Genomic DNA, 59923 nt, shown 5'->3' on the forward strand with positions numbered 1-59923 from the left:
ATATGATCATCGTATCTTGGGCTACAAAGAAGATCCAAGGGCTGGAGCACCTCTGCTATGAAGACAGGCTGAGAGAATTGGGGCTGTTCAGCCTGGAGAAGAGAAGGCTCTGGGGTGATCTTACCGGAGCCTTCCAGTACTTAAAGAGGACCTGCAAGAAAGCTGGAGAAGGGACTTTTTACAAGGGCATGTAGTGATAGGACAAGGGGCAATGGCTTTAAACTGAAAGAGGAGAGATTTTGATTAGATATAAGGAAGAAACTCTTCACTGAGGGTGGTGAGGCACTGGAACAGGTTGCCCAGAGAAGTTGTAGATGCCCCATCCTTGGAGGTGTTCAAGGCCAGGTTGGATGAGGCTTTGGGCAACCTGGTGTAGTGGAGGGTTTCCCTGCCCATGGCAGGGGGGTTGGAACTAGATGATCTTTGAGGTCCCTTCCAACCCAAACTATTCTATGATTCTCTGATCATTTGCTACTCTGGTCTGCTCAGTTAAGTTTTAAATTATTAGAGCTGATCACAAAGTTTGAGTATTTGGGTTTCAAATTAAGAATGACAGTATGTCATTGTGTTTTCAATACTGTTTGTGAAGCACATGGTTCTTTCTAAAATGAAGCTTTTAAAAGCAGGAGCTACATGTTACTTATTTGGTGTAGCGCACGCATAAATGCAACTGCTTTCAGAGAAAAGCTAGACTGACTCTGGGTATTATTCAGCACGGCAACGATGGTGCCTGGGTGAGACTTTGGCTGAAGCCCTGCACCACATTATCTTCCAAGAGCTCAAGATCGCAAGTATGCAACCATGAGCATCGTTTGTTTATGTGGATTTGTCAGAATCATGGTCATGATGAAAACGCAGCAGGGCTTGCATTAATGTGCAGAAGTCCTGCTATGAAATTCAGTTAAGCTGAAGTTCATGTATCAAAAAAGCTGTTAGTGAGTTCTCACAAAAGAAATATCTGTACAATGTATTGTTGTAGAGCACAGTATAATCCATGGTTTCCTACTTGATCTTACAATAAACATCCTTGACTTTATTTTCTTCATTCCCCACCCCCGCGAACTTTCTCCTCTCCTGGAGTCATTCTGTTAAAAACTAGTTAAGAAATGGCCAACAATCTCAAGAGACTTGTCTTTTAAGTTTTCATACAATTCTTGTAAACGTTTCAAGTACATAGGGTATTGATTCTGAATTGACACATGTTCATTCTTTAGTCTCAGGAAACTTTTCATTTCCTGAAAGCTTTCTTATACTAACTCACTTGTGGGTTTACACAAATTGTTCTTGATTACTACTTCAAAGCCCAATGATAAAAATGTGAATATCACTGTTCATCAAAGTACTGAAAGAGTATATTATGAAACCTGTGTGGAAGACTATGCAAAATATTCCTGTAACCACCATAAATATGAGATGTGAGTAGAATATCTCTTTCTGTAAATCTGCCTCCAGGAGAGACAACCACAGGAGGAAGGCTAAGCTTGACTTTCAGTGCCTGGATGATGTGGGCAGCCGGTAGTGATGGGTTTGATAAGGAGAGCATACATCCAGCAGTGCAGTTTGCCTTCAAGTCTTTGCATCTTGTGCACGAGATGGAGACGCAAGCAGCAGCAGCTCTGTGCCAGGCACCTATTTGATACCTGGAAGATAAGGAGAAGATAGAAGCTCCTGGTGTGTGCTTGTGTTTGTGCTTATTTCCTTTCAGTACTGACAAATCTATAGCTGAATTATTTTTTTTTTGTTCATATATACCTGCAAGCATTTTAGAGCAATAATGATTATAGCTATAAAGTGCACAGAATCCTTCTGTACTATTCTATACTTCTCCATTTTAAGTCAGGTATACAATATGTCTCTGCTAAACTAGATCAGGGGAGGAAACTCTTCTATAAAGAAAGCCTCAGAATTAGTCTGTATGAATCTTTCTGAAGTATATTTGAACCTGTTCCTGTACGGCAGCCCGAAGGTTTTTTTGCCACGCACCAAAGAAACCCATGACTGGTGGATTTAGAGACTAGCTGCAAATCTCCATTAATCTCTGTTTACAATCTACCCTCTATTACTGTTTACAGACAGCAACTCCCAAGTTAAAGGTGCTTTTTGTAGCAGTATTTACTGAAAAAATCAGTTTAAAAACATATACCAGGAACAAAAGACTTGAAAAAATTAACTGGAACTTAATCTCCTACTTCCTTTAGGGTCTGAATAAAACAGTCAAGAACCACGTAGGTACGCGTGGGTTTGGTAGATTATCTAAACTGATTTTTTAATGTGCAGTGTGTTTTGTCATTCTGTTTGAAGAAATCGCGTCCTTTGAAGATGACGCAGCCACCATACGATACATATTCCTTGCAGCTTGTTTCATTAGCCCCTTTAGCACGCTCACTTTCTAGTTTTTCAGATCTACTTGAAGAAACGGTGCTTTGACGTCACGCAAACGCTCGGCCGCGTTTTGCCAGCGTTGCTTTCACACAGGGCAGACACAGCCTGCCACCAAAATGCTTTTCACGTGTTTAGCATTATCGCTCCGTGAAAAGGCGTTAGGAAGGCTCGTTATCGGTTAATCATTGCTAAACGCCAGCACCAGGGAAGCTGCGGGAGCGGAATCCCTGGGACGTAACCACAGCCCCAGCCCGGCCGCGAAATGGCGCCCGCCGTCACGTGCCGCCGCCGCCCCGGGAGCCGCCGGCTCCTCCCCTCCCCTCCCCTCCCCTCTTCCCCTCCGCTCGGCGGGCGGCGGCGTGGCCGGCAGGCTTCGGGGCTCTTCGCGGCGCCTGCCCGCTGCTCTGCGGCTGGCCTCGGCCCTGCTACTGCGAGCGAGCCGCGCGGAGGCGGCGGTGAGCGGCGGGGCGGCGCGGTGAGGGGGGAACCGGCCCCGGGCGGGGGCGGGGGGGGTGCGCGGTGGCGGCCGGGAGGGCGGCGCGGGGCCAGGCGGGCCCCGCGGACCTTCGTTCTCCATGAGGGGGGCTGATGGCAGCGGGGCTCCCGCGGACGTGTGGCGGTCGCTAACCGCCGCCCTTGGCCTGAGGGGGGAGGTCCCCGCCCCGGGACACGGCCGCGCTCCCGGAGAGCCGCGCAGGACACCTCCGGGAGAGGTAGTGCCCTGCGCGGGGCGGCGTTCGCTCCGAGCCGCCTTGTGCTGAAGGTTCGGCTGAAACAGAAACGCCAGACAGCGCAGGAAGGGTTCGATGCGCTTTATAGGCGGGTTTGGCCCCAATCCCGAGTCACCCGCGCGTCCCCCGGCGGGCGGAACACCGGGAGAGGGACCCGGTGGGGCGGGGACCGACCGGGCGCGGTGGGAGCGGGGCGGTGGGGGTGCATCGGGGGGAAGAGGAGGGTGTTTTCCTATAGAAGGAGCTTGAATGTTTTGTTGAAGTCGGGTACGTTCGTAGAAAATCTGTAGAAAGAAGGTTTTTTGTGTTTTTTTTCTGCCGCGTAATGTTTGGGTAAGCCCTCAAGAGAGCTCTAAAAAGGAGCCGTGGAGCTTCAGGTGTGTCACTGAGCAAAACAAGGCGAGTTTTGTGTTCCTGGTAGTCCCAAGGCTGGGCGGGCAGGCGTGGCTTTCCGCTAAAAATAGCGCGTGGCTAAATTTTGGCACCTGAGGAACACTCAAAGTGGCAGCGCGTTTGTATTTCTGCAGTTAAAACTAGCGCAAGCGTTAAGATGTTCGGCTGGACGCTCTTATTTTTAGGTCTCTGAGGTTTTGTCATAAACATACTCAAAATTGTGATAAATCCCTGGAGTGGGAGGCTCAGAGGCTCAGTTTTGAGAAAAACGAGGATTGCTTTAAAAAAATAATCCCGTGCAGAAGCAAAAATGCCACCCGTTAAGAGATCACTGCATCCTAAATGAAGAAGAAGCTTAGTCTTGGAGCTCGTCATACAGAAAGACTAGATCTGAGACTTAAGCTTAAAATGCGTTTTTGCTCGGTGTTTTGAAACATACTCCGCCGTTGCAACAGCTTTCCGGCGCTGCCTTCCTTGTGTCTCTGCTGCTCTCCTTCCCCCGACGGACTCTGGATTCCTTAATGCTGGGAGTGGGTGACCTTGATGCCATCACTGAACTGTGGTTTCTTAAAGACACTGATTAACGCAACAAGTATTTTAGCTGTTAAAGGCAGATCCATAAACACTAATTTCCGAGTGTTAGAAAGTTAAAGCTTGATAAGCTTTATAATAAATACAAGCTTAATTATCACGATGCGTGCTTTATCCCAGTGGATTTTCCCAGCTTAGTTATTTGAAAGGTTTTTTGTTTCTCAGGAACTTAATTTCTGCTGGATTTGTTTTGGTTTGCATTTGGATTTTTTTTTTTTACTGTCTCTATTAGAAACCTGATTTAACACTTTTATTTTATTAATTCCTGCTGAGTCCTGGTGTTGAGAGCTGAAAAGGGAATCTGCGAATCGGAGGAAGCAGTTATTTCTTTGTGGTTTGAATGTGTAATATGTTGGGTTGTAGCAATAAAAGCTCTTTTTTTGCAATTGATGTTGTAGCATGGGAAGTAGTGGACAGCTGCTAGCTTAACTGAGACCCTGCTGACCACTTCTCGGAATCCCCCACTGAGACCCTGTGTTATGGGAGAGATTTTAACTTCTAAATTTTGGCAGGAGTTTGCAGTTCTATTACCAGGATAAGCTGCAGAAACAGTTATTTAACTTGAATCGTTCTGGATCCCCGTTGATTTTTTTGTGACTTTGAGTTTGAGTAGGATAACATACAGCCCTGCAAAATACTTGATCCCAGGGCAGTGAGGTTGAAGAGTTTTTCGAGGAAAACAGTCGTATAGGGTAGAGCACCAGTATTTGATACTTTGCTCTAGACGAATAAGGATGTGAATAGATACAATAAACCTCGCCAGTTATCAGTGTTTCATTTCAATAGCTGTGTTGCTGCTGTTTATCTTTGATAATAATTTGGGTTAGCTCTACCTGAAGCTAACAATTGACTGTTTGCATAACAAGCTTGTGTTTGCATCTTTGATAACTAGTTACTTTTTATTATGAACATTTCTGCTTAGATGAGCTGACATGGTTTAAGCTGCTTTGGAAGATTCTTGTAGCCTCAGACACTTAAAGGAACCATCATTAGACGGTACACCTGGTATTTTGTTCATAAGAGCTTTCAGTAACTTTTCTGTAAATGTAGCATCTAGGATTTTGCTACTTTTATCTGTGATGTGAAAGCATAAACTTCTTTCTGCGATGAGGGATTCTAGGACAGGTCTGTGAAAGAGAAGCTCACTTTGTCTGGAGGTGGTCTGGCGTTAGGAGGAAGTATTGAGCTGTTTTAGAGAACCAGTTCAAATCTCTGTGAAATTCAGAAGCCTGCTGAACATTGTAGCTAGTCTTTATTGACTCCGTTAATAGAAACATATCTGACACTTTTATTGCTATAAAAGGATATTACTATCCTTTTCTTAATTTTCAGGTGTTATTTTATTATTAGCAATTACTTTGCCTGCAGTGATGCTGAGAAGTGTTGGGAGGAATACTGAAATCCTGAGTTCAGAGCAGACAGAGAAGGGTGGTCCCCCCCCCTTTGAAATAAGGATATAAAGTTTATCATGAGGAACATTTCAGTTATTTGGTGTGTTTTTATAAAAGCAAACTTAGTGATATTCTTGGAGGTAAAAATTTGAATGATTATTTATGATGGAAGACACTGAAACAAAAGCTTTTCCGTAATGTAATATTAAAAGAAAATAGTGTGGAGGGAGATAGAGGACTTTGAATCTAAGCCCCCTGATGTGGTAGTTTGTGATACACCTGCTGGGTTGTGCAGGCTGTCCTCTGCTTTCTGGGACCTGGTAAACAGGGAGGAGGCTGCAGGCTGGGTGGTTCGTTGTTGATGGACTGCAGCTCCTGGCTCGCTCCTTGCCATGTGACGGTGTTCCCAGGGCTGTGCTGGGCGGTGGCGTAAGGCCGTGCCCATTTGGTGGTAGGAAGTGGTGCCATGTGGCTTCTGTGTTTTGATCATCTGTCTCATAGTTCCCCAGGCCAAGAAGCAGCCTTGCAAACGAAGGGGGAAGAGGCAGGAAAGAGCTTTTTTGTTTTTTTTCCTGTTTTCTCTATGCTCTTAGATTACATTAGTAGATATAGACAGTGTTGTTGACCAAACTTCACTGCTAGTGGTAATGATAATGCAGATATTGAATAACTTGTGTGTACATTGCACTGTTGGCCAATACAATGTAAATGTGGTTACAACACTTGTTTCCCGTAAGTTTTCTACTTGATCCGACCTCACATTTCTGTCAATGGCACAGTCTCTGCACTGTGGGATAAGCTATCTTGTGTTAATATGATGCCCTCAAGCTCCTTTACTAAAGCAAGAAAAAGTATACATTCGTGTCAACGTATTTTCCCGTTATTTTTGCGTGGGATGTAATGCAAGAATTGTTTTTTTGTTTCAAAACTAATAAAGGTTTTTGTGGCATTTTATCTGGACAGGAGGGGAAAGCAGACAAATGCTTGTGAGTGCCCCATGGCTGCAGCTGCCTCAGCTCATTCGTTTATTGCCTATTGTAACTCGGAAGCATTCTTTAGGTAAGAAAGCTGCTTCAGTGTATGTCATGCAGTTCATAAACTTACATTTAATACCCTTTTGTGTCAAATCTTTAAATTGCATCTGTGTTTTGCGCTCTCAATTATAATGTTATTTATGTGTTCTGTGTACATGCGTGGCTATAAACCTACCTTTTATGTGTTAGAAACCGACAGCACTTCTGCAAATGAATTTTATGTGCCATGCAGAGTTGGCAAAGGGACGGTCTGCTCACTTCACAGAAGACTATGTAATACTTGTAGATTGTCTGTGCCATACAAGGCCACCATAAATCACAAACTTCTTCAGATGCCATCTACAAACAGAGTTACTAATGCATATCAACTTTCTAATTATAGGCAAGCATGACTGTGCAGCTCTTAAATTTTCTGATGTGTGAGCTGAGCAACAACATTACTTGCGCAGATTTCAGTGCCTAAGTTTGATTTTACTCAGGAGATAGGGGCTGCTTCTCTTGTTGTGTTTATAATTAATATATGTAAAACTGTGTTAAACTTTACGACTATAAAGCTGATATTAGCTGGGTAGTTTTTCAAAAGATGATGGTGTAACCTGAGAGAATCTAAAGCTTCATGTCTCTCATCGTTCCAAAGAAAAAGAAAGTTCAGCATTACAGGGTTTCTAAGGATGTTATTACTGCTTGAATACAATACTTTGTAAACATCCTGAGTGTGTAGTGTAGTTCAGTTTTTAAAACTACTTTTTATTTTCAAATGTGTCATAATTTAGTAAGATGTATGTTGCTGTTTCTATAGCTTTCCATTAAAGCATCTTGAAATAATGTAAAATGGGTAACCGAATTTGGAGGTTTTGGGTATACTTTCTTAGAGCAGACCAAGATACTCTTTCATGCTAAGATACAGGGCAATTTTTTTGTGTTAGTGTATGGGAGCATATCTGTACATCATCAGTATCTTTTTTTCCAGATAGAGTTTAATTAGCCAAAATAGTTAGTTTACTGCCAAGATTGTCATGATGCAGTAAACACGCTTTTGGAGTAAAAGTGAGTAACGTTTAAAGGCAAGAGTTCTCAAATTTTAAAATACCAGAAATCATATCTTGAAGTAGAACTATTTTGATTCATGTGGTTTTGTTATACATAAAGCTGAAACTAACATTTGTTATCCAGGTTTGTAACTTTAAGTAATACTCAGGAATCAGAGGTTTATCCATGTTGCATTAGGGTACTGATGCAACTAAAATTGTCGATAATACGAAATGTAGACTTGTGCCAACACTTACACCTTCCCATTAGTTAAATGATAGTTTTCAGGTAACGTTTGGTAGAACTAATTTGCTTATCACGTTCCGTTGTTCTACTTTCACATCTGCCCTGAAGTGCGGAGTGTACTGTTCCTCTCAGTCTTTGTTCCAAAACTGAGTTTAGTCCCTCCAGTGGGTCTCCCAGACGTTGCAGAACAGTTTTTCTTTGGTCGGTGGCTTCACAGGTCAGTTCATCTTCTGGGACTCGTCCCTGCCTTCTGGTTAAGGAGTCCATGCACATGTACAGGATGACTCAACAGTGGGATGGATGTTCAGATACCAGAAGGGTGCTGGTAACTTGACAGGAACTTCCACATTCTTTGGAGGTATGTGTGCATGTAAACCTCTCATTGAATGCTACCTGGATTATATCACATGGAACTATAATGTAGTCAACTTCAGTTGTGTTTTAAAATGTGTACTGTTCATAGCTTAAGGATTCAGAACGAAAGAAGCATTCACATTTCCACAGTAAATATTAGGGCCTTGTGTTTGGTAAAAACTTTGTGATGTATAACCAGTGGAACCTTTTTCTGGCTTTGCATCCAACAGTGAGCAGTATAATGTAATTTTCCTAGATTTAAAATACCGCAAGATAGAATACTAAACATAGAAATTCTAGAGTTACTAGTTTTCAAGGGATGTAGCAAAAGGAACAAGTTATGGCCACGTTCCATCAGCGAAAGCGTAGATGCTCCGTACACCATACGTACTTTGTCACATCTCCTCATGCGTCTGGACTGGATAAGCGGCGTCTGGTCTGTAGCCTGGCCTGTGGTTTAGGAGAATGTCCTTTCTGGTAGTTCTTGGATGCTAAAACTTCTTTGTGGGAACCAAAACAGCACCCATGAAGCTCAGATAAGTTTCACATAAAGTTAAAATTTCCATTTTTTTCCGAAACTTACATTTTGCAGAGATCTTGCTGATTTGCATGAGAATAACAAAATCATAGAGAAGCTTCTCAGACAACAACCTTTGTTTAATTTAATTTTTTGTTCTGGACTTTGGTTTTAGGAAACAGCTACGTTTGTAATTTCTCCCAAGGAGGGAGGAAAATAAATAAAAAAAAGAGCAGGTAATTTGACTCAAGCTAAACTTAGCAAGGGTATGAGCAACTGGAAGAGAGAGTTATGTAATGGTTAATTACTACATCCACACATAATGCTTTGGAATGCCCATTCATTGTGTGACTTAAAGCACTCAGAAACCATAAAACATGGTCATGCAGATGATAATTTGATAAAATGGTCTAGTAGCAAAATGTTTATTCATGCAGATCTTGCATCTTCATTACACTGGTAACATTATTGTGTTGTTTAGAAACACTGCTTTGTTTTGGAGTGGGATGTGTTGTAATATGTATCTTGTTCTTCATTCTCTTTGACTTGCCTTTTCCTGCTTGTTAGTGTAAGGCACGTGTCTATTCAGGGAAGAAATTCTTTTATTAAATATAGTTTAGAGTTTTGCTAGCTTGTCATGCTGTGTGTATTAGGTATCGCTATCATAAATGGAACTTTAAATAGACTGAAAATTTCTAAAGACTGCTAGAATAAGTTCTTTGGTGGTCGAGACCCTTTGTCAGGAGGACAAACAGTAGTGAAGCTCATCATACAAACAGCTCTTGATTAATTGGCTAGGTTGTTCTTTCCCACTTCTTGAAGGATGGACACACTTTCTTTCCATAAAAATGGAATTACACTTGGTGCGTCAGACACCTCATCAACCATACAGATCAGGTTTTATAACTTAGGGAAAACGTCAAATAAGTTTTTGATGAGATAATCTGTGTTTTGGGAGCTGTTTCTGGATTTGGGGTTCCCCTCTGCCATAATGAAGATACTCGGAAAAATTCCAGTCCAGAGAAGCATGCTGTGAGGGTTGCCATGGAAGATTGTTGAGTAAAACTAGACAACACGTTCTGTTTGTTCTTGAAGAACGCGTGGTGGCTTTGAAAATTTTAGCTTCAGACTGGGTGGGAAGTGATAAGGTCTGGCTGAACATCTAGTTGGTAAGACATTTGAGAAGGGGCCTCAGCCCACTGAAGTGGCGCTTGAAACGTTTGAGGCAGTTGTTGAGAATTGACTGAAAACCAGAATTTGGTCTAGGATGGGCTTGAGTAGATGGTACCACTTCGGCGTGCGAGAGCAGAGCTTTTCCTTACCCTGCTCCTTTCCGAGCTCTGGTTCATGTGGCAAACATCCCTCAGTACAGTAGGCTCACACAGGTTGCTGTCTGCTGGAGTCACTGTCCTTTTCTCTTGCTGAAAAAGAGCCTGTGAACCTCACTTGCTTTGCCCTGTTTTAGTAAGTGGCCTCTGAAGTTTTTTGTTGTGAGTTGCACAAATGTTTTTTCCTCTGCCTGGCATGATTTGAAAAAAAAAAAAAAAAAAAATCAAAAAAAAACAACAAACCAAAGCAGTAGGGGAGGTGGCAAAGCTTTTGAATCCGACTCCTCTGAACACATCTGTTCCAAGTTCATCGTTGTTTAAAAAATGAGTTTATGAATTGGGTTCGGTAGTTGATAAAATTATTTTAGAAATCATGAGTAGATTTTATAGCTTGTCTGCTGAGTTTAAACTTAAACATACATAATTTGCTACTGTTAAACTGAATTACTGTTAAATACTTTTTTTTTCCTACAACGTGCTTTATATATTATGAAGTACTGACACATGAAACTATACTTGGTAAATTAACAAACCCAAATTGTCCAGATTCAAATCAAGTCATATAAAATAAAAGGTACCAAGAAAGGTCGTCGCTAATGTCTGTGCACTGGATATTGATATATGGCCATACCTTTTTTCATAGTAACGTGCTGTATTTAAATTTTACTAACTTGTTATCTCTTACTGTGTTTTTGCTGCCTGCTCTCCCTTCCTCCCCTAATGTTCTGTATTTTTCTAGAGACCTACTGTATGTGAGACCTTTCAGGAAACTGGGCAGTTTCAGTACATCGGCTCATTCCAGTATCTGAAGCTTTCACGATGAAGAGGGCTAGGCAGAAAGCTGTGATTGAAAATGAAGCTCCTCAAACATCACAGAAAAGCAAAAAACAGAAAACTTGTTTATATGGCTCAGTGTTTGGAGGATCTGACTTGCACGCCTCAGTGGACTGGGGAAGCCTTCCACACCATCTTATTCTGCGTATTTTTCAGTTTCTACCTTTAGTAGATCGAGCCAGGGCATCTTCTGTTTGCCGAAGGTGGAATGAAATTTTTCACATCCCAGATCTCTGGAGGAGATTTGAATTTGAACTTAGCCAGCCAGCTACTTCCTACTTAAAGTCTACACATCCTGATCTCATTCAGCAGATTATCAAGAGGCATGCTGATCATCTGCAGTACGTCAGCTTCAAGGTGAGTCTTGGATGAATGGAGGCTGGTTTTGTCAGGTCACATGCAGCTTCTCTGTGTCACTTGGCTCACGTGTTGTACCTGGGAAGTCTTATGTTTAAAAATGCAACTACTGCAATGATTTATTTCCATGCATGCATGCAGCTTCCTTCCATTTTCTACACTCTGATCTCTACAAAGCGTAAAAACGGCTGGCGTCAGGCAGGGCAGTGCTGCAGACTGAATGTTATGTTTTCAGAATACGCAGAGTACGTAGTTTCTGTGAATCAGAGTTAGTGACAGTCTTGAGTACTCAGGAGATTATTATGCAGATAAATATTTCTTCCACATAGAAGCATTTGAAGAAATAAATTTGTCTTGTGTGTATAATTTATTTGCAAAATAAGGCTATACAGTGAAGAATGTCTTGAAATTTTAAAACCTGGCTTTAAAAAGGTATGAACAAGGGAGGAAGATTCATTACCTGTATATAATAAGGACTGTGTTTGTAGTCTCAAGATCGTATAAATTTGGACTTTTTTCATTTGAATACTTGATACAGTTCACTGAGAAGATCATAGTTGGAATTACAGGTGCTTTCTTCACTTTTGGCAGTCAGCTCTCCTTAGAGGAGTCATAGTTCTAAGCTATGAAGGAAAAGCAGAAGAAAAGAATGATGTTAAAACTAGGATGAAAATCAGAAGCTTCTTTTTCTGAGCACTGGTAGCAGTTTTACATTGGAGATACCGTGATTTGGTTGCACAGCAGTTCATGGATACTCAATAAATAGCTGTAACTTCTGCACTTTGTATAACTGATTATGTCTTAATGCAACTTTTATGCATTTTCAGCCTCTCTTTTATGATCTCAGCTACTACAGAGGAGGAAGGTGAGATGAAATAGTGATTTCTCTAAAATTTAGTTGAGAATCAGTTCATTATTCAAGATGCAAAAGTGGTGTCCCTGCAGGTAAAATTGATTAGTTTGCTGGAGTGTATCTAGGCTTTATCAAGACTTTTTCCTGCCTAAGAGTCTGGAATTGACATTTTAAAAAAAGATACATGCATACCACGGCGTATCATAACACCAGTACTAATTACAGTTGTTTAGGAAGGAATTTGAAGAGAAGGCTTAGGCTTCATCTCTCTGTTCATACTAGACATACCCAGCAGTCATATTCAGGAAAGTTTTCTACTATAACTTTCCTGAACTCTTTTCGTGTCTTGAAATCTCTGATTAATGTTGTGCTTTGTCCTTGTGGTAAATGTAGTCTGGTGCAGTACCGCTGAGTGGGTGTGGAACTTTCAGTCTTGGATATCCATGATGCTGTTCTCTAAATAATAATAAATAATTACTTGTTATTTTTAAATGGCTTTTATAGGTTGATAGTAGTACTGAGTCAGCAGAAGCAGCCTGTAACATCCTTTCTCAGTTGGTCAACTGTTCTATCAAGACACTGGGTTTGATTTCTACAGCAAAACCAAGCTTCATGAATGTCTCTAAGGTAATGTTCTCTGAACTGTAACTAAAGTGCCTTAATTCACTCTTAAACTACTTTAGCTTTCTTACTGTGTTCTTATACAGTTGATGGTAACTTTTATGAAACAGTCTGTATTGATATATCTTTTAATTTGTGGCATCCGTTAATATTAGGAAAATAATTGAACATTGATTTCATTCATTAAATTTAGTAGTGTTAATACTTTGTCATGTAGAGATGGGGAATAACTTAGAAGGCTTGAGTTTCCTCATTTCTAGATTGAAAGATACAATGACCACGTGCTGCAGCATACTGTTAAAATATTTGGGAGGTTTTTTTTTCTTCAACTTTATAGGTCACAGCAGAGTTACTTTCTGGAAAATTAAATTAATGCAATTTCCTTTTCCGCAGATAAATTCTAGATACTTCAGGCTTATCGTTATGGCCACTTATCCCTGTTTTATTACAGTGAAAAGATAAATTGGAGTAGATGAGTTAACTACTGAGTGTAAAGTTAATTTTTGCCACATGCAGCAGCATGTTTTTAAACAAAGATTTTTCTATGTTCATGTTCAAATAAGCTTTTCTTTTACACAAGAAAGGGGATGCCTAAGTAGTGGTTGTTTTTGTACTTTCTGTGCATTCAAAACCTGGCGTTTAGATGCTGAAGTTCTGCCTATCTTTTAATAAGATTTTTTCTCCACTCCTCCTTCAATTTCTCTGAACAGGCTCATTTTGCTTCAGCACTGACAGTAGTTTTTGTAAACTCCAAGTCATTATCATCAATCAAGATGGATGACACACCGCTTGATGATCCTTCCTTGAAGGTTCTTGTTGCTAACAACAGTGATACTCTAAAACTACTGAAAATGAGCAGCTGTCCTCATGTATCACCTGCTGGTGAGTAGTGACTATATAATGGAAAATGTAGTAGTAAAGTATCATAAAACAGTAGTCAAGACTTAGTTTCAAACAAGTTATTTAAGAAACTTCTAGTGCTCTTGTGAGTCTCTTAGCAGAGGTCTTTTATTGTCCTAGTTCTTGGCTTTGGAGAGTTGGAAGGGGAAGAAGAATGAGCTCTTTGTGTTGTTGAATGAGTTGGATTAATAAAAGTGGAGGTACTCCTCATTTGACTGCATCTTCTAGAATCCTGGGGATTTTTTTTTTTTTTACATTCTTCTCAGCTACTTCGGTACCTCTTATGATGGACCTTGAGCAGAAAAAGCCTCTGAAGTTAGTGTAAGCCTTTAACATGTGTTCTGGTGACTTGATGTTTGTTGCCAGTTCTGTGTAAGGGTAAACAAATGTGTGCTGCTTAATGTGTGTGACTTTGTAAACTTAATGAGCTGGCATTCTGTGGGAGCACACATGCAAAATCCCCGATCCATAAATTGACTGCTGGCTGGTGGGATAAAGGACATGAAAGTGCCTGTCAATAACTGTTTCACAAGGTGCTGCGAGTTTAACTTTCTGAGCAAAAGTGTTAATATTTCGAAGTTATACTAAAAAAAAAAGTGGAGTGTATACAAATGTCAAAAACTAGACTGAGAGCCTTCCGGTTTCTGTAGTGCCCTCGTGTGTCAGGATCTGGTAGTGTGAACTTGCTGATTTTAGCGTTGGTTCACTCCTCTCAAAATACAGGCTTGCCAGAAAGTTCAGAGGGCTTTTGGGTCCCTTCTCACTTTCTTCTGAAACCTTGGTGCTGGGGAAAGGGAATGCTGGTCTGATCTCTTTCCTGTATACTTATCCAGAGTCTACAAAAGGCGATTGAATCTGCGTGCTTTGTATTTCAACGGAGAAAGAGCAGTGATGCTGTTTATGTCTTAATTCAGTGAAGGATCTGTTTTAGCATAGCTGTTGAACTGCACTTCTGGTGGTCATTTAACTAGAATACTTAGATGAGTGCTAAAGGAAGGAGTAGTAGGGAAGAGAACAGTGGCAACTTCAGCTGAATCATACCCGATTTCAGTTGCCTCGTCAAAGTTGAGGAAATTCTGGACAGGGGAGGGCAAAGAGGAAGAAAGCTACGCAGATCCAAGAGGAATGTGACTAGTTAGACTTGCTTCTTTTACTGATAAGTGTTTATGGCCAAAGCTCCATAAAATGATGTGGATATCTAGAACTTTTTATTATATCATGGGGTTTAGATATAGGCATGAATAATCAAGCAAATAGGATTAGTGCTTACTTGAGCTTCGTTTACAGCGAACAACCGTGCTTTTTGCTTCATAGTGTAATTGGTTTTGTTCCTCAGGAATCCTTTGTGTTGCCGACCAGTGTCATGGACTTAAGGAGCTGGCTTTGAACTACTACATATTAAGTGATGAACTGCTGCTGGCTCTTTCAAGTGAAAAACATGTTGATCTTGAACACCTTCGCATAGATGTTGTGAGTGAAAATCCCGGACAAGTTGAATTTCACACTATTAAAAAGCAAAGCTGGGATGCTCTCGTTAAACATTCCCCCAAAGTCAACATTGTGATGTATTTCTTCTTATACGAAGAAGAATTTGATGCTTTCTTCAGAGAGGAAACCCCTGTTACACACCTTTACTTTGGGCGTGCAGTAAGCAAAGCAATGTTGGGTCGTATTGGCATGAATTGCCCGAGGCTAATTGAGCTGGTTGTGTGTGCTAATGGACTTCAGCCTTTGGACGATGAACTCATGCGGATCGCCGAGCGCTGTAAGAACTTAACAGCAATGGGGCTTGGTGAATGTGAAGTCACTTGCAGAGGTTTTATTGAATTTGTAAAGATGTGTGGAGGCAGGCTTACCCAGCTTTCTATAATGGAGGAGGTACTGATTCCAGATAATGATTACAGCTTAGACCGACTTCATTTGGAAGTCTCCAAACACCTTGGAAGAATGTGGTTTCCTGATATGATGCCAACATGGTGAATTCTCTACATTGGTGGGGAAACTGGTAGAATCACGTTTGCTTTCTATGCAATTAAAGAATTTGAAAAATGAAATGTGAAATCTTATTTCCAGATTTGAGTTTTTCTACCTTGACAGCCTCTAGTAGTGTAACAGCAAAACATTCTAGAATGTTAATGGCATATTGAAATAGAAAACAGATTAAATGGACTTAGCACTTCTCAAAGTATGTCTGTGGTTTACAGACTTCAGTGAACTTGAGCTCCTCTGAGCTTCAGTTTAAGTGTTCCATTCACATTAAAGATTTTTTTTTCATGTTTGTTTAGTCTTTCTGATGTAGTTAGCAGAGGACTAGAGAAACTTTTTTCTTTAGGAAATGTGACTTCATGGGAAGCTGATTACAACTTGGTGTTCAGGAAAACAGTATTACTTGTCATGATGTTTTATGCAACTATTTTTCAAAATATTCATGTTATAAATGTAACAGCTTCTGCATTAACATACACTAGCCCAGGTTACTCAGACATAATCTAGCTTAAACTCATGCCAGTATATGACAATGTTCTGGTAAATAAGTTTATGCTTACAAAAAACTTCACAGTTCTAAATTGCACTTTAATTAATTTTGTCAGATTAGCTAAACTGTATAGACTGCATTGTGCAGTATGTTCTTTTTCTGTCTTATGCACTAAACTGATGGGAGAAAGACCATGTTAAAATAAATGCATTTAAAAGTTTGAATCTCGATGGATTGCTTGGGTGGATGACAAAGCACTTTGGAAACTGCCGGAGTATAAGGAATAGCTTCTGGATTTGTGAGTTCCAGTCTTTGATTGCAGAGATTGATGTCTGAATGCTGTTCCACACTCTCATTGTTAAGAGAGAAGGGTCTCATAGATGTGGCTGGTGAGAAGGAAGGATCAAAGGGAATACGGTTGTCTTCGATCACTTCTATCTGGAATCAAGGGTTTAGAGCACTTTAAAAAAAGATTATTTTTTTGTCAGTTAGAGGCCTAAATTACCTGCAGTAATCTTGGCTGTATCTCACAGAGCTGTGCTGTAAGCTCTGATTTCTAGACTAAGGATTGCTGGAGGTGATCCTGAAATTTTTAATTCAAGAGTGTTTAATACTTGTTGCTATTGATTTTTGAGAAAAAATTTTATTTTGTTTCTTCGTTTTCTTTAAAGGAGAAAGGAAAGTTGACATGAATTAGAATGTGGTTTTGTGTTGATGTTTTGCACACTGTAAACTGAAATGCATTGTATACAAATTTTGCTGTAATTATTTTCATGTTGTAGTTGTTCTGTCTTCCTGTTTATAATGAGAAGTCTACCTTTGATTTGCTGGTAGTGTTTGTCACATCAGATAAAACGTCAGTTTCTGCCACGCTTACGCTTCTTTACTGCAAGAAGAACAACTGAAGAGTTAAACCACCATTGTCTTGGACAGACTTTTTCCTGGTCGCAAGCTAAGGGATTTAAGATAAGATATAATGCCTGGCTGAATCAGTAATGCATTATGGCCTGTTGCACAGATAAGAAGCATCTGGGTCTGGTTAGTGGCACCTGTTACCCAAGCACTTGCTTCCATAATTGAGGGGATTATAATTGTCCTTTAAAAGAAAGACCTGAAATATTTCTAAACAGTATTTGGTTTAAGATGTGTGGTTTGCTTTTAAATACAGGCATAATAAAGTGATCTAATATGTGCACTGATACTAGGCTCTTAGCACTCTGTTGTGCCACGTCCTCCTGCGAGGCAGAGTTCTGTCCTCTTAGAAACCATACACTTGACAAACCTGGGTAGAGGCAGTAGAAGTGTTTAACTCTTGGATTATAGCGAGCTAGTCATTGTCATTTCATGTTCACGCCTCAAACGGGACGAGTTTTGACATGCTGAATCTGTAAAATGAATTGTGGGCAAACCTAGTAAATGTTTGGTAAGTCCTGCAGCCCTTCATGTCTCCAGCCAACAGAACAGCGTTGATGAAGCATCAGACACTAGTGGCTGTGTACAGAAATATAGCTGAGGAGGAGACTGTTAAAATGCTGCCTTGAGTATTGTCCCTCTGTCCCTCTAACTAAAGTAAAGCAGCTTTGCTGTGAAGCTGTGAATGTTGGTGTGCTCCAGCTCCAAGCTTCTAGAGAAACGGGCCTGCATTTATTGATGTTGTGAATTTCGATGTGGTGGGTTTTTTCGTGCATTCGCTCTGCTGACTGATCTTACCAAGTAAGACCAATTGATACTTGAGTTGGCAACTAAATGCCAGCAAAACTGATAGACGAGTCTCAATGTGAAATACTGATTCTTCACTGGTAGTGTAGGAAGCTAATTTTAATTGAAAAGTAACTTCTGACGTGATGTGAATTTTGGATTTTACAGTTTTAGTGTCAGATTTGTTTAATGTCATGTGTTGGTGCATTGTGTATATATATTGTGCTTTGGGGAGGAGGGTCAAAACACTTTCCTGTGTAAAGCAGCATTAGTTCTTCTTTTCCTTCTGTAGTAGGTCGTCCTGAACGACTGCAGTGGAGGAAGGTACTGCACTTGGCAAGAACCTGTAGATAGCTGCCTGCTGCTTTGGCTTCCTGCTATCCCTTGAGCAGCCTGTGCTTCAGAGCTCTGCCTTGTCCTTGTCCTAGCTAAGGCAAGTTTTGTCTGTTTTATTGGCTTTTCCTAGTTTCACTGCCCTGCAAAGGCTTTCTGAAAGCCCCATCTCTGAAGTGTGTAATGCAATGATAAGATTTGTTAGAGTAACTGAAACCTGATTGCTGAAGAGATTTGTAGGGTCACTAGAAACTCCCAGGTTAGTTGGAAGCTAACAGCAGTGCATCTTCTCTGCCACTTGAGGGGGTGAGCTAGTTTTCATGCTCGCTGACTTTTCAGACTCCTTGAGAAATCTTATAAGTAGTTGTTGCTGTTTTCCCCGATTCTCTTGCAAGTGCAAATTTCAAGAAAAACTTCAATCTTTTTTTCTTTATGTGGGGTCCCTTTTTCCACCCAATAGAGACACTGGTCATTCTGGCAGACAACTCCAAACAGCATCTTTTGAGCCTTGTGGATTGTTTTAATAAATTTCCTTCTACTTTCCTCAGTTCGAGTGCCTTCAAAATCTAAAGTAACCTTGTTTGCCAAGGTGTAGTGAAGTTCATCAATTAGGCTAAGATACAATGTTCCCAACAGTTACAGGTGCTAAAAAACCAGCACCTAACTGGTATGTGGAGTGCATATTAATGTCAGCACCTTGCAATATTGTGTAAGACCCAAAGTATTGTGCGTATTGTATAACTTTTTTAATTCTGTAAAATATGTTTCTTCATCCCTTCACTGAGGTACTGTCCACACGACAAGAAAAAAACCCCAACTTTTGGATGCTGAGATGAATTTATTTGGAATTTACAACACTTCCATTTCACACTCTTTGCCCTTTCCCCCTTTCGAGATCGCGAGTAGGATCTGAGCGGTCGCAGTTCTCAACATGGATATGAGATGTGATCCCAGGAAATACCCTTTGCATCGGCAACATTTTCCCAAGGATTTGTCCCTTAAAAATTCTACCGTTGTATCTGATGGGATGGATGCAGAGTAGTTTTACGCATAGGCCTCCTGAAAACGAGAGGAGGGAAAACATCAGATGACGGATGAAGCATTTGTTCTTCTGTACTAACTCTATTTCTGGAAAATATTAGCATTTTTTTGTCTTGTCCTTTCCACTGAGATAGCAATAGTGGAAATACCAAAATAGCAAAGACACTGTGGTCATGAAAAATAGAGATAGTGGTTGGAGTTGTTGGCTTGGTGGAAGAGGGAAGATGGGAGGCAGGGAGAAGGTGGGGGTTCCTGCTTTAGGAAAGAGAAGAAGTTAAAAACATTCTACAGAGCTCGATTATTTGCGTTTTAACATAGGAGCAGAAAGTTCTGCATGTAAATGCATAGAAGGTGCAGTGTTTCAAAATATTAACTACTTGGCTAGCTGCGAGGTAATACATCCTATTTGACCTCAAGACAAAGCAATAAAAAATGGAAAATAGCTGTTTACCTGTTCCCCTGATTTGGACTCCATCATCAATGGCATTTCCGTTGTGGAAGAATTTAATGGGTCCAGAGAGCTCACCGGTAAAGGGAGCATACACAGTTGCTCCATCAGCACAGATGACATCCACACCCGTGTGCTTTCCTTTACCATTGCGTCTAAAACCAAATACATAATTAGAGAAGTCTCTTGTCAGGCCGGATACAATGTAGAGACAGATGAGTTAGCACGCTGCAGGATCTGCAAATGAGTTATTTGTACTGAGACAGTGTTGACATAGTTGACTGGCTGAAGAATCTGTAAAAAGCTTTTTGGTGTAGATGATGCAATGCCATGTAGGGCTGATGATCTGTTAGAGTTGCAGTTTTGCAAATTGAAGAAAAAAAGCCTTTTTTCTGAGCCTTTAAAGAGAGCTGTAGAGTTACAGAGATGTTGGTTGGCAGGTACCTGTGGAGGACCTCAAGTCCAACCTTCCACTTGAGTTAAGTCTGTTTTCAACACCAGGTCAGGTCCGGCACAGCTTAGTCTGAGTCATAAAAGCCTCCAGGCACAGAGGTTTTATGAACAATGTGGGCAACCTGTTCTGGTGCTGCATTACCCTTGTAGTGAAAATGTTGCCTCACATCCAACCTAAACCTTCAAAGCTGTAATTCTTAAATGGTTTAAACAGAGTTCAACTCTCTTTCAGTGGGCCAGCAGCAAAACCCCACGTGTTCCACTTAGAGTACCTTGGAGCTCCGTAGTATCCACAGCCATACTTATCGCAGCCTCTTATCTCGTTTGTAGGATTCCCGGAGCACAAGGTTGCCCAGCGTGTGTCTTGATGCGGGAATGGTGGAACAACTTTGAAATATAGAAACACAGCACATCAGATTTAACTTTTACGTTTTAAGTGTTGCATCTTTGTAGCTATATGTTTTAGTTTTAGGTAGGTAGGAATGTACTGGAATTACATCCCATGCATGTAGCTGGATGTCTCCTCCACAAAAGTGTCATCCTTTAGGAAATGGAAATAGAATGTACACCAAAGACTGGATTGTAATGTTTCTAGATTAGGGTTATCTTTTATAAGGAAAGTGCTTTAAATATAAAAATTTAAAAAGAGTGTCACTGTTCCTAGAGGGTAGTCTGAGGGATAGGAAAACAGTCAAGTTTTGTTTCTTATTCTGTGCCCAGGCTGGTGGGTCTGGACTTTTCAAGTCCTCTTCTCCATTACTGCCAATGTAATAACTCATATTTGCAAAGAATCATCCTGAAGTCTGCTAAGATGCAATACCGAAAACATTGCTAGTAGTTAAAAGGGTGCAAACAGAAGAACTGTCTGACTCAGTTTATTGCTGAGACTTGACACTGCTGTGTCATGGGGTGGGGGGGGCAATAAATACAACTGGATAAGGTGATATATTCTTCCTGTAACAGTTTACAGTCCTGTTTTGCTGTATTTATAATGCATGTTTTCTTTCCTTCAGATGTTGCTATCAGGGAGAACTTAAGACAGAGGGGACAATTGCTGTTTGATATTGTTGCCCTTATTGTAACTTAATTAAGAACTTAATTTTCATTCATTATGCTGCTTATTCTGAGGTTGGGATTTTTTTGTTGTGGGTTTTGTGGTTTGTTTTTTTTTACCAGGCGTAAGTAGATGAGTAGGATCAGAGCGGTCACAGTTCTCAACGTGGATGTGAGAGATAATGCCAGGAAATACTTTTTGCATTGGCAGCATTCTCCCGAGTTGTTGCCCTCTCTGGATTTGGCCCTGGTATCGGATGGGGTGAATACAGACGAGCTTTACACAGTAATCTGGAAGAGACGGGAGAGGAAGTGAGGTCAGGCAAAACCAGCTGCATCTATTCTTTGGGTGAGCAAGAAACCTTCCGTGCCAGCCTCTGACTGGAGACTGTAATGACGAAGCAGAAATGCAGGCAAGGTACCAACAATCCTGAAATCAAAATTACTTGGATTGCTGTGGGAAAGAGGAAAAGAGGGAGTTGGAAAACAGGGACAGGAAAACATCCTCTCAGCAAAATTGAGGGCATGTTTCTAATGTTTTATTTTTACTGTTTCCTTCTTTTGATTTGGGGTTGTTGTTTTCCTGCTACCTGTTTTTCAACTCCCCTCTTCCCTGCTCTCCAAGAAAAGCATAGGAAAAGGACTACATCCTGCTGGTGCTGATTTCCGATGTTTCTTAGCAGCAGGAACTAGAGAGAGTGTAAGATTAATCAACACTTTACTTGAATTGAAGAACCACAAAAACCTTACTCAAGTAGATAAAATGGTTACTTGTCCATGTCTCACAAATCTTCTGTTAGTGATGTTATGTTGATGATCCGAAGGCTGGAGCACCTCTCCTATGAAGACAGGCTGAGAAAGTTGGAGTTGTTCAGCCTAGAGAAGAGAAGGCTCCGGGGAAACCTTCTAGAAGGCTTCCAGTACCTAAAGGGACTACAAAAAAGCTGGAGAGGGGCTTTTTACAGGGGTGTGTAGTGATAGGACAAGGGGCAACGGATTTGAACTGAAAGGGGAGATTTTGATTAAATCTAAGGAAGAAATTCTTCCCTCTGAGGGTGGTGAGGCACTGGAACAGGTTGCCCGGAGAAGTTGTGGCTGCCCCATCCCTGGAAGTGTTCAAGGCCGGGTTGGATGAGGCTTTGAGCAACCTGGTGTCGTGCAAGGTGTCCCTGCCCATGGCAGGGGGGTTAGAACTAGATGATCTTTAAAGTCCCTTCCAACCTTAACTGTTCTATGATTCTGTGATTACTTGCCTGATCCCTTGATTTGGACTCCATCATCAATGGCGTTTCCGTTATGAAAGAATCGAATGGGTCCGGAGAGCTGGCCGCTGAAAGGGGCGTACACCGTCGCTCCGTCAGCACAGATGACATCCACACCCACGTGCTTTCCTTTACCATTGTTCCTGAAAACATAAATAAGTAATTAGAGAAGTCTGTCAGGCTTAGCGTTACGTGTGGACAGATCAGTTGACACAATACAATGTCTGAAGCTCGTCTAACCAAATTTATTTGCAATGAAACTGGAAAGAGATAGTGGCTTTGATCCATCTTTTTGTGTTGCAAAATGTTTGCATTACTCTGCCCTTTTTTAAAGGGGAATGAGATTTCAAATAATCATATTTTTAATTTTCCCAAGTTCATGGGATATTTCAAGATTTTATAGAAAAGTACCCATCTATATAGTGCAGGTGTAAAATAGAATCTTATGTTTGGCATTTTCACCTTTAGAAATTCAAAAGTTGCATGATGAGGATGGACACTCCTTAGAGCTCCTGGGGAGAGGAGGCGACAGGAAAGCACAGGGAAGGCAGGAGCCATTCTACTTATAAAGCATTTTTAGGGAAAAACAACCTGTTCTGTTATGAGGTATCTGCTTAAAGACAATTATGTTGGCAGACCTTTAGCTTGTGTAGATTAATCTACGTGGCTTCCTGTAAGCTGTTGTTGAATGTTATAAGCAGCAAGAATAAATGACACAAATCCTTGAAATACTTTGTTTCCTTTACTCTGGCTGCTACTTTGAGTAGTGATCTCATTTCTTCACCCGTGCACCAGTTAGTAGCAGTGGTACTACTGCACCTCAGAGAGATTGCTGAGGAATGTCCCAAAAATGAGTAAGAGGTCCTGCAGGCAACAGTCTTCTCTCATTCTAAGGATCAGCTCTGGTTAAACTCTACTCTTTCTCCCATGGGAATGTTTCATTGAGGAAAGCAACAGCCAACCCCACTGCTCGGGCTCCCACCGCGTTACCTGCCGGCACCGAAGTGGCCACAGCCGTATCTGTCGCAGCCCCGGATCTTGTTGGTGGGATTCCCGCTGCAGATCTGTGCCCAGTGTCTGTGTTGTTGTTGGGGCGGGTGTGCAGCCCACTGCCTGGCAAAAACTTCACGTGGAAAAGAGGAAAAGGGGGAAAATTCAGCCGTGGTCTTAGTACTGTACAACAGGAGGTGTTAAGCTGCAAAATAGTGTGTTTAAAGTGGAAGACAATACTCTTCAGCCGCAGAGGAGAGCTTGCTTCCTTAAATACTGTGAAGAATGGCTCATGGGTGTCTATAATTTCAGAAACTGGAGGTAAAAAAACATTGTACAACCTGTTATATAGACTTGATCCCTTTTTCTAGAGGTCTTATTTTAAGATATGTACACTAAAAGCAAAGCTATGACTTTTTAATACTAGTTTGTGAAGTAAGTCAAACTATTTTCACTTCATGAAACCTCTAAACACATCAAGGTATGACTCTAAATGCACACCCAATTCTGTGTTTTATAAAGATCATAATTGTGCACATTGCCATAATCCTTCATAAAACTAGAGTGAAAAAACTCAGCATTATTTCAATAATTCATTAGTGTCTGCCTAAACCCAGTCAAGACCAAACGCAACTACTCACCAGTGGACACCAAGCTGACCAGAGCCATCAGATGGAGCGCTGGCATCTTGTGGCTGTTTCACCGGCGTTCTTTGATGGGATCAAAGACATTGAGCATTAGCTGCCTGGGATATTTATGTGTTTTTGAAAGCTCAAGTCTGTTGTCTTGGCCAATCGGTCTTGAGCAAAGTATTACAGCTCTGGGCAGATGGTGTTGCCATATTAGGCACTGAGGATGTCTACAAACTCCAACAGTTAGAGCTGGTTGGGAAAGACGGATAAAATAATTGCCTAGCACACAGTAACAGATGGAAATGAACAGTCCCACATTTCAGGAAGCTCTGGTTCAACCATTTCTTAACACCTTTTCTTCCCCCTCCTGAAGCAAGGGCACACTTAGGCAAAAAATGGTAGAAACTATAAATATGGTCCAGAGGATTGAGTTGGAGGGAAAAGATGGGCGAAACTCCACGGTGGATGTAACTGTCTTGTCCTTTGCTGTCCATTCCAGTACCTCCTTCCCAGGTGCATGTGCCCATTAGAGCTTTCTAACAGAGCGATAGAGAACACGTGAGGGTGTAAGGTTTGGTGTAGCATGAGTATTCACTTAGGCTAAGAAATACAGATGCTTTTGCATGGAAACATGTCTTTTTCCTATTCAGCTGAAATTATCACCTAGCCTGGACTTAAATCCATGGAGTCTTTCCACTGAAACCCTAGTTTTTGACAACTAAATTCTTATTAAAACATTTTCAAGTTCCAGAACAGTTACAAACCCAAGTTGCACGGCATAACTGAGATGGAGTTTAAAGATTCTGGAGTTTAAAATGATGTGTTTAGTACCTGCTTGATTTCAGCTATTGTACTATTAAGCAGGCTCCTTAGCATCTCTTTTAATCCTTCAGTTTGATTTTTCTGCGCTACTTACAGAAAAGCATTAGATTTTCTTTACGGACATGTCTTAGTCAATAGGAAATGTAAATGAGTCATGGCCCTTTCACATAAACCGTCTGATATTCCAAGTTACAGAAACCTCTGGTTTTATTCAGAGCAGAATTTGTTCTGCAGGTTTTATTCAGAGGAGAAACGGCTCTCTCTGCCCCACTTCTGGTTTGCAAAAAAGCATCTGTACGTTGTGTTTATTGAAAATCTCCACAGAACAAGCAGGTGGAGGCAAATTTTTCACTTGTGGTTTCAAGCTTTTTTCACAGCCAATATTTAACCCCCAAACAATCTCATAGCCCTCCCTGGGGTTATTACAAGTGGTTTTGCTGATTTTACCTCTGCTACTTTCTCCCCCATCCTGCCAGAAAGAACTGCTGGTTTTGACACTTGTAAACACCAAACAAATACTTAAATAAATGTTACGTCCCTTCAGTCCAGTTTTGATGGGGCTTTTGGTTGTAATTTGCTCAACATAATGGAAGCCTAGGCTTACAAATGAGACAAGGTGCTAGTAAGAGCTCCCAGTGGGTATGAGGATTTGGGGTTGCTGCTTACCCCTGAACAGAAAGATAGGGGGTGTGGGTTTTTGTGACCCTTGCCAGAAACAGCCTTGGTTGCTACAAACTCAAAGACCTTGTGCAATATTCTTTCCAGGCTTGTTCACCTTCATTTGGGACAAGCTCTCTGCAAACTCCCTCAGCTCTCCTTAGCAGGGAGAATCAGCAAGGGAGGTGGTATGGGTGGCATCTTTCAGTGAAGATTTCACAGCATAGAGATAGTAAAGTATTTCTGAGCTTGGCTAGCCTGATACGAGCTGATGTAAGCTTTTTTTTTCCTACTGGAAACAAAAGCATTTGAAAAATGAAGACTTTATTTGGGTGGTGCCTGGTCACTCCCAGTTGAGGGGTCTCCAGTGGGGTTTCTGCAATAATAATCTCTCTCAATAATCTCTCTCCCAGGTTTTATTTCTACTTTATTCTCAACAGCCAGTTTGCACTAGTAGAGTTTTAAATATCTTGTTATATATATTTTACCTGTCTTGAAAAGCGAATGATTTTTATAGACTTTTGTGAACTTACATGTTCCAAATTTTACCAAGGAAGGAATTGCAGCACCTCAATCCACTCTACAAAGTCTTGCGAAGGAAAGGCTGGGTGTAAAGCCAGCCAAGCTGGTAGGCATGAGGAGAGAAGTACAACTGTCTTATAGGTGCACAGACACTGGAGAAGCTTTTCTCTGAGTCCTGTTTTGCAGTCTGGTGCTTTGTAAAATGGCTCTAAGCTACCTGTTCTTTGTGATTTTATTTTTTTCCATCTTGTTTGTGTTACAGAGCTGACTCCAAATTGCTCGTAGCTGTGTATGTTTTTTATATTTTCTCTGTAAGGTATCTTAACAGCACTGTATCTTGCTCTGTTCTGTCTAAAACATGTCAAAATGTCATTTGCTACAAAAATATATTTAATGTGCTTCTGGTAAAGTTCTTAATGAAACAGTTTCCAGGTGTATGATATTGTAGTTGAGATTTCTCAGGGCATTCCCTGTCTTTTCCAAGCAAGCTGGAAGGTGCAGAGCTCTCACCTCGGGCATGAGGAAGCTCTGAACCGAAGTTGGTGGGACTCCTCTGTTGGGCAATGGGGATGTAAGTACAACGGTTGGTAGGTGTGTTGTGAAAGGCATGAATCGGCCACTTGGCACACGCTAACAGAAGGATATGGAACAACCGGCTGGCATTGCACAGCCCCCGGGAGCTGGAGTTGCACCATTTCCTTCCCTGCGGCAGGGAGCGGGCACGGAGACGGAGAGGAGCCAGCACTGCCGGGAGCTCACCGAGAGCCGGGGGCTGCCTTGGGGAACTTGGACATGTTTCTCTTGCATGAAGGGTGTGAGTTCCCCGTTTTGTCCCTTATATGTCAGTAGTAACCTCCTTGGCTGTGTAAGCCCCCTCGAGGTCTTCTCCTGGACTAAGCAAGAGAGCAGTGGGCAAATGTGTTTGGGCTGATATTGAGATGCACGGAAGGAGTTAAGCCTGATGCTGTCCTGGAGAAAACTCTGCTATTCAGCCTTTCCAAAGATACTGTGGCTCTGCTGAGCGGTGTTTCAGGAGGGTCCATGGCTAGTTGCAAGGGCTTTTGTATAGATGGTACCTGCCGTGCATGGGTCCGTGAACCCTGCAAACGTGAGACTACTCCTTAACATGTTAATCTTAACATTATCTCTTAATAAGAAAAGTCAGATGGTAGAATGATGAAATAAGGTTTTTTGAGGAAAAAAAACCCAGAAAACTCTGAGACACACCTGGGCAGTGGTAGTGGACTCTTTGAGTGAAACAGCAAAAGCCAAGGCCAAACCCTGAGCTAGAGCAAATCCAACCCCCAGCCAAGGCCTGTGGCTTTCTTCCAGCTGTGCTGCCTCCCTCCTTTGATTGCCCACAAGTGAGGGGCTGTTTTTTCCATTGTTTCCTTTTTCCATGCATTTCAGCTTGGTGGGATTCAACCAATGTCCAAAAACTGATCATTTGATCCATGAAATCCTCAGTGAGGCTGCAGCCCCAGTGAATTGGATAACTGAGAGCTGCACATCTTATTTCTTGGTCGTGTTACACTATCATCACTGTGGGTTTGCCAGGCTTGTTGGCAGGCAGTTGAAAAAGTAAATCCTCTTCCTAACTATGTTTTACAGAACATTTGGCTTTGTCCTTCTCATGGTCAGTGTGGGAACAAGCCAAAGCTGACCACTCACCTCCCTGCTGACCTGCATACAATATGTTATTCAAGAGCCTTAAAAGCTGTTTCTCTGGAAAACAAGTAATATTCTTTGTGCTTATCATTAAAAAAAAAATCAAATGATGATTTAAAAATTAGCTGCAGAAGAATTTACTGGTGCGATTAGCAGCACAGACTTTCATGGTGAAAATCCAGTTGGCGCAACGTAAGACAAATTGCACTCGCTGTTTATTCAGGCTTCTGATCGTCGAACAGGCTGAGATAAGAGGAGTTTTGCCCCGGTGAGTAGTTAAGCCTCGTGTGCACGGGTTCTGTTGTAGTATCGGTGGAAGATCAGCAGGTTGCGCTAACTGATCAGCCAAAAGGCAGCGTTGGGCACGTCGGTTGGAGCAGCCAGCAGGCTGCAGGACATCTGGGTGTGTTGCCTTTCTTCTTTGCTAATTATGAGCTGAAGACGAAGCTGGGCTGGTGCACAGTTCTGATTGAAAACTTCATCTCGAATTTATTTTGCCTTTATTATCATACTTAGTAAGCCTGAGTTAGGCAGGTTTTAATGGGGAGGGCTGAGAAACACAAAGTTTTTTTGCTACTTATGTCCTGGCTCACCGGGAGAACAAAGCTGTGGCTGAATCCTCCAAAAGTCCTTTAGTGCTCGGGGAAATAGAAGGGAATAGTGCAATTTTGGGTTGCAGCCTTAGGCAGTTAGGACTTCCATGATTTGGGATCCCAGCTTATCTCTCTGTCTGGGACCTTGTGGTACAAATTGACAAAACAAAAGGGGTAGCAAGGAAAAGGATCCCTGCAGAACTGACACAGAAAAAAAGCAATTCTGCACGGCCTGGCTTTGCCAACTCTGTCCTGGAAGGCTTAATTGCCCCATTACATCCCCCAGCACCCTTTGCTCTCACCTTGAATGTTTCTAGAACTGTGTATTTTATTTCCTTCCCAGAGTAAACTGTACTTTCCCGTCTACAGCCAGTTATTTTTTTACTAGACTGAAAAGATAAAGCTGCATTTACTTACACTGTTTGCCCCAACTGCCCTGTAACCTAAAATAGAAAGTGGTATTTGCTTTTTCTTCTCTGCTGCTGGGTGACAGCCCCAGCTGAACCCGGAGGTTTCAGCATTTGCCCTCTGCCTCTCTCAGGCAGCCGCAGGAGCATCCTGCATCCCTGTGCCAACGCACTGCACCTCCCTGCGCTGCTGGAAAAACTCAGGTTAAGTAATAGTTCCTTGAAAAGGTTCATGAAACTGATCTGTGGGAACAGACCAGAAAAGTGCTGAGCTGTTGTCATTAACGTACAGCTGAAAATGTTGCTTGTAGAGGAGCAAAACTGATGTGTTGGCTGGAGGCTCAGAGCCCCGCTCGGCAAGGTCAGCTCAGTCTTTCGTTAAGCTTTGCATGGAGAAGTGGGGGCTCGATTGGGACCTTCCCTTTTCAAATGTGAGAAGTTGGTAAGTGGGTTAAAAACTGGGATTTTAACTAAGTGAAACTTAGGTGGGAGTCTTTCTTTTCTGCAGGCAACCAACTTCATGACAAAATTTTTTTTTTAGTTGGCCAAAACTGGAGAACAGTGGCGACTTTTGCTGAAATGTTTCTGCTTTAAATACGAGAAAAAGCTTTTTTTCACAGCAAACTCAATTGTGTTGACTCATTTTCAACACTGGGTTGCTATTTGCCCTGCAGATTTGGACTGTATATTTATATGGATTTTCCATTCATAGCAAAATTAAAGCAGTTCCTGGGGAAGGTGAATGGGACACAGCAGGTTAAGGGCTTTTCACAGATGTAGCAAATATCTTTTTGTAGTTTCTTACAAGAAACAAATCTGCTGTCAGGACATAGGCAGCTCCCACTGAAGCAGCTTCCCTGCTTATCCGAGGCTGCAGTTGCGTTAGGAAATATATGAACCTGCAGCACTTACAGAGCACTTTAGCCCTTGAGAGTCCCAGTAGCGTGTTGGTAGCCTTGGCCTGAAAAGCCCTGTCCTCTTGACAAGAACTTCTTGTCCTGGGAAAGTCTTCAGCTGATTTACTAATGGAAAGAAATGCCTCACTTGGACAAAGAGAAACCCGGGTGTGCCAAGGCAATCCTGAAGCAGGAGTCTGGGGAAAAGGAATGAGTTACTTCATTAATGTTGGTTTATATTTTTGGTCATGGGCCCCAGGAAAGATTTGGGTTTCAGCTTTATACAGATTTTTTCCTCCCCAGCTGCATTAAAAAAGCAGAACCCAGCCCAAACTATGACAGCACCAAAGAAATTCAAAGCAGTTTGTAGTGAAGCAGCCCTTTAATAATGTGACTTTCCATACGCAAGCATGAGTGAAATTTCTGGCTTAGCGAAGAAATCTGAGTGTTTGGCTGCAAAGAGAGCCGAGAAGCCCGAGACGAGTGGGCTGCAGCACAGCTCCCCACGGTGCTGCTGAGCATCGGGATCCACCAGCTCCCAGCCCCTCGTCCATTCCCCTCTGCTTCAGCCTTCATCTCCGAGTGCAGTGATGTGCAGGGTGTGACGGAACCTATAAAGCACGTGTTATACCTTGCTCTGAGGCTGTCGATGTTCAGATAACCACCAGCGTTTTGTTCATGGGTACTTTTTAAGTGGACCAGCTCCTTGAGGCTCAGTGGCTTCTGCTTTGCTGGAGTGACTACCTATGCCCAAGCGATTTACTGAATACACAAGTGGGGGGGCCGAAGGCTTTGCCCCTCATGTGCAGTCATCTGTTCACAGATTGGGAGTAGGATCTGTTAAGTCACAGTTCTGGATATGGACATGGGATGTAATTCCTCGGTAGACCCTTTGCATGGGCAGCAGGACACCGATTTTCTCTCCCCTCTTGATGGGGCCGCTGTACTTGACGGGTTTGATGTAAAACATCTTAATGCAGAATCCTGTTAACAGGGGAGAAGAGGGAGAAACTGTTGCTCCTATGAAATGGTCTAAAAGCCTGGCAAAGTCAGAACGTTCAGTAGCAAAATACCAACAACAATAAAAAGATAAGAGCTGCAGCAGCAGAAAAAGTTACGGAAAATGCGGTGATGCGCCCGTAGCATCAAGAAGACAGAATAGGAAAAGAAATAAATTAATACGGAGGAGGGTGGGGGAAGGGGATTAATGTGGGTAAAACTGCAGGAGCAAGCCAGAGGCTGCTCCTTTAATTATCCAAAATGTACAAAGGCACCAGCTTCATCCTTGGACTTTCCCCAGAGTTGAAGTTCTGTAATCCTTTCAATCCATTTTCCTGCATTAACAGAACCTGGATTTCAAAGTTACAGTTTTCACTTGGATTCACTGCACATGCACTGTAGTGCAGGTCGGGTTCATGATTTTTGGCTCAGTTTAAAGCTCTATAAACAAAATCAGAGCATTTTGCAATCGGGCTTTGCGAGCCGCGCGTCTTTCCGCCCTGGTACCTGATCCTGACAGCTGGACTCCGTTGTCGATGGCGTTGCCGTTTCCGTAGGGCCTGGCTTGTTTGTCAATCTTCCCGGTGAAGGGCGCGTACACCACCGAGCCGTCCTGGCACACCACGTCCACTCCCCTGTGCTTCCTCCCGCCTCTGAAGAAGAGGAGCGAGGCGGGTCAGTGGGCAGCGGAGCGCCCCACCAGCCAGAAACCCTAAAGCAACACAGCTGCCCCTGGCAATGTGCCCCGACAGCAGCTCTGCAGGGTCACCCCGGGGACCCCAACAGCAAACTAGAAATAAAGCATCACCCAAAGGAAAGAGGGAAAGGGAAGAAATTGCTTTACAGCACTTGATGCTGTTAGAAAAAAGGGGGCAAACACCAGGGACATAAGGTTTAAAACTCTGTTTTGCCGAGCCCTGTGGATGGTTTTCCAGAGGCTTTTAGCCTCTGAGAGCTCTGACTCTTCCTTGCCAATTTTTTTCATGCTTATTTTTGTTCTAAGAAAGTTGCAAGCGCAGTCGTCTCCCACCACCCCAGCCCAGGACCTGGGGTCGTTGTACGAGCCGCAGCCCTGGGAGTCGCAGCCTCTGACTCTGTTTGCAGGTTGGCTTGAGCAGATTTTCGCCCATTGTGCTGCAGCAGCTAGAAAAGAAGGAAAGAGAACGACAGAAGATGAGACCCACAGCTAGAAAGGGAATTTCCCAGCCTGTGGTGTTTAATCAATAGCAAGGCCCCTTTGGACTTCACTGTAACCATGGATCAGGCTTCAGGGAACTAAAAAGTTGTTCATCTTTGAATGCAAGTTAATTTTAGGGATGCGATGAAACAGCATTTTTTTGGTTTATGCTTTGTCCAGTGACGTTTCAGGGTACCTAAAGCAGCGACTTCAGAGCAAAACTGCAGGACAAATAGATCTGGAGGAGACATCATGGAGTGACCCACTCCTCTGCCCCCACCGCAGGGCAGACGTGCTGTGCTGCATTCGCATGGCAGGCGTGGGGCTGGAGCTATGGGATGGCTCTGTCTGGAAGGTGACCTGAGCTGCCCAGGGTCTTGAGATACTGAACTGTAACTGCAAAAAATAGGGCTGAAAGAGACCCACCAAGTCCATTCCTATTCCCTAATGTGAGATCCAGTCAAAGATAAAAGCTGTCATCTACCTTTCATTAATGGCATTTTCTCTCTCGCAGTGTGTCTATATTACTGTTTCAAAGTAGCAGCCAGTAGGGTGATATCCATCCTCATATTTTTTATTCCAGACTCAAGCTATCATCACCCACAGTCAAACCCTGCTGATCCTACAGCCCCAGCAACATCTGAGAGAGGGAAGACGTTTATGGGGGGAAAGGGGGACACGGCAACCCCTGACTCAGTACCTTCTACAAGCCTCTACCAGCCCTGCTCCCCACTACTAGGATTTCCCATGGGATGCTTCGGGAGGAATGGGGCTGGTCTAGCAAGAAGCAAGAAGATGAGCTTTATTCATGTGCGTGAACGTTTCAGCAGATACCAGCCCTGTCGGGCTCTGGGAGCACTCACAGACAGGGGAAATGATGTGCTGACACGGAAGGTCCGGTGCTAAAAGGGTGCAGGAAATCTCTAATGCCTTCCTCAAGCGAAGCAGCCCTTTGTTCTAGGTAGTCTTCGTTTATTTTAATGAGTTTTGTGCTCTTTGTGAAATTAAAGGTGATGACATTAAGCACAGAAACATCTCTGGGAACACTCTGTGTTCAGCAGGCTGATCTTTAAATAAAAGGTGTTTAAGGAAACATGCACGCTGTTAGCAATTGATACGCCTCAGCCAATTCTTTATGCAACCAATGTTACTACTCCAACAAAATTTTACCCAGCTCCTTACCATATCTAAAAAGGATTTTTCCGTGGAGGCTGCTATGCAATGGGAGAGGGGTTATATTCGAAAGCAAAAAATGGCAGAGAACAAATCAGTTCCTAAATCCTTACAGATACACTTCATTTAAAAAAAAAAAAAAAAAGAAAGGAAGAGAAAAAGAAGGCAGATCACAATGAGCAACGTTTACTCAAATTCAGCTAACTCACCACTGCAGATCGCAATCGCGAGGATGACTGCTGAGACTCGGTGCATTTTCACGTGCCTTGAGAAAGCTCTGCTTTCAAAGTGAAAGGTCCAAAATACTTTGCTTTCTATTTATACACGTCAACAGAGGCCGTATCCAAATTTTTCCAGCCAATCAGAAAATTTATGCGGCCTCAGCCTTTTTGCTCGCAGATTCAGGCCAACAGCAAGACCCGACAGCAGCCCTCGAGGTGCACCACCAGCCCGGCTCGTTGGCGGTGTCCAGGCTCCAACCTATTTAGCAATAGCAGCTGCGTGGTTTTGTTTGGTGTTGTTTACAATGAAACCATGATTATTAAACCCAAATGTTAAGGACAATTTGTAACTATTCCCGCCTGTTGCACAATCCTGAAGTTTTAGCAAGATAACTTGGGTGGAGAAGGGGAAAAGAGTTTAAATGAACGTAAAAAAAAATATATATCTGGGCAGATGGAAACCTTGCCCTCCCACCATGGCTGTTGCTTCATGGAAGGAAAGTCAGCCAGGTGGACACAGCTCTGTGCCATGTATCACATCCAACCTCTTGCTGGAAAAATCTGATCAGGTGACCCGTGAAATGGGACCTTTGCATCCCATTCTTATTACCAGCTTCATTAATGCATCCCAGATATTGCCATGTTGCTGCTGCTGAAGCTTCAGCGTTAACAGTGGGAGAGACACATGTTTGCAATCTTCGCTGTGCCTGAACAGAAAATGTTACAAACCCTGTAATATTGTGGCTGAGCAAAATTACAGGAAATCGAAGAAGAAGAGAACACTGGAGCATGAACAAGGCCACCTCGAGTGTTGTTTCTGGGAAGGGAGGGAATGCGATGCCCTGGTTTACAGCCAGGAGCTGGAAGCTGGTTGGCTTCTCGGCTCTTTGGCCACCTGGTCTGTGTCACTGGGAGCCACTGACTGTTTTTTTCCTCTGTGCAATTTAAAACTGAGAGCCCAGGTTAGATACGGCTTTGGGTCAGGGCTTTCAGCCAGCATCCTGTGCCCTCGCTGTCTCTCTTTCTTGGCATCGGGTGGGTGGAGACTGGCCTTACATCCTAAAACAGAACCAGGACCTGTTCTGCTGCACCGAATTCAAAACCCATCTTTGCTGGAGATGGAAACATCAGCTGCTGGTGGATGCTGCTGAACAGAAGTTGTATTTCATGGGAAAAGAAAGCGATCCCATCGGGATGTCTTCAAGACACGTGTGCTGCCTTTTCCTTTCCTCTTCTCCCAGTGAAGCATCATCCAGCTGCATCCCTTATGTCTGTCATACAGTAACAGTGACAGGGTGATGGCTTGGCTTGGACAGAACCAACGCCTGCACCCAGCTGAAGCCTGGCTGGAGTGGGCTTCATAGCCTGGAGGAGACCCTGTGAGATGTTCCAGCTCCAGACGGCCCACTGCAAATCAGCAAGAGGAGGAGGAGAGTCCTGCTGGTCCTGCTACACGAGGGGTTTTGGATCTGCTGCTGCCTCCCCGCAGCCCACACACCCATTTGAACCCCTACGTGATTTTTTTCTCCAGAAGAAACACTGTGGGTTTACTGTTTTCCTGCTCATCAGATGTTGCATGTAGAGAGGGGAAAAATCTATTTGACAGGAACATTTTGAAACAAGATGTTTAGACAGACCATGTCTGGGGAAAAATGGCAGTCCCTGGCTCTCTGTGCAACGCTCCTCGTGCCCAGGGCTCAGCTAAACCAATCCAGAGAAAATTGCGTTATCTTCAATTCAGTTTGTTAATTATTAATTTTGTTAGAAACCTACCAACTGAGATCAAAGAGGAGAAAAGAATGGGTGAAGTAATTCTGTGCCTTTTCCTCAGAAGCTCAGAAAAGGAGCTTTTTTCCCTAATTCTGTTGCTAATGAATACCCTGAGGCCAGATACTTTCACAGTTTCAAGTTGCACGCTCACGGAGGTGAACTTTACCATGGTGAGATGCAACAGAAAAACCCACCAGCTTCAAGGGCATTCGTCAAACACTACAGTAAGGTCTCTTGGCCGCCAGCCCACGCCAGCTCTGGAATTTCTCTGACCTATGAGACAGCAGCCACAACAGCCAACATCTGCTTGTGTCCTAAATTAGCGCTGCCACCAACACGCTTGGCCATGCAGACTGTAGGAAATGCACACCTGCCCTGGTGTCACACTGGGAAATCTGGGTTAAGAGCTTTTTGGAAATCTCAGGTGGGATATTGGTTCCTCCAGGATCTTTTAACAAACTACTGCCTTGCTGTAGAGGCGTGTGGAGGGTGGAAAGACTGAATAGGTCAGTAGGGCATGGCTCCTCACACCCCATCGTGATGGGTTTTGGCTTTGTTTTGATTCAACAGAGTTTCAAAGTTTTTACAGAGCTAATTGAGTGAATTAAACATGGTAAAGATTGAATTATTTGCAGACATTTTACGTTATACCCTGAGATAAAGATCAGGGAGGTTCAAGAGTGATTAATGTATTTCTGCATGAGCCCTGCAAGAGCAGTGGATGCTTCGCTCGCCTCCTCTGTGCCCAACACGCTGCTTTTCATGGGTTTACAGTCTTATTCCGTGCCTGAACAACATCCCAAGGGCTGAAGCAATGCACATAACCTGCCAATTTCTTCACATTTTGCTTGTTGCAAAGCGGTTTGTTTTTCTTTGCAGAAAAACCGATCGCAGAAAGGTGGCAGCGATGGGCAATTCCTGAATTTTACATTGATGGCAGGTGTGTGGAAGAGTTAAAGCAGGACAGGGAGGGCAAAACCAAGGGCAGAGCCTGTTTGATGCAGGTGATGAAGTGCTCCTGCACTGGGGAGGAGATAGGGGAAACCGTGTGGGAGGTAAGTGAGGCCGGACAGGGTTTTTCCCCATCTCATGCGGTGCTGGGAGCCATGGAGAAATAGAGGGAAAATGTGTATATGGGAAAGACAATCCTCTTCAGCTGCAGAGCTGAGACAGAATGTGTGTTTGGAGGGGAAAAAAAAGACAAAAAAAAAACAAACACTGCAGCTTTGTAGGCTTTGCAGGACAGCCCGTGGTTTATGAGCACCCGCTGTGCTGTGCTTTGGGGGTAACACGGGGGGAGGTGGGCATCTCGCTTGCAAAGGGTGAGTAAGTAGCAAGACATGAACTACTCATATGCAAGGGAGCACTGCAGTGCAATCAAATTGAATGTAATTTGAATAAGATTAAATTTAAAAGACAATGACGTTAAACCCTTGCTCCAAAACTCATCAAACTCACTAAAAGCAATTTCCGAAATTGTAACCATGCTGGGATCTAATAAAGTTTTCATTAAAGAGGAAGCGTTTGACTCAGCCTGTCAGCAATATGAGGGTTGTTTTTCCCCTGTTATGGAAGGGATGCAAATAGCTGTAATAGTTTTCTTTCTGCTTTACCAAGCACCAAGGCATGACCGAGTTTGCTGGCACTGCTCTAAAGGCTGCGAATTCTCAACTAACTTCTGCTAAAAATGCTCTTTGCTCCTTCCTCCCACCCGTTCAAGTCTGAGCTTTTGGTAACGCAGCTGTGCTGAAGCTCACAGCCTGCTCTGGTTTTTGCTTCACTGGAATTACTCAACATATAAACCAGGAGCCTTCTCGTTTTCTTCTGTTCACCAGTTGGTATGACTTGAAACACCTAAATATGCTTAAAAGACCTTCAGATTCAAACAGAGTGAAATCCCTGGGTACAGGTAGATTGCAGTGAAGAAGAGAGGGCAGTTTGGTTACCAAAATGTCAGGTTTTGGAAATATTGAAGTTTTGCAAGATTCTAGTTTAATTTCTAACATGAAATTAAGGGAACTAGCCCTGAGGTGTGGTACTGCAGATGTCTATTATTAACATCTTATTTTTCTTCTCTTTTTTTGTGATGGTAGCAAAGGCCACACCTGAGCCATTCAAGGAGGTGATGAGCTGTAATCCCATGCGCCAGCACGTTTTCCCTCTTGCTGTGCTGGGTTGTGTTGCCCATGTTTTCTAGAGACTTCTGAGTGCATAAAAGAGGGCTTGAATTAGTCAAAAAGCTGTCTAGGCAGATAACAACTCATTGCTTATGTTAATTATGCTTATAACAAAAAAATAAATTGGAAGAACAGAGCATTCTAGAGAGCACTTTGGTGTCCAAAAGCAGATATTTCATCTGCCTCCCCTTCTCTGATAACATCTTGGACCTTTAAGGAAATAGCAACTAATTTGTCACCAGAAAGTGTTTTTCTTTTTTTTAAATTATTTCATATTTGTTTAAGAGGAAACATTCTCATCGTTAGCATGTAACGGATTCCCGAAATGCAGCATCCAGCTGGTGTAATGGGCACTGAGGGGGAGGGTGGTAATGAAACCCAATTTAACTAATGAGTGCAATTTAGAGACTTTATTGCAGGGTTTCGCGGGAAATAGTTTAGAAACATTCTGCCTGTGGAAAAGAAGGGGTTTGTGGTTCCTCCAAAAGCCTTGCTTCAATCTGTAGAAACACACAGTGGGGTTTTATTAGTTAATGGGAGCAACTAAAGATGCTCTGTGCAACCACGAAAACACACTTGTCTCTCCAGCTCTTCCCTACCCAAGGGAGAGCTGCCTCCGGGCTGTCCCAGGAGATGCCCCTCCAAGCCCAGGCCAGGTGCAGTTCGTGAGGCTTTACACCCAGTATTTAATTTAGTCTGGATTTAGCTTTAAACCCCACAGTTTACTGTGCACAGCTGCCTGTTGGCTCTCACAGAAAGTAATTTCTTTGGGGTCCCAGGTCCCTGTCACCGTGACAGGGTTCAGTGGAGATGAATGGCACAGTCCCATGTCCTCCCTGCTGCGGTGCATCGGCCCCGAGCTGCCCCCCGTGTCCCGGGGTGATGGTCACTCTCTGGGTGTTCTTCATCAGTGGCCTCATCTCTGTTTTTGTCCTGTTGCTGGGTTTGGGAATATTTTGGGATTTTTTTTTTTTTTCCTCCAAAAAAACCTAGTAAGAGCTCACCTCAGTGTGGCTGGGCTCATCCAGGAGAAGCCTGTGACAACCTGGTCCCAGCCAGGTCTTGGATTTGGACACCTGAGAAACAGGAGAGGACCAGGGAAGGGCAGCGCTGCTCTTCCAAAGCATCGAGGGGTTCAGGAGTCCAATGGGCTGCGCAGGGGATGGTGAAAATGGCTGGGCTGCCACTGCCCTCTGATGGAAAACAGGCAAATACAGTCCTGCTGAGCAGCCTCTCCCTGGGTCTTTATATCTGGGTATAGATGGAGATAAAACGGCTCTGTGTGTATATATATTTGCCACCTGTACTGCCCCTTCTCTCATTAAGGGAAGCCCAGCCTCCATGCTGGGGTTTATGGAGATGCTTATCTGCCCACTGGGATGAACTGGTGTGTGCTCAGATGCTCTGCGATTCTTTTTTTTCCTCTCTTTTTCTTCTTTGCATGTGCAATCTCTCCCATGCCCATGTGCTGCAGAAGAGGCGTGTAGTGAAGAATGAGTCCCTTTCCTCCTCCAGGGATGGGCTCCTTATCTGACATGACATGCTGACCTGGTGGCTGCTATTTTGTGCTCAGAGATGAAATATTGCTTTGCTTTTCCTTCATTGCTCCTCTACGTGCTCCTGCACCTCCGGCCATCCAGGGCTGTGCTCCAGCACGTTTGCTTTCATTTGGAAGAAGGGAGACAGACATTTATCTCATCACAGGTAGATTAATTCAAAATGCCCAACCAGGTCTTTTGGTGCCCGGGATGGCAAGTCAACCCTGCCCAGGTACCCCAGCCTGCAGGATCAGCCCACGAACCGCTTCTCAGTTCTTCAGCATCAGCAGCACGAAGAACTGCAATATACTGGGTATTTAAATGTGAAAGCACATAAAGATGACTATGAAAATAAGTGCTACAGCTGTTGGGGTGATTGTTGCTCTTTCCTGCTCAGCAGATTTTCTTTTACGCTTCAAGAGAAGCTGCTGTTGGATTTTAAAGAGCTGCAGACAGAAAACGTGGTGCAGGAGTCGAGGCTGGTTTTGCTGATAGGCAAAGGCAGAGGCTGCCTACCCCCCTCACCTCGGGCTGCAGAGCCCTGCCCTCCCTAAAATAAAGACTGTGTGGGAATGGCCCCTTGGCAGGTCTCTGAACGGAAACCATATCATTATAAACCACTGTCTAGCCTAAAGTACTGCTAAGTGTTTCAGCTATCGTATTTCCACAGCTCGTTCAAGGGTATTTTTAGTGTTGGTGGAAAAAGTTGCTGACTCTAGGTCAAGAAATCCCTCTGAAAGTCTATGGTCCTGATTCAGGAAAATGAACCATTTGCTTAAATGTTTGTTATCACGAAGCCTCTGGCCCTTCTTCAGCCCAAACCTACATAGGGAAAGGGTTCCTGTGGAAGAGGATTGGGCCAGGAGTACAGATATGGAGAAAGAAGACCAGCTTGCATTAACATTCAAAGCAGAAAAGTCTGCTACTGCTAAAGTGTAGATATCTCTCAAAATATTGTTTAGATTGATCATTACATACTTCCATTGCACACACCTGTTTTTTCCAGAGTGGAGGCAGGCATGAAGGAGCTGTTCCATAGGCAGTGCCTTGGCTGAGGCTGTGCAACAGAGCTGGCTCAAGAGCTTGGATTTGCTTGGTTTTAACACAAATCTCTTTGTAATGATGGGAAGGTATCGTTAAACTGTTGCTTACCCAGCAAAGGAAAAAGCCAGAAGCTGGAAGTTTGTGTGGTATTTGTTATCTTGTGTGTTTGGTGATTTATTTCTCCATGGTCATGGCTGATGGTCCCCACCACACCACTCTGGTTCCTCATGCTTGGAGCTGGGGGAAAACCCACTGCAGGAGATCTATGAACAGGGTGAGTCGGCTTTTTCATAGATGTCAGGGAGGACCAAACCTCCAGGGGACATCTGAGGAGGGTTATTGGGTGATGAAGAAGAGGTCATCTGCACGTAGCCAAGCAGGGGACAGGGCAAGGGACCAGCTGGAGAGTTCGCTGTCAACAGCGGAGGCGACGAGTGCTGGCAGATTGGAGGTGGGCGCTGATGGCTTGACAGTATGTGGGAGATGGACAGTGTAGGGATGAGCTGTGAAGAGCTTTGAGATGGAGATGAATCGACATGTTTGACATGACAGTGAGAGAGCCATGGAGAGAAGAGTGATGTGGTTATGTTGACAAGCCAGAAAATGAGCCCAGGTTGTTCTGAGTGAGGAGACATCTCAGAGCCACAAACACCGAAGCCAGAGTGGACTATTGAGGTCACCCAAGTTAATTCTAGTTTAAACTAGAAAAATCATCCCATTTAATTTAAACACTGCCAAGGAGTATCCAACAGAAACTCTTTCTTCTGGGCAACTAACCTCAGGCTCGAGGACACGAGCACACCCAGGGTCCCCCTTGCTGCGTTTGAGGTGACATAGCTGCTTTGGGATACCTTAAATGCCACTTCCAGCAATATCAGCCCCCACTGCTGAACGCCTACTTCGGGTTAGATAACTCTGGTGCACCGTTCAGAGGGGGTTTGTAAATAACTTCTTCTTGCACCATTAAATCCACAGTTCATTCCCTGCCCTTGTATTTTATCACTGGGGTTGCTGATGGCTTTCCTGTATGGTTTCTCTCGGAAAACGGTCTTTCCTGCTATGCGTTTCCTTCCGTTGGTGCTTGAGGGCTAATTAAAACCTCCCTGGGCTTTCTTGCTTTGATGCAAGGAGGGCTAAGGAAGCTTTTTTTTTTTTTCCTTTTAAGAAACAATCAAGTGTCTGCAGGTAGTCTGTATGCTCCTGTAGCTCTGACAAGAAACTCCTTCTTGTTTGCAAGGTCCTTCTTGGACACACAGCTTTGGTTTAGTCGGTCGTGTTGTGGAATGGGGGAGACCTGTTGTTCTGGAAAACCTCATGGATTAATGGTGTGTTATGGAAAACCCAGAGCTCTTTATCTCAGGCCATGGTTATCTAGCTTAGGAGCTGGATGATGCCTCTCAGTTTTGCCCTGTTGCCACTCAGAAGTAGACTCACCAAGAGCTGTGGGGAGAGTCCAGCTCACACAGGGCTGTGGATCCCCAAAACCTGGTGAAGGGAGGAGGGTGCCCTGGACCGTTTCAGCTGGCTGATAGGTGCTTCTTGGGCAGCAAGGGATGCTTGGCCACTCTTTGGTGTTCCTGACCCAGATGTACCCAGACATGCCCAGACCAGGAGCACTGGACACATCTCTGTTTGCTCCTGAATGCTGCTGCAAGGCTGTCCCCTGAGCCACTCTCGATGATACTTAGACTAAAAGATCCTTAATTTTAATTATTGCTGGAAGCAAACTTGTCAGCTGCCCATTCACTCCTGGTCGTGGCTGATGACGGATTTATCGTTCCTGGTACCCAGAGCACAGTTTGCACCACTGGTCGTCTCTAACTGGGATGAGAGCTGCTTTGAGACGTGTTGTGGTTTCCTGTGTGTTGTACAATTGGAAAGATACCTTCAGGAAAAATTAATTTCTTTTGTACAGGACAATATATAACGTGTGCAGTTTGTCTAAAGTTTGTCTGAAGGACTCCTCTCGGCAGTTCCCGGCAGAGGGTGCAGTGGCTTTTCGTGTCTGAACAGCTGGTTTCCAGGGGAAGGATGTCTTCATCCCTCGCTTTTGTTTATTCTGCTTTTAAAAAGGAAAAAGCGATCACAGGGCCCTTTTGCCGTCTGAAAACTGAAGTTATTTAATGCCCATATCAAAAACAATCTCTACTTGATTTTAGAGAAAAGTATGGTAGTATTATAGTTCATCCAGAAAACACTCTCTGATATTCAACTATGTGAAATATTTGTCAGTAGGCAACGGACAGGAGGTTTATAAGTGTTCTTTTCTTTTATATTTAATTTTATATGCTTTTATGAGGCCGTTGTGCTGGGGTTGTTAAAATTTCATAACGCTTTTTGGGGTGTGCTGTTCCCAGTGCTTGTAGCTTTCCCTGTGTTACGAGTTCTTAGTGTCACAGATGCCACAGGAGACTGTTACCTGGCACATCCTTTGAATCTTTATCCTCTTGCTTTCAAAATGCAAATACCACGCGAATTTAGCTCTCCTTTAAATCAAGTACAAAACCTCTCCCAGTCCTCAACAGCTGCTTCTTCCAGTGTCTGTATAGACTGATATGAGCCTTTTCCCCCTGGAATAACTGGCTTTAAAAACTGCCCACACAACACGCACAGTTGGACAGGAAGAACCTGGTACCACAATTATGAAGCCCTCCTTTGCAGAACTGAGCTCAGAAGTCACTTGGTTATGATCCTTATATCAACCAGTTGTGAATAATTTCTCTGCCACCAAGGGTCAGCCGAACAGCGCCGGAAAATCGCCAGGGATCAAGCAGTGGCTTTGGCCAGCAAAGTCTGTTTTGACACTACTTTTTTTTTTTAATGAAAAAAAAAACCCCACAGCAACCCAAAAAGGAACAAACCCAAACGCTGGTCCTGCAAAAAGCCAGTGGGCATTTGGCCCCTGCTTGGGCAGGAGCAGCACCAGTGCAAGTTGGGCGGCCTCGCCACGTGCTGCCCCTGCACCCGGAGAGAAGTGGCAGAGGATAATTTCACAAGATTACAGACCAGGGCTTGGTGTTGAAGGCTGAGTTGATTCAAGGCCTTGTTATTCTCATAGCAGTGGGCTTTTGCCCTGAATTCACCCACTGGCAAGTGGTGCAACACGAGTGCCAAGTCTCCAGAAGGTTCCCAACCCCTTGGTAGGGGTATGGGGATTTATTTATTTTATAGTGCCAGTTATGATTGACAGATATTGGCATGGGGATAATGAGGACTGCTGCAAAAATGAGCTGAGGGTTTGCAAAATCTGCTCTTTGCAAGCATGCAGCAGGTAAACTGTACATCTGGAATGGGATCAGGCTTTCGTGGTCTCTTTAGGACCTGGAGCACTGCAATTCAGCTCAGCCTAATTGGATTCAGCCTCCTAACTCGGGTCTATATTCTCTTCGTAATGAGCTACAGATCTTACGAAGATTATTGACGGGGTATTGGTGAGTGTGTTGTGAGCGTTGTGCCAAATTTATCCCTCTTGCAAAAAGAGAGCTGAGGGCTCAGCAGCGCTGTGTGCTGGCTGCTCCCAGGCAGAGCACCCCTCGGCTGCTCGAACAGCCGCGTGCATTAATCTAATTAGGGCCAAAAAGTGATCAAACTCCTGCGCTGAGCAGTTCGGCTCCCATCCGCGGACCTGCTGCTCTCACTGACATCTTAGGGCCATGCCAAGGGCATCAGCTCAGGTCTGGGTACAGCCTGTGACCACGTGCTCTCCTGCTTATGGCTGTTTGATTTACCTATTTATTTTGAGTGGTCTCTAGACATAGAATCATAGAATGGTTTGGGTTGGAAGGGACCTCAAAGATCATCTAGTTCCAACCCCCCTGCCATGGGCAGGGACACCCTCCACTAGACCAGGTTGCTCAAAGCCTTATCCAACCTGGCCTTGAACACTTCCAGGGATGGGGCATCTACAACTTCTCTGGGCAACCTGTGCCAGTGCCTCAGCACCCTCTGAGTGAAAAATTTCTTCCTTATATCTAATCTAAATCTGCCCTCTTTCAGTTTAAAGCCATTTCCCCTTGTCCTGTCACTACACACCCGTGTAAAAAGTCCCTCTCCAGCTTTCCTGTAGGCCCCCTTCAAGTACTGGAAGGCTGCAATAAGATCACCCTGGAGCCTTCTCTTCTCCAGGCTGAACAATTCCAACTCTCTCAGCCTGTCTCCATAGCAGAGGTGCTCCAGCCCTCTGATCATCTTCATGGCCCTCCTCTAGACCTGCTCCAACAGCTCCATGTCCTTCTTGTGTTGGGATCGCATCACTAAAGGGCTTGCTAATGTGGTTGAAAAGCCCATTATTTCTCTGAAAGGAGAAAACACCCTCATTTAAACGTGACACTTTTGTGTTTGTGTGTGCCAATGTGATCCTTGTTGTTACAGCAGGACTTGGACAGCTTCCACAGAACCTGCTCAGATGTGTTGGACTCAGACAGTCTGGCCAAAAGTGAGAAGTACAAATTCAGCAGCTCCTTGACAGTGTTCTGCTAGACAGAGAAAGAGTCATTTGTGCTTCCTCCTTTCCTTCCCAATGAATGGGAGAAACTGAGTGAACTTCCCACATCTCTGAAAGAGGAAACCAGCCAGATGCTGGTCAATATTCCTGCTTCTCCATTACTTGTGCCGTGAGTCAAAGCTGACTTAATAGGAAATGCCAGTATTTTAATTTTTGATGATCATTTCTCTGTAGAAAGGCTGCGAGTCCTCCCTTAGCTGTTGATGATGACCCAGAAAGCTGTGGCAGAGCAGTACGAAAGAACCTGACCTCTGTAGGAAGATGGCATCGAAGCAGGTTGGGATGAATTGATGGGGAGGGCAAGATAAGATAGTTTCACCCATTTCTCAAATGAAACACTTGTTTTCCTTTTCCCTTGCCTCCCATGGCCTCTTGGTTCAGAGTAGAGCCACGGTGTGCGAATGCCCCAGCAACTCTGCCTCAGTAAATGCCCCACGGGATGCTCTGCAATGATTTGAGCTCCAATGATGTTTCCAATGGGAGAAGGAAGCAAAAAGAGTATGAAGGCCCCTGAGAAACCTTCCTATGAGATTTCTTACAGACTTGAAGAAAATTAAAGTCTTATTCAGACGTGGGAGGAAGAGCAGGGGAGTTGCCAGGGCTCTGCTGCAATGAACTGGAGGAGCGAGCTTGCCTGGGACAAAAGGCTGCCCACTGCTCTGTTCTGATGTTAAACAGTCCCGAATAATCTTGACTCTTGCTGGTAATTAATAGGTGGCTAATTAGCACTGGTAGGTTGGAGTCCGTAGTGGGTATTTCTCTAATGACCAAAGCAAGCCTAAGCTGTGGTGTGCAAGAGCACCAACTGAGCTGCATCCTGCACTCTCCATCCCTTCAGGGAAGGAAGCCTCGCTCCACCGGCTTGCCGTGCTTCCTAGCAAAAAGTTCAGATCATAACTTAACTGTATATATTTTTTTCAAAAATGATGAAGCAACGTTTTCCTACTGAAATATTATTCCATCCCTTCCTGCAAGCAAGCCTTCGTTTTTGTTGAAAAACGTACATCTTGTTTCAACTCCGTGTCTGTCCTGGTCTCAATCTTTTGCATTTGCAGTTAATTTCCTACTTCAAAGAAAAAAAGAAAAGTCTTTGATTTACTAGATTGGCTAAATTCAATATCTTTCCGAGAAACAGTGGCTCAGTATTTCCTAACAATCAGTTCAAATGTTTGAATGATATAATTTCCTCACTTCTGACACTCATCAAAATCAGCATATTGTATTCGATTTGGTCTCCTTCATATCCCCGTGGCAAGCTTAGCATAAATTTTATCCACTTTAAACAATAGTTGTGTTTGCCACACGGTGTCCTAAAGCTGCAAGGTCTGATTCGTGATACGAATAACATGCACAGTTGGACACCTACATTAAGTATGTATGATGAGATCACTTCCAGTAAAATCTTGAAATGCAGTAATGTGAAAAACATCTGGTTGTTGTGCATTTGATTTAAAGTTGGAAGTCTTGGACAAAGGGACTATACATTTATTAATGAGTTCTGTGCTTTATGGAGGTTTCCATGCGATTTACTCGTTAGACTTCAAAAGCAGGAAATTATACAACCTCTTGATTGAAATTAGCGTATTAGACATCAAAAGTAGGAAAATATATGATCTCTTGGTGGAAATTAATTATTGCATTGTTGGTTTTTTTTTTTAAAAAAAAAAATCTGAATTTAACATAGCAACTCCTTCCTACGAACCCACCACCAGTGCAGTACGTGCGTGCGTGTTTATGCACCCGTGTGCCAAAAACGAAACAAGGAAAAGGTTTGGATGCTGGGAGTTGGCACAGCCAACACAAAGCCATGTTGATTCCTTAGCAGAGATGCTGGTATGTCTACAAGGGGTAAGAGCAGAAGAGGGGATCCAGGGGTTCCTACGGCACAATCCTGTGGCCCATGCCAAAGGTTTACATCTGCATGGGGTGGCTACGTGTTGTCCCTTCTCTAGAGCAAGGAGAAGTGAGGATGAAGCACCACCTCTCCCACCACCCCTCACCTGGATTAGTCCCTGCCATCACCTTTGTGCCCTTGGCAGAGCCTGGCAGGGACCGGCACGGGGCTGGGCTGCAGCCCGCTGCTCCGGACAGTTGGTAGGAATGACTCGGTGTCTGTGTCTCCCCAGCAAAAATGTACAGTATGTTTGAGGCGTATCAGTAGCGAGCCCTGGTAACCATGGAAATCCAGCTGTTTAGCAAATTGTAGAGAGGAAAATTCAACAGAGATGGCCAAGGGGATGAATTAGAGCTGCCCCTTGGCAAGCACGGCATAGAAACTAGTGGGGTTTTTCTTCTTTTATTTTTTTTTTTTTTTTAAAAAAAGCATCTACGCATGTGAAATTTCTAATTTTTCATTCATTGCTGACTGTCTGCTCTGAGATGCGGAAAATATTTGCAGGGGCGTTGCAATGTTTCCCACGTTTCGTTTGCGGTCCCGAGATGGCCTCTCCTTGCACCGCGGGCGCTGCCGTGGCAGGGTGTCCCTCTGCCCCCTCCGTCTCGCAGGAGTGTGCTCTTGGCATCCCCAAATTCACATGCTTTGAGGGCAGAGCCCCAAATATGGGGAAATAGTTGCTGGAAATAATGCCAAGGGCCAAACGGGCTCGCAGAGGGGCTGAGGGTGTGTGACCCCTTCGTTGGCCCATCACAACTGGGTCCCCTCTTTCTACACACACGTCTTTGAGTTTGGCCTCTGTGTTGGTCTCCTGTGGTGCTCAGTTCCTCACAAATGCCCAGTTATGGTGTTCTGATCGTTTTTCAAATGTGGGAGCTGTGATGGCAGATTAACTCCAGACTGGCAAAATCTAAGAAACATGGATTATAAGAGATATTGGTGTTTCTGAAATGGTTTTGTGCTATATTCTCTCTGAAGCTGCTTAAAGGTGCATTTGTTTCTGTATTTAATTTGGTGCTGCTGAGGATTTTGCTGCATTAATCTTTAGTTTCTTATGAATTGCTGTATATTTTTACATTGTCTTAAGATTTTAGTCCCTATAGCCTCTGTTGTAGAGAAACATGGATGGCAAAGTGATACATCTCTGCAGCAGTCACTGCATTGTCCAATTTAAGCAGTTTATTCTGAAGAACATGGTTTTTGATCTCCTCTCAGGCTGCCTTTTTGAGATGCAGATACACAAATCCCTTGGCTGGGGCACAGTGGGAATAAATAGGGAATAAATAGGACCAGTGGGGTTAAATAGGACCAGTTTCCACCCGATGTGCAGTTCCCCACCAGAAACAAAGGTGTAAACCTTGGAAGTTTTTGTGAACATCTTTCTGACCAGTTGTTTTTAACTCGGTCTGTTCTGGCTTTTTATCTTTCGGGTCCAGCAGTGTTTCAAACGTGGCTGAGGTTTGACTCACTGCATCCCTGAGCATGGGCTGGGGAAACGGCTGCGAAAACCTGTCCTCTGGATGTGCAGACAATTGCCAATGACTAATTACTGGAAAATACTCTCCTAATGAAACCATCTGTATACAGTCTGACTCATTTAAAAGCAGACTAAGACGACAAGCCACCTCTCATGTTTAAAACAACTAGGTTAGCCCCATGTATAAATATTCTTTTCAAGTAGCCCCATTACTATATCCATCAGGCATGTTCTGCCGAGCCCGCCGTGGGTCGGTTCCCATGAAAGCACAACCAGGGCATGGTAATCCCAGCTGCTACAGAACATCTGCTCTACGTTTGCACATGATTTATGATAACATGCTGTGAACATATATGCACACGTGTGTGTGTACATATATATGTGAAAGAATAATACTTTAGCACTGATCAAAAACCCTGCTTGTTACTCTAATGCCAGCAAATGCATTTCTTACATTTCACAAACCATTTGTTGTTCAAATTCCTGCCTGGCATGCTTGAATAATAAAATAAAAAGAAAGCAGCAACTCCATTGATCTTCAAAATCAACTGCACTTTATTTTTCTGTATGAAAAGATCATGGAGAGGCTGATATACATCATTTATTTATTCCTACAGTTATCCAAGACTAAGGTACTTAGCCGGAGTACAGACCAGCTTTGGACTATATGGAATCATTTATCTTGGTGTAATACCAGTGAAGGTCTCTAATTATTTAAGAGCTTACAGGGTTCACAACATTAGCTCAAATTCCTTGCATTAGTTATTCTGAAAGACATGATAGCCTTTGGAAGAAAGGGGAATGTTTTTTCTAGATAAAGAGCAGTCTGAGCTATGACTTAGCAGGAAATTTTCTTGATGAGTGTCTTATAGACCAGATTTCACAATTTCTGTGCTTTTGAGTTTGCTTCTCATCACTCTACCTTTCCCCACCCCCCCCCACCCCCCTCCTTTAAATGGAAAGGACTTTTTCTTCCTCCTTTTCTGCTTTTTACAGTCTAAGCAGGACATGAGGCAATAGCATCAGGGACTAAGATTAGTGCCAGACTTCTCCCACTGGGCAGACAAAACGGGGAAAGTCAAATTCTAGTTGTAAAACCCAAAAAATCCTCAATGAGGGTGCCCAAGGGTCTAAGGCAGCGCTTAGGTCAGGTACTCGACTATCATCGACACGTGGGTTGGCGAGCAGCAGTGAGCCATCTCCGTTTCATGGTGCCACTGGTTCATTAGTGTTGGCCTTATGCTGCCCTTTACATCTGGTGAACCTGCTTTTGGTGGAGAGCACGGGCTTGGCCTATGCTCGCAGGTAACTATTTGATGTAATAGGTTAATTCCAGATATTGCACAGCAATAAAGCAGTGGTGGTATTTCCCCCTCTCTCTCCGTTCATGCTAACCACGGTGATTTCATCCTCCCACACGCAGAGCCGCAGCCTTGGTCCCCTCCACGCCTCCGCCGGCGGCTGGGAACGAGCAGCAGCCCTGGGGAGCACCAAGGAGTCGACTGTAGGTACCGGGACGTGGGTGAATCACAGCCTGCAATTATGTCAGACTCTGCAATATGTTTCTCATTTGCTGAACTAAGGCTTTTACAAGACAATAGTGCAGTGTGTGCTATGTAAAAGGCAAGAGAGCTGAAGGACAGCAGGGAAGCCAGAATAAAATAGCCCATGGTGGGTATGGACTCTGATTCCTTTTCTAGTTTTTAGTTTAAATTCAGTCACTTAAATGGCATTAGTCTTATCGTGCTGGTAAAATCAGTATTGCCACACATCCCCCTTTCTTCCTTTAGCCTACTTAGAGCCTTCCAATGCTTAGGAAAAAAGAAATTATTCTCATTTAATTAGTCATTCTTAAAAAAATAATAATTAGCAATTATGTAATGGAGTGGTTCATTAATCCATTAATCAGCATATATGGGCACATCAGGCTCTTGGTGCTACAGCTGAGGAATCTAAAACATTTACTTGGTGGAGGTTATTATTTGTCCTGTTTTCAGCCCTGGCCATGTGCTGAGACATGGTGCAAATCCGGGGGGCCGTGGTCAGGATGCCCCCCGAAGGGCTGCTGCTCCGGGTGACGATCAGTCCCCGTTTGCAGGCTGCCCCTGGGCTGCAGAGCTATCACAGCCAGTGCAGGACTCCCCACGCACGGGTGCTCTGATATAAACCCTTCATGGAAATCCTCAAGTGCTCGTAATGCCTTTTTTTTTTTTTTTTTTTGCACGGACTCTTTTGGTTAAGAGCAGGGTAAAGTTACTGGAAAATGAGCAACCGCTGTTACAAGTGTCAAAGCGAAACATTTGCAGAGAACTCTGCTCCCTGGTTTCACCTATCTCATTTTTCACTCTGGTTTTCTGTCCTTCCATCCCACCTCGCTCCTCAAACTGGAGCCAATGCCTGGAGGGTGCTGTGTTTTCTGGCTCAGCTCTAGCACTTACTGGAAAAAATTGCGTGGTTTTGTCCCTCGTGGGGAGGAATAAGGTTACGCTTGTGTTTTCCACCATACTTGTCTGCACCTCAAAGGAAAAAAATGAGCTGTGGGAGGAAGAGGAGGAGGAGGTGGCAGCCTGAGGCGTACAGGAGGGAGCAACTGGGAGGAATTTGGTGGCAGGTCTGGATAGGTGCAGGCTCGGGGATGCACAGGGCGCGAGGAAAAGGAGAAGTGCTGTTGTATCAGCACAGGGAGATCCCAGTATTGCAGGTTTGTGGGGTTTTGGTGAGATTTTTTTATGTCCATTTGCTTTAAGAAACAATTTCCATGAGAGGTTTCCCCTCCCAGGGCATTGGGGAAGGGAATAGGGAGCAATGGGGCGGTGCTGGGGGCTGGAGAAACAAATTCACAAAAAGAAGGCTTTGGGAGATGGATTTCTCTAAATTTCCTTGGGGAAAACACAAAGCTCCCTACTTCTGAGTGCCCAGCAAACGTGTGTTCATCTGTTCTGGGAAGGAGAGACAGATCTTGGTTTGGAGAGAGAGTTAGTGGTCCGTTCCTGGGGTCCGGGATGGGATTGTAGCAGAGAAAAAAGGAAATAAATCATCACTGGGAACTGCGTGAGAGGCAGTGGGCTGAGTCAGCTCTTGTGGGCTTGCTGTCGAACAGAGCTGCATCTTCCAGTGGTTTCATCTGGGGAAATTTGGAGGACTGGTTCTCCTTGGCTGGCCATGGTGGCTCACATGAATAACCTGAATCTGGGAAGGATTCAGCCTCCAGCTGCTTTTCAAATGGGTGTGATGTGAGTGATCCCCTGCAAAACTGGTGGGTTTGACTTAAAATGAGGTGCTACTGTATTTGAGGGAGATATCCATATGCTCTTTCACAGCATATATTTGTGTTGGTTTGCAACCAAACCTCCTGGTTTGGGATTTTTTTCTGAGTTGTTCCATCTTCTGCATCACCCATTTATGGTCCATTGCTGCAGGAGCAGTGCTGGTGCTGAAGCTGGTTTCACACCAGGCAGAACATCTCAACCCACAGCAGCTCTGCAGCACAAAGAGGTGAGCAAGGTCTGACCTTCTGGTTTATCCAGCAAATATCTGGTGCTTGTTCTGAGGCTGCACTCAGGAACACGACTTCCAGAGATGTTTGCTGACCTTCCTTGGTGCTTTGGGTGTCCAGATCAAGCACCTCGTACCCGATCACTTAGGGTCCTATCGAATGGGGTCGGGAAGCTCCAACCCAGGCTGTGGGCTGGATCCTGCACAGGTCAGCTTTGAAGCCATAAACAAGGAATAAAGCTCCAGTAGTCAAACCTTTCATCCTGTCAACCTGGGAGAGATTTGCCCAGATGACTTACATTAATTTTAATGGAAACTGCGTGCGGAAACCGCAAGCTTAAATCAAGAAGATTATGTCAAAAGAGCAGACTTTACATTCATAAATCCAAATGACAGACTCCAAGTGGGTTTTTCTGCTCACTGCAAAGAACTCATCACTATTTTCAGCTTCTTAAAGCTGACACAATGCCCAACCTTCATGGGGATCAAGTTTTGAAATGGTTTTCGTAATTCAAAGGATAAAGGAAGAAATCTCCCCATGTAGGGTCATGTTAATAAGCAGCTACATTAAAAGAGCAGTTCTCAGAGGCTTCAGTGCAAGTTTTGGCTTGGCATCTCGCCGCAGCCTCTGTGCCAAGGTGGGACGAGCTGCTGAATATCATTTCCTTGCGGTGGCGTGGTTGGGAGCATGGCAAAGGATGTTGCATCAGTCTATCCCGCCTGCCCATCCCAGCACGGAGACAGGCACTTTCCATGGAAGAAACAGCCTTTCCTGGCCAGCCGCACTTTTAAAATTCTATCCGTTAACTCAGATGAAAGGAAGGAAAAATACAAACGTCAGGAATCTCCACAATGGATAGCATTGATTTTTCTGAGGATACTTTTAGCTTGGAAAAATACCTCCTGAGCTTGTGAGGAGCTGAAGACAAATCCAACAAAGCAATCACAGACTGATCAAAATGCACTTGAAGAAGGGTGTGAAATTTAATGTATTGCAACAGGTTGAGAAAACCATGACATGTCTTTGAGCGAGGAGAAAGGAAAGGTCTTGGCTTCCATGCTTGGATCTAAAATGCTGTTGCATCCTGAGATTGAGAGAGCCTCTTGACACACAGCTCCTGGCCTTCTCCATCAGCAAGACAGGAATGTCACCACGTGGCTCTCCTTGCTTCGAAGAAAGAAAGACCCAGATGATTCCCCCTCTTCTATCCTGAACTGCTCCCAGAAGGCCCTTCTATCTGCTCATTCTTTCCAAAGCCATCCTGACCTCAGCATCTGCTCGAGTTCATACCTGGCTCCATGGGGCTGGTGATGCCAACACAGACAAAGCACTGCCTAATGCCACCAAGCTTTTGGAGAACATTGTGGACTGGGGTTTGTCAAACCTCACCAGCTGTGTCCATGTCTGGCACTTGTTTCTTCTCTGTAGATCCTAAAATGCCTCCATGACATGATGCCCTGTGCCTGGTTTTCTGGTGGCAGCGGTGGGGGAGCTGAGAGCAGCTCTGGATGGCAGTCAGGCCAGGGAGCATCTCATGAGCCGTCAGATAGCAGCTCTGTTCCTGGGGAGGGAAGAAGAAACCCTCCCTGCAAAAACTGCTTTCAGAGCTTTCTGGGGGTGGGGGAAACGCTCTTCTGCCAGGAAACAGTAGCCATCAGTAACGGACTGGGAGCAACTTGTCATTAGGCTCTTGTCAGTGACTGACATGTTTGTGGCTCTGGACATCTGGAAAGGATTTAGCAGAAAGGTCTGGTTCCTATGACACTGCTAATCTCCCTGGCTGATGGATTCAAAGGGAATGAGGTAGGAGGAGAAAAGAAAACTGAAGATCCAGGGGCTGATTCTTGCCACATGTGAAATAAATACAGGACCCACTCAGGAAAGAGGGTAAACAACTCAGTTCTGCAGCATCAACCACTTTTTTTCTTGCTTTTTCCTTCTCCTTTTATTGCTCAGAGGTGACTACAATGCGCTGAAAGCAAAACGTGCTCAGCCCTGCAGGGTCCGTGTTTCTGCAGGGTCGTGGGGGACTCAGGGGCTCTCCCCCACACTGCCTCCCCGGCCACCTTCCCCTGTGGGGCTCAGGGATGCTCTCCCTGGGAAGGTGGTGAGCAGAGCTTTAACTCAACCCCAAACCACCACCTGATACAAACGCTCATCCAGATGTTGTGAGCACGTTTGAGGCTCAGCTTGTGACCTTGCCTTTGGCCCAGCAACCTCATGCATCTGCTCACCAGCATGACCCGAGCAGACCCATCGCTGACCTGAGACAAACGTGGGAGTCCTCCCGCTGCCGCAGACGTGGGGGACAGACACAGAAACCCAGCGGTTTTAATTGTTGGTTTCCTTTTGGTGTGGCATAAACCCCAAGATTTCTGGGAAAAAATGTGCAGAGAAAGAGAGGTTTCCCAAAGCCAAATCTGGTGCTTGGTGGTTGGGGCTCACCTGGGCTATGGGAGACAGGAGCTCCCCTCTTGGGAAGCGCTTGGCCGCAGGTAAACGGGCTGCTCCAGGTTAGTCACGCTCAGAAATGACTCAATCTTACATAAAATTGCAGAGCCAAAGGCTGGTTCAAAATAAGAGACGTGACCTGACTTCCCAACCTCCTTGATTACCTGGCTGTCAGATTCTTCTGGAAGTGGGCCAAATTTCATCTTGTTCAAGGTTTGGGAAACCTTCCAACTGAAAACCCAACACACAATACATCAGTTGTCCTCTTTCCCTTGGTTCAGTCCTGCCCGAGATAACCTCATCCGTAGACATGGCGCTGCTATATGTCATGTACTGATGAACAACGTATATTAAGCTGCTCCACGTAATATCACACAATGTTTGCAATGCTGTCATATGCATGGCGTGCCTCTCTTTATGTAAGGAGAAAACTGAAGGAATATAGCTCGTCTATGTGTTTAATGTGCAGTCCTGAAATATGCCATTGGACGTCTCGTGTTTTTGAGATGGTCTTTTTTTAGTACCATCTGGGCTAAAATGGGTCTGTCCGGGAGCCATGAGCTAGTCTGTTAGCTCAGACTTTGGTAGAATTCAGATACAATTCCTAATTTGGACAATTCCTGATCCAAACAGTCCCTTGAGGAAAATGGCCTGGGAATTCCCTGGTTCTTCAGTTCGAAGTGTAAATCACCAAGACCACCGAAAGGCTAATGAGCAAGCCAAAGATACCTCAACCACCTAAAAAAGCATTCCCAGCAGTAATCAGCTCAAAGATCTTCTGAGGACTTTTGAAAAAATGTTTAATGTTATTCTTTTTTTCACTTTTGAGAAGAGTTTTTGTTTAAAGGAGCTGTCAGGGAGTTTGACAATTGGATTTTGACAAGTTCTGAGAAGTCAAAGCAACCAATGCCCAGTGTCGGTGTTGGAAATTTAACGTTGCACCCTGGCAGCCCTGTCGTGCCCTGGAGCAAGTCTTCCTGGGTGTCTGTGGGTCTGAATTTGCATATCATGTCCCTAAAACCCTGCAGTTTGCTCTTGGCTAGACCCGGGCGGGGAGTAGCGCGCTCTATCTCCCACCTACCTGATCTGGCCTCTAGGAAAAAAAAAAAAAAAATCCAGTTTGGGATTAAACAACCATGACCTCATCCTGAGAGTTTCACATCGCTGCGAGGATTAGGACCATATGACTGGAAAGCCTGTCTGATAAATATTTGTTCCTGCTCACGGACAAACCATGTCTCCTGCCGCAGCTGGAGCGAGAGAGCGTTGTCTTCCCGCGTCTCCCGGCTCCGCAGGCGCGCCGGGCTCCTGGCGTAAATTAGCCCATTCCTCTGCTATAATAAAAGAAGAAAGCTTCGGAGTCGGAGAGCGATGAGCATGGATGGTGCCAAACCATTGTGAAAAGCAGACGCAGAAGAATTAAAAACTAATAACGAAGAAATTAGCCTGTCTTGATTGCGCTACAACTGCCAGACTAATCCTACTGGAATCCTCCCAGGCCAGAGCATCACTTACTCGCTTTCTCAGTAGCTGGCAACTCTGCTGTTTAAAAGTAGTGGTGGAAACTACTTTGGTTTTAAGAAGCTCGTTATTTGCAGTGAGGTTTTGCTTCATTTGAATTCCAGATTTCCAGGCACTTGGGGCTAATGCTCGTACAAAGTCTTATTGTATCGCGCTGGAGAAATCACTTCTCTGATTCTCCCCATAAATGCCCAAAGCTGAGTTTCTGTTTATCTCGCCTGAGTGAGATGCACTGCTGAAATCAAGAGGTCATTTTGCCTAAACGAGAGGAACTGGCTTTGGCCCAAGATAACTTGCTTTACAATGTGCTGTGTCTCCTGTAAAAAAATCCACGTCTCCAATTTCTCTCTGCTTTGGATATGCCAAAGTCCTGGTGCCTGTTCAGACATCCTCTACAAGACCTATTCCCACACCTGCATCTCTTGTAAAAAGCAATAAACCCACGTGCGTGTGAACCTCAGAAAATCGCGTACGCTTTGCTGGATAAACCAGCACATGCCTGGTGCAAATACTTGACTGAAACCTGTAGAAAACGCTGCTCCTTATGTTTTACGGAAAATAAGCGACGTGGACCTGGCTAGTTGTAGAAGTGGTTTGTCCAGGAACATATGTCTGTACGTTGAACTCGAATAACGAAGGCAATTATTTTCCACTCAACCCTCCTAACACATATTGCAACATTCGTTCTCAGCAGCGGTGAGGAAACGGGTCCAAACTGTTCCAGCTCTGCCTGGCCCTTTATCAAGGAGCTTTTACGAGCGCTGTAGATCATATCACTAAATCATTGGCTCTTAGAAACGATTACTAGCCTTGTCATGTTATCTACTCAGCTGTAACTACAAGACCGCTGCAACTAAATTAAGCCATATGGCCCCTATAATTCCTCGCAGGGATGATGAACTCGCAATACCTAATCGAGAAGTCCGCGTCCATGTAGGTTTTGTTTTCGTACATGTGCCTGTGTGCAGGCAGAAATGCTCCAGAATCGGGCTCGGGTGAAGCTCTGCTTGGTGTACAGCCCCCTAGACACAGACAGGGGTTCACGGGATGTCTCCATCTGAGTTTTCTAGCCTCTAAGAAGCAGAAGGAAAAGGTAAAATCCAGACACGAAGGAGCTGATGAGGTATATAACCACCTTCGGTGCATGAAGTCTCAAAGCTGGAGGAAAGTCTGAGAAGGTCTTTTGCGGCTGCCAGTGTGACGTCAGGCAGGAGAGCATGTCAAGTGGGATTGTTCTGCTCTTATACCCACCACGGTCCAGCCCTGTGGGGACGGGCGTGGAGGTGGCCAGTGCAGGAGGGCTGGGGCAGGCAGAGCCCATGCCCGAGTCCCTGCTGCTGCTGGCATCACTCATTCCCAGTGGAGTCCCTGCTCCTGCCCAACCTGCTTGCTCCCTCAGAAATGGTCTACTGCCAGGGAGCCGGTTCAGCCCACAGATCCCGTGGGAAGCTGGACCTGCAAAGTGGGTCCCGTTGTGCTGGGGGAAAAGGAGCTGTCTGTGACTGTGCTGGGCTGACTGAGGCAGGAGAACTGGCGCATGGGAGAAGGAGGAGCATCCTTTCTGGAGCAAGTCAGCCGTAATGTCAAAGGTTACCCAGCAGAAACTGGTCCAGGAGTGTGTAAGTGGATCTAATCCTCACTGACAGCTCAAGTCATCTAGTCCACCTCCCCATCCCAGGGCTGGCTCAGTGCAAGCTCTCCCCTCCCAGCAGAGATCCATCCGAGCTGTTACTGACAGCAAGAGGGCAGGCTGCTCAGCTTCCTCCCTCCCAGCTGTACAGACCCTGGACGATGTCAGGTCTGTGATCACACAACTGCATGGTGGGTTGGATCCGCTCACAGAGCCGAGAGAAAAGTGATGGGGTCAGATGAAGGATGGTTGCTGGGTCCAAGCACTTGGTCTGATGCACGGTGGGACAGGACTGTGCCTCCCCAGTGGTGACCTGTCACAAGACACAAGTGGGTGCGTTGTGAAACGTTCCTCTAGTGTCATCGAAGTTTGTTCTCTCTTCATTAAAAAGGGAGACTTTTCTTTATTAGGACCTAGTCTTCCTAAAGTTTACTACTGCTCCCTTGGTCTGTCCTGCACTTTGTTACGTACCTGCTTTGCCTTGGTGCTTGTGGTTGTCTGAAGAATGGAGCAACCAGGAAAAAAACACTTAGCATTTATATAACTTTGTAGAACAGGGCTATCAGTGATGTGCAAATGCTACATGAAATATCTACCTATTTTTTAAACTATTTTTTTTTAAGGCTTTTTCTCTTTCTTCTCTTAGATGTAGCATCTCGTCCTGCTGATGAGGGTGTGAATCAAACAAGGCATTGCAGCCTTGAGAAATACTCTGCTGTTTTCCAAACAGTTTCTTAACTTCCCAGCACTCTGCAATTCTAAATATTTTTAATATACTTCTAACTGTGAGAGCCCACTTGGTTTGTATAAGCTCTCAGATTTACTTCAGAAATATGGATGTTGTGTTGGAAAACGTACAGTAGGAAACATGCTTGCACTCTCATGCTCTAATGTCTCTTTTCCTTTCCTTCATTAACACCACATGAAATGTATTGAGAGATGATTGTGCAGAGGCCCCATGATCAGTAGGTACCGATCACCTTGGTGATCATCTTGGGTGTAGCATATTGTTATGGTAGAGATGGAGAAGAAAATTGCCCCTTAAATCTTGCTGAAGAAACTATCGTGCTGAGCTATGGAGGGATGTTTCAAGGTTGGTCTTGAATTTAGAGTTTTGTCATGCTTTCAGTGAGCTGAATTTCATCCAAAGTCTGTAGACCAACAGAAGCAGCCGCCTGGCTACGCATCTCTGGTTACGAGATGGTCTATTGACATGATGTAGTTTGTGTATCTTTTTGGAAGGGAATGGTTTCTTGTGCCTGTTCCATTTAACTGAAGTTAATGAGTATCTTTCTTCTTTTTTTTTTTTTAGGAAGTTCCAATATATCATAATAAACTAAATGAATTCAGATTTCAAAGCTTAGCATCCCAAAATAACAGTCTGTTGTAATTTGGCTCAGGATGCTCAAACGCTCGCTCTCTTCCTGCATTACGAAATGGCCTACAGCCAACCTCAGCAGATCACCACACTGACGTTGGGCGTCTATCAGCCCTTTAAATCAGTTCAAGCAGGCCAGAAAAAACTTGCTTTTATCCGTTTTAAAGTCTGTAGACTCTGCTCGTCAAGCGGTTTGCTCTCCAGTGATGGCACAGACTTTTCCGTGGCTTATGTGGCTATGTGTGGAAATGAATACTCCCCAGAAAGACATGTCAGACTAAGATTTCTTAGGGTTTTCCTACTTCATTGCTGGCTTGCTGAAAATAAGAAGATAAATTGCAGGATAAGGAATAAAATGAGAACATGTGAGACCTAGAAATGCCTTGTGGGAGTTGTTTTCTATCTCTCTTTTTTCTTTTTCATATATAGACGATATGACTAAGTGACACTGAATTATTCCCTGAAAGTTGACTTGCTGCTCCTTGTGATTTCCTGCTCTATAATTTTACTGTCTCATATATCCGCAATATGGGGCAAGGGGATGGAGGGGAAAATAGAAAACAGACGAGGGGATATCAGCTCGGCCCCGTAGCACTACTCACGAGCTTCAATGGGTTTATTTTGTGCGCGCGCCTGTCGGCGTACGAGAGAGAAACAGCAACGGAGAGGCGTTCTTACAAAGATTTATCTCAAAGTATCTAATGCAGGGAGATAATTACAAGTTTATACGATGAGGTAAGAGAATTGTTTCATTTCTACCAGAGAAGATAAAGCACATATTTCTTCCATCGCAACGATATACTAAAAGAAAGCAGAATATTGTGGGTAATTGCCTTTTTGGCTAGTGCTCCCCGAGGCCTCTAAGGACAGGGCGACCCGGTGCCTTTTAAAGCTCGTGAGCTAGCCCAGGGTAGCCACCTCGCTTAAACGCTCCTGGGGAGGCAGTTCAGCATCACTTGGGGTAGATTTGGCCAGACCTAATGAGAAACTCAGCAAGTTAGCCCTTAATCAGAAAGGAGAGAGAAAACAAACGGTAACCGTACCCGTTTCCTTCAAGCAGCTTTTTTGGGGATGTGTCAGAGTTGGGCTTGAGCCGCCTTCGCCACGGAGCATCACGGCTCCTCCTGGGCAAACACGTGGTCTGTGAGCAGCCGGGTACCCAAACTGTCCCGTAGGGATGCTGTAGGCTGAGGAACCGGCAGTTTCATGCCTTTTGGCATCAGCATGTTGGCTGTGCCACCGGGCAGCGAGGGAGAGGCTTTCACCTTCTCGGGCTCTAACGGAGCTCTGGTCCCTCACACTAAATTTGATACCCAAAGCATGTTTCATTTTTGCTTCTTTCTGTTCTTCCTCACTCTTCCTGCCCCAAATGCTACTCTGATTTTTATTTTATTCTGAATTTCCACTGTATGTCACATCTCTAAAGGGCCAGATGGGCTCTTCTGAGGTTTCAAATACAGCTCATGCCGCCTGCCGCTATTCCGATTGCTGACCTGGATGTTACTGTACATTATAACAACCCTTTACATGTACAGAGGGACTTTTGGACACAGTTTTGAGCAGATCTGGAACATGAATCCCATGAATTCCCCACCGTGTGCGGCGGAGGCAAGCGAGATTAGTTCTCTTCCTTTTTCAGCAGGCTCTGGATGCATCAAACGGAGCTGTCTACAACGGGAAACGAAGAGGATTATGTGATTTTTATCAGGATCTTTTTACAAGACCGACGTGTGAAAGCAAGTGCGTGGTGTGAAGGAGCATCTGCCACATCGTTAGCACACGGGACGTGGAAACAAGACCCAAAAGGCGAGTGCGGGAGCATTTGGGGCAAAGAAGTTGTTCAAAAAAGACTTAAAAAGGCACAGAAGGGAAATCTTCGCTCTTGATATCAGTATTGATAGCGAAAACAGATAACAAAGAGGGAGTGTGGGATGAGGTGGGATATGGTTAAGGTCATTTCC

General features: G+C 44.2%; 3 protein-coding genes across 3 annotated transcripts; 1 reads left to right on the forward strand and 2 right to left on the reverse strand.

Moving 5' to 3' along the window:
* The first annotated feature begins 6456 nt into the window (after positions 1-6456).
* On the forward strand, positions 6457-17226 carry LOC104377135 (F-box/LRR-repeat protein 21-like). Its single transcript, XM_086621681.1, has 6 exons — positions 6457-6547; positions 8015-8155; positions 10736-11187; positions 12545-12667; positions 13372-13543; positions 14898-17226. The coding sequence occupies exons 3-6, from the start codon at positions 10816-10818 to the stop codon at positions 15539-15541; spliced, it is 1311 nt and encodes a 436-aa protein (XP_086477807.1). The 5' UTR covers positions 6457-6547; positions 8015-8155; positions 10736-10815; the 3' UTR covers positions 15542-17226.
* A 1707-nt stretch (positions 17227-18933) lies between these two features.
* On the reverse strand, positions 18934-24002 carry LOC104381823 (myeloid protein 1). The gene is made up of 7 exons (XM_009989641.2): positions 23957-24002; positions 23316-23448; positions 22317-22468; positions 21184-21354; positions 20283-20397; positions 19561-19712; positions 18934-19124 (listed from the first exon to the last, which is right to left on the reverse strand). The coding sequence occupies exons 1-7, from the start codon at positions 24000-24002 to the stop codon at positions 18934-18936; spliced, it is 960 nt and encodes a 319-aa protein (XP_009987943.1).
* Positions 24003-30329: 6327 nt separating this feature from the next.
* LOC104381824 (leukocyte cell-derived chemotaxin-2-like) lies at positions 30330-33116 on the reverse strand. Its single transcript, XM_009989642.2, has 4 exons — positions 33071-33116; positions 31558-31654; positions 31019-31164; positions 30330-30496 (listed from the first exon to the last, which is right to left on the reverse strand). The coding sequence occupies exons 1-4, from the start codon at positions 33114-33116 to the stop codon at positions 30330-30332; spliced, it is 456 nt and encodes a 151-aa protein (XP_009987944.2).
* Between the last annotated feature and the right edge of the window lie 26807 nt (positions 33117-59923).

The sequence above is a fragment of the Tauraco erythrolophus genome, chromosome 16 (assembly GCF_009769465.1).
Source record: "Tauraco erythrolophus isolate bTauEry1 chromosome 16, bTauEry1.pri, whole genome shotgun sequence".
NCBI classification, from domain to species: Eukaryota; Metazoa; Chordata; class Aves; order Musophagiformes; family Musophagidae; genus Tauraco; species Tauraco erythrolophus.

Coding starts and splice junctions, on each gene's coding strand:
- LOC104381824 (XM_009989642.2), bottom strand. CDS start 33,116: ATGCACCGAGTCTCAGCAGTCATCCTCGCGATTGCGATCTGCAGTG. Junction 31,165..31,557: donor GGCTCGTACAACGACCCCAG/GTCCTGGGCTGG, acceptor CCTCTTCTTCAG/AGGCGGGAGGAAGCACAGGG. Junction 30,497..31,018: donor AGTCCAGCTGTCAGGATCAG/GTACCAGGGCGG, acceptor CCCTGTTAACAG/GATTCTGCATTAAGATGTTT.
- LOC104381823 (XM_009989641.2), bottom strand. CDS start 24,002: ATGCCAGCGCTCCATCTGATGGCTCTGGTCAGCTTGGTGTCCACTG. Junction 22,469..23,315: donor GGCCACTTCGGTGCCGGCAG/GTAACGCGGTGG, acceptor TTATGTTTTCAG/GAACAATGGTAAAGGAAAGC. Junction 19,713..20,282: donor GGATACTACGGAGCTCCAAG/GTACTCTAAGTG, acceptor ATTTGGTTTTAG/ACGCAATGGTAAAGGAAAGC.
- LOC104377135 (XM_086621681.1), top strand. CDS start 10,816: ATGAAGAGGGCTAGGCAGAAAGCTGTGATTGAAAATGAAGCTCCTCAA. Junction 12,668..13,371: donor GCTTCATGAATGTCTCTAAG/GTAATGTTCTCT, acceptor TTCTCTGAACAG/GCTCATTTTGCTTCAGCACT. Junction 13,544..14,897: donor TCCTCATGTATCACCTGCTG/GTGAGTAGTGAC, acceptor TTTGTTCCTCAG/GAATCCTTTGTGTTGCCGAC.